The 66276-nt window shown below is 49.1% G+C and overlaps 1 protein-coding gene across 1 annotated transcript; it reads left to right on the top strand.

Annotated features, from left to right (window-relative positions):
* Nucleotides 1-7262: 7262 nt before the first annotated feature.
* LRRC74A (leucine rich repeat containing 74A) lies at nt 7263-37319 on the top strand. The gene is made up of 14 exons (XM_073798968.1): nt 7263-7299; nt 9014-9142; nt 11915-12087; nt 14354-14461; nt 15475-15571; nt 20105-20154; nt 20505-20586; nt 24322-24407; nt 24775-24969; nt 28832-28927; nt 29301-29447; nt 33765-33872; nt 34783-34865; nt 36618-37319. Exons 1-14 carry the CDS (start codon nt 7263-7265, stop codon nt 36640-36642), a joined length of 1416 nt encoding a protein of 471 aa, XP_073655069.1. The 3' UTR covers nt 36643-37319.
* The last annotated feature ends 28957 nt before the right edge of the window (nt 37320-66276 follow it).

The raw sequence follows: 66276 nt of genomic DNA, 5'->3' as shown, positions 1-66276 counted from the left end.
TAGCCTCATATAAAAGGTTGGAAAAAAAGCAGGTGAAATTAATTTTAATAACGTTTTATTTAATCACACTTAAAACATTTAGCATTTTCACGTCATCAATATTTTAAAATGAGATATTTTGTGGGTTTTTTCCTTTTTTTTCTACCAAGTCGTTGAAGTCCAGTGTGTGTTTCATGTGGACAGCCCATCTCAATTCATACTAGACACATTTCAAGGGCTCAGTAGCTATCAGATGGTAGTGGCTACTGTACTGAATCCATGCAGGTGTAAAGGCCTCAAACAGCCTGTCAGATAGGATAGGCTGAAAAGAATTGCCTATGCTCAACTATTATGATAATCTGAGACCCATTCACTCCTAGTAATTGGTTACTAGTAACCATACACTCCTAGTAACATTCTTCTGGGAAGAATGTGACAGATTGGTATGAGTTGATGCATTCATTCTTTCACTCTCTCCGATTCATGCATTCATGTATTCATTAGAGATTTATCAACCACTCATCAGTATTTACCCCAGCTTCACCCTGGTCTTATCTTGACCTCAGGTCCGCTCCTCCCCTTTCACTGAAGACTCTAGCCCTGGACTCCCAGTCTTCCCTACCTCAAGTCCTCGCATCATTATTGCGGATAAGCCATCCCAAATCCTAGAAGCTCATTGTCACCACCTCCTCATAACCTAATTCCCACTGTACTTCAGACACCCTTGATGTGTCATTACAGGGTACTGCTCCACCTCTAGAATCATAAAGTCACACCCCCACTCTAATGGATCCCCTCATGGCTTTCTGCCTCTCTCACTTTCACTCCTGCATCATCTGTTCTTTAACTCCATTGAACCCATGAGCCATTTTTTAAATCACTCTCTTCCTAATATCGACTCTCTTGCCCACTGTTCTTTGACGACACCTGCCTAGGTTAGTAAAAGCCATTCTCCTCCTTGGCTCTTACATCTGGGCTGCTGAGCACCAGTGAAACAATTACTAACCGCACAGATTGGAGCTATTAGTGTGCTGGTCTGCAACCCCACCTTAGCCCTCAACCTTCCCCAGCCATACTGTCTTCTTAGCTCTCTCTCCTATTTCCACAATGGCCATTCTTTTCAAACTTGCTGCTCTGTTGCCTCCCTTCCTGCTCTGAAGATCAACTTTAGAGAAAAAATAGAACCACCCAGTGCAAACTCTCTGCTCCCCGTTGCCACACCAACACGATGGCCAGCATCAGTAACCACCTTTTCCTCTTTTCCTCCCAACACAGTGGCTGACTGCTCCGCCAGGCTTGGGATCTCCCACTCTTTCCTCCTCAGGGACTGTGCCCCTTCTGCTCACCCCTCTCCTTTTCTTCCCTGACTTCTTCCCATCAACATTTAATCATGCTCAAATCACTCCTATACTATGAGAGTCAGGCGACGTCTCCCTCCAGCCATTCCTCCGTCTCCCCACATCTTCAGAACCAAGCTTCTTGAAAGACTTGTCTGCTCCTCTGTCTCCTTCCTCACCCCTCATTCATCTTCATTCCACTGAGGTACAGCTTCCACCCTCATCACTCCACTGACTCCCCACCAAAGTTCCCAATGCCTTCCTTGTGGACAAATTCAATAGACACTCTCCAAGGTTTATTATTTCTTGAATATTCTGTAAATTTGCATAACTCTCCCTTCTTAGAAGATTCTCTTCCCTCAAGTTCTGTGACATTCTCGTTTTCCTTCCAACTCTGTGGACATTTTGTCCTAGTACCTTTTATTTCTGTTCCATCCTTTCAATGATGGTATTTCTAGGATTTCATCCTTGGCCTCTCTCCTCTTCTTTAAAGTGCCTCTTTGTGAAACTTTCACCACTCCAATGGCTTCAAATAGCACCCATATACAGATAACTCACACATCTACATTTTTAACCCTTTTCTTGGGCCATAGACTCATAAATCCTTCTGCCTATAGATTTCTCCAGCAGATGTCTCAGAAGCACATCAAAGACCCAACACACAAAGTTGCACTCATTTCCTTCCCCCACTATCCACTAAAAATCCACTATCCCAGCTTCTCAGTCCTCTTCTTTGTGAGTGGCACAATCATCTATCAAGTTATCCTGGCTTCCTGCTTTTTCCCCATCTTTTACTTTCATATCTGATCTATCCCCAAGCCCAGGTGGTTTGGCCTTCTTTATATTTAGTCAGTCCACTTCCTCCCCGCAGCCACTTCTAACTGGTGTTGATCGTCCTCCTACCGTCCATCCACTTTCCACACCGCGGCCGGAACAATCTTTCTACCATGCAAATCACGTCGGGTCATACTGCTGGTTAAAAACCTCTTTGCAAACCCTCACTATCTTCAAAATTCAGTCAAACTCCATAGCATAGCATTGAAGGCCCTTCATTATTGCCCTCTGCTCACCTCCCATCTCATCTGTTAGCTCTTCCTTCCTATCACAACTCTCCCTGGAGGCGAGAATCACACTGGAGGCGAGAATCACACTGCTAAACTGCCTGAGACTCCAACATGCTGTCGGGACTTTTATATGCTTTCTTCTCAGCCTCAAATACCTCTCCTTCCCCACCAGGTCTACCCCATCCCTCTGCCTTCACCCAATTACTGTCTAACAGGCTTTCAAGTCTCAGCCTAGACATTCCTTCCTCAAGGAAGCTTTCCCAGATCTCCTACACCCACCCACCCACAGACACACCACTGCCCACACCCCCGGTCTGGGCCAGAAGCCTCCTCCTATTTGCTTCTGAAACATCCTCGCTTACTTTGGGCTCAACACTGTCACTGTCTGTTTACTCATCAGTATCTCAGGAAGTTGTATACTTCATGAGGTTCACCACTCTAATGCCGTCACCCAGCCCAGTGCCCGGGCATTCAACACATTCATTCATTCATTAGTAATTAATTAATGAAAAATCCTTCTTTCTGAAGAGCTTTGGTTTCATAAGGAAACCAAGCATAATAACATCCAGACTTGCAAAGGCGGACACACAATGGGAACTTCTCTGTATTTTCCAAAGATTTTTTTGCTTTACAGAATAATTCTGAAAGTGCTTTTCTTTCAAAGTCCCCCGCACATTTGAAATCTGACTTGATTTACAGTTATCATTTAAAGAAAAACAGCCCTTGCATAAAACTGGATATTATTACACCTAATAATGAGGCATCTGTTTCCTTCTGTGGCTGTGCTCCCTCACCCTGCCTCCTCACATGGCTCCTGCCAGCCTTCTTTCTTTGATTCTTTTCTCTCCATTCCTTCCCTTGGAGTACTAGGGCCTTGCGTAATTATCCCATGCTAATGGCCGTCAAATACAACAGCAAATTTTCTCCCAAAGGACCAGATAGAAAATGTTTTTGGCTTTGCAGGCCATGGGTCTCTGGAGCGACTGCTTGACTTTGCCATTGTAGCACGAAAGCAGCCACAGAAATACCTAAATGAGTGATCCTGGCTGTGTTTCAACAAAACTTTATTACAGAAACAAGCAATGGACCCGACTTGGTCCTCAGGCTGTAGTTTGCCAACTGCCGAAATACATAACCTGAGCCCAGACCCTTTTGAACCATGAACAACAGTTGCCCTGAGTGGGGAGCAACCTTGTCATGTTCAAGGAATAGCAAGGGGGTCAATGTAGAAAAGCTGCAGACAGACCGACTTCACTAATATCGCAGATCTACCACTTTCTCACTGTTTGACCTTGGGCCAGTAACTTAACCTCTCTGTGCTCAGTTTTCTCCTCTATAAAATGGGAATAAAAATAGCGTCTCATAATAGTTGTTAGACAATTTAAATGTGTTAATACATGTAATGACCATCGAACAACGCCTGCACTTATAAGCGCTCTATAAAAGGTTATAGGATAGTAAAGGGTCCCTCTGCCATGATCCCCACTAAAAGATAGATTGTAACAAGAATATTGGCAATAAAGAAGAACACGGTCATTCTCTTAGTATTTGGGACACCTTGCTCTGGGTGACATTCTCTTGGACTCATTTCCAGTCAAAATCACAGCTCCCTCCTCCCCTGAGACTGTCTCTTTTGCCCTGCTCTGTGGATAGCCTGTAGTCAGTCCACCTCCCACCTCTAAATGCCTTAGGCCCACCTCCCAGCACCACGGGGGCTTATCTCACAAACTAGTGGTTTAAAGTACGTTTTGATTAGGTGGTCCATCGCATGCTGGTTATGTGGTTTTGGAAATACTAGTCCTGCAAAAAGATGCCTATTTTTGACAGTGGTGAAAAGATAATACATGGAGAAAGGACAGTCTTTTCAACAAATGGTGCTGGGTCGTGTGAACATCCACGTGCATATATAGGTATATTGTATACTTCACACCTTATCCAAAAATTAACTCCAAATGGATCGTAGAAAAAGTTCTGGAAATGGATAGTGGTGATGGTTGTGCAACATTGTGAATATAACTAATGCCATTGGATTGCACACTTAAAAGGGTTAAAATGATAAATTTTATGTTAGCATATTTTATTATGACAAAAAAGATAATGCATCATAGACCTAAATATAAAAGCTAAAATGGTAAAACTTCTAGCATAAAACAGGAGAAAAGCTACATGACCTTGGGTTAGGCAGAGAGTTTAGATATGACACAAAAACATGATCCAGAAAAGAAAAAAATTGATAAAATTTGACTTCATCAAAATTAAAAGTTGTACTCTGTGAAAGACATTGTTAAGAGTAAGAAGCTAAGCCATAGACTGAGAGAACATATTTGCAAATCACATTTCTAACAAAGGACTTATATCCAGAACACGTTAAGAACTCTCAAAACTCAGCAGGAAAATAAACAATCCAATTTTTAAATGGGCAGAAGATCTGAACAAACAACAAAGAAGATATAGGAATGGCCAATAAACATATGAAAGGATGCTCAACATCATTAGTCATTAGGGAAATTCAAATTAAAACCACCACGAAATACCACTACACACTTATTAGACTGGCAAAACCAAAACAAAACTGTCAATATCAAGGATTAGTGAGAATGTGAAGCACTGATGCTCTCATATATTCCTAGTGGGAATTCAGAATGGTACAGCTGCTTTGAATAACAACTTGGCACATTCCCAGAAATGCCTCTTCCCCACACCTTACTTGTCCAGAGCCCACGAATAATAGGGACTCCTAGATGTCTATTTTATTCTTTGGGTTACAGTACGATACCACTGTTTATTTTGCTGTTCAAGTTCCAACCCTGGCTGTGGGAGCTCATTCAGGTTGGCTCCTGGGCCTTTTCAACATGCCCCCTCTTTTTTATTTTTGTTCTTGATCCCTTCCTTCTTTTCTGGCACCACAGGAATTAACCACCTTTCCAAGGAAAATGGAAACCTAGACCTGGGCACTGGCATGCTCATCACCACTGGGTTGTCACTGCTTCTGGTCCCTTTCAGTGGATAAAGCTAGGAAATATATGTATGTATAACAACCCATGCATAGCCCATATATAACCCATAACTCATATATATTTATTTCTATACCCATCTATCTGTGTATATATATTAAGCAAAACCCAAACCCATGCATCTACACGGAAAGCTCTGACTCCAATCCAGCGTCACTCTTTGTGAGCCCATGAATGCTCCCCAGCATGACTCTTATCAATTTCCGGTACTGCCCTTAGACCCAGGCAAGCAGTGTCGCTGCCCAGTGGCTATTTGTGGTGCCTTCCTCCAAATTTTCTAATTTGCCCTTGGTACCTGAGACCACAGAGCACCAGGCAGAGCACCCCAAACTTAGACCAGGATCTACATACTCTCCAGTCACCATTTTTCTCCTTTAAGTACACTTTCTTATCCTCTGCACCAGCATGGGGTTGACCAGATATCCCAAGGGTCTCCAGGACTTGGGCCTACCGAGTCATCCTAGGAGTCGATCACTCTCTCTGGCTTGTTCAGTATTTCTTTCACAGAACCACATGAGATTGGACCACTAGAATGATGCTGTCATGCTGATTTAGGATGCCTCAAATTGTTTATTTGAACAGGAGCTCTGCCAAAAGTATTTATTTGCCCAGGACCCTCACAACCTAGGAGTGGCCCTGTCAATTTCTATCTTGTTTTATACATGTGTTGAAAGGTCCAAGTCTTAACCATATCTGCATTCCCCTCCCCACGATGGTGCCTATCTTAGTGCCTTGAAGGTAATAGATGTTCCATAAATATTTTTCAGAATGAATGCCTGGAGGAATGAGTAATATCTCAGACTTACATATTTCTTTTGATCCAAGGTTCTAACTATGTTTTTCCTACACAAATTCGCAGATCTTCATCATTCTTCTGAGTGGCAAAGAGGGATTTTCATGTCCCCAAGCCCTCCAGTCACTGACCTGCCCGTTGATGTGCTGATAGTTTATCAAGAAGGAACAAACACGCCTCCAGGTTCTCTTGACAGTAAACTGCAAGTGAACTTCAACTCCAAGACACATGAAAACAGCCAAGGGTGGGAATGATGGTTGAGTGGCTTCAAGTTAGGCAGCCTGGTAGTTTGAACAATGCTTTGGCTGTAACAAATTGTAGTGATAGGACATATGTTTGTCGTGCTTTGCTTTTGATCTTCTGCTCCAGGGTTGAGGATACTCTCCCAAGGGGTAAAGAAAAAAGCAAGATGAACTGGGAAGAAGAAAACTGACCTCACCCATCACTGAAATATTTCGTACCTGAAGCACCTTGAGAGAAGAACATGGTGGCAGCTCAAAGCAGTCACCTGATTAAGGGGCTTGGGTTTGGTCCTGACTCAGAGGGAAATACAACTCCACCTAGAGGCCCCCGCACAGCACCTGCACACTCACAGCCAAGCCTGGGCTTGGCCCCAGCAGATATAAGAGAAAAGATGACTACCAGAGCCACCAGGAGGCTGGGAGGCTTGCTGTTGCCAGGTCCACCCACATGGATCACAATGACCGCATGAGGTCATGGAATGTTGAAGATGAAATTAAAGTGGGTCCTAAGTCATAAAGTTGCAGGTGGGTGGGCATCCTTTCAACAGGGCTCCCAGGAATAGAGCTGTACCCCTCTCCTTGATGATCCCGGGAAGTAGCTACCTCTCCCAGACAGAGTTGGGGTCAAATCCAGACATGTCCCACCAAAACCCACTCTCCCCAGGGCTTGCTGGGATGGAAGGTTAACTATAGCCCCCAGCCCCCAGGATCTGTCTAGGTGAGGGCAGGGTACGCAAAGTTTGAGACAGAGGTGAACCGACAGGTAGCTTCTTAGGGAAGCAGCAGAAAGGTGGCAAGAAGCTGGCAGCAGCCCCTGAGAGGGCCCCGGCACCATGGACAATGGCGACCCTCTTGAGCCTGAGACAAAAGGTGACAATGCATCCCATTTCTCACCACTCAGGCCCTTCTGGCTGCCTCAGTGTAATGCCTGGTGACCACATAGACCTGGAAGCGCCCTTCCCTCCTCTCCCGGGACCCTCTAGAATTGGGGTGATGTGTGACATTGACGACTTCGGGGCTTGCCAAACAGGGAGTGAGAGAGTTGGTTGCAACGCTGTGCTGGAACTGGCTCACACCAGCTCTGGCTGACTTTAACTTTCATTCTGTGAGCTGGCCCATGTCATGTTGGTAGTTGGAAATCAGCCATGTTAGGAATATTTACACCACCTGAATTGGCTAACATTACAAAGCAGGATTTTTTTTTTTTTTTTTCTGGAGAGCCAGTTAAACAGTTACCAACATTCCACTGGTTGGATGGAATTCTAAAATTGTTTACCTAATGAGGAAATTAAGAAATCATCCCTTTTTGAGGGCTACGTCTGATGGCTAAGCTGCTGTATGTCTTCTAAATGTCTGACCACTGCTACTTCCACCCCTTGTCACACAGACCTTGTCTTATAGGCTGGGAGATAAATGTTGGCGCTTGGGTCTATGGACAAGGGCTGAGAAGGACACAAACCTGCATGGAATCATTAGGAGCTCCACTATCTTAGAAACTGGGTGGTCAAAACTTGCGACCCATGCCGTGAACGCTCAGCCCACCCGAAGAGAGAAGGTCGGTTGAGTTTTGACAGGCCATCCAGGGGTGCAGCCTGGCTTCCTGAAACCACTGCATCCTGCTGACGTGGGAGGGCTAGCCCTGGACTTTGTGTGGCTTTCAGGAGCCCAGGGCTGTTTCCAGATCAGTGGCCCAATGGCAGAAAAATCACATCTAGCAAGTGCAGGGGACTAGTGTGAGGGAAGCCCAGGACACTTGTATTTAATCATAGCAATTAGTTTCAATCCCAGGGAGATTTGCAAGCCCTTCCTTCTGCGTGGTCATAAATTTGGACTGGAAGGAAGAGAAGCTAGGTCAGGTCCTTAGGAATCAAGTTATCCCTCTCACTCTCTGGAACTGCTTCTGTTCCGCTTTATTTTACACTTGACCCAAGTCACCTGCCCTTCCCCTTGCCCTCCCAGCATCCTCTGTGCCTGCCAATGAGGAATTCTAGGCATTAGCACACGTCCTTCCCCTGAAAGAGTAAAGCAGACCCTGAACACCACCCGAGCTAATAAGAAGGAAAAGAAGGAGCAAGCAGGGCTTCCCTGGTGGCGCAGTGGTTGAGAGTCCGCCTGCCGATGCAGGGGACACGGATTCGTGCCCCGGTCCGGGAAGATCCCACATGCCGCGGAGCGGCTGGGCCCGTGAGCCATGGCCGCCGAGCCTGCGCGTCCGGAGCCTGTGCTCCGCAACGGGAGAGGCTGCAACAGTGAGCGGCCCGCATCCAAGGCTGGCCCAACACAGGGGGTGGGACAGGAGCGAGGCCTCCAGAGAACACGACGGGCGTTTAGCACAGACGATTCAGCCAGGAGGCAGCTCTGTGTCAGGGAAACAGGGCTCATAGAGGGAGACCCCCTGGCAGGGCTGAAGGAAGGCTGTAGCCCCTTGGCACCTTGAGCCACACGAGGCTGAGGGACAAAGGCTGCAGCCAGGACTCGGGTTGCAGATGAGAGAAACAGAGGCCCAGGGCAGCCAGTGGTGGGCTCCACCTGAAAGGCCAGCGGGTTTCGTTTCCAGAATCAAGGAGATGAGTTTTTCTTCCAGATGAGAGTGACACCGTGTTGGCACGGCAGAGCAGTGACGAAACACTCTACTGTGAGGCAGAAGCCCCCATGGCTGTCGAAAAAGAGAAACCAGCCCGGGAGAGCTCAGAAACAGACCTTGAGATCGAAGGTGAGCGAGCGGGGGCCTTTGGCGGGTGAGGGGTGGCTTGCCTCCTTCCTCAGAAGCTGGAGAAATCGGTTTCCCAGTTGGCCAAGGCTCTGCCCGGTGGGATGTGCTGCAGAGGGAACGGGGCAGAAACACCTGTGCTCAGTTTTATGCCACGACCTCCCCGAGGCTGGCCCGGGGGCAGCAGTCTCTGCTGCCCCATGCTCGTGGCTGGACTCATGAGCAGAGGGGTCCCATCAGCTTGCTGAAAGCTGGAGCAATAAGTGAACAGGGGCTTCTGGTTTTCTGAACGTTTCCACATGGCATCTTACGTCACCTTTGCAATAGTCCCGGGAGGTAGGCATTATTACCTGCCCTTTACAGAGGGGGGAAACTGAGGTTTAGAAGGATTGTGTGAGTTGCCCAAGGCCACCGAGAGTTTGCCGATGTCTGCCGACCCCATGTTCCCCCCACCTTGTCGATCTACCTTCCCTATTCCATATTCCAGGGGCCCCTGGAGGATTTACGGCCCATCTTGCATCCTGGCGACGTTCCTCTACTCACATTAGAGCTCTTGTTTCCCCAGCTTGAGAGCCCCGTGTTTTCCTTCCCTGTGTTTGTTCCCTCCAACAAATCCAAGCGTGTCTGGGTATGGGGAGGGGTGCAAGCTGAGTTGGAGCAAAGACTCTGTTATTGCAAACAACACCTCCACCCTCTTCTCCTTTCCAGTTTCCCCAAGGAAGGAAGTGCCAAAAAGGGCACTTGGGAAGCAGGGCCAGAACAGTACTGGCTCCACCGATGGGCCGGCCCCCAACTTCCCGGACTGAGGCCAGCCGGCCCAGTGGCCCTTTCCCTCCTGTGTCCCGGCGCTAGGTGGTAGGCTGTGATCAGTGGCAGCAGAGATGCAGGGCAAGCTGCTCTGCTCGTCTCCATGGTCACCGCCCCCCCCCCCCAGGGTCCACATACAACTTCATCCTCAACACAGACCTCCTTCCTGCCACCGCCCGGGGAGCCTGTTGTTGCCCTCCTAACTTCTTTTCCGCTTCGAGGCTGCTGGTGATATTGCTTGCGACACTGAATTTTACCTGGTTGGCAGGGTGGCAGATGGAAACACTGGATGTTTTGTCCCAGACTCCAGCTTCTAGCTCATTGCCCCTCCCCACCGCCCCTCCCGGCAAGTGATAACATTGTTGCAAGCTGCCTCTAAAACGTAACCTAGGGAATACAGCTAGAAGGCGTCCGCAGAATCAACCGGAGCAGAGTGAGTGCCAAGGACAAAGCTGGGGGTTACCTACTCTGCTTTAGCAAACAGGAGCCTCTAACGACTGAATCTGGCACCAACTATTCTGTGTCGGACGGACACCCAGGGCTCAGCTCCTCCAGCTTCTGGTGCCTCTATAGCTGGTGCTGAGATGCTGGGAATGGGGCAGGAAGGGCTTCCTGGGATGAACTGAGACATGAGCCAGGCAGGAATAGCAAGCTGGTGGTGAGGCTACGGAAGAGGGGAAGTTGCTTGGCCACCACGTGCTGCTCTTCCTATACAACAGGCGATTTTGCACCCCAGGGGACACTTGGCAAACTGGGGGTGGGGTGAGGGGTGGGGGGATGCTACTAGAATCTCATGGGCAGAGGCTAAGAATCCTGCCAAATATCTTACACTGCACGGAACAGCCCCTCACAGCAGAGAATCATCCAACTCAAAATGTCCTTAGTGCCGAGGCTGAAAAATCCTGGTCTGCAACCACCGGGAAAAGAAGCCCAGTTTGTAGCTGCGCCTGCAAAATCAACTTCCTTGCAAAGACCTTGTCCTTTCACCAACAAAGCTTCCATTGTCCGTCTTAGAAATGTCTGGGGTGGGTTGGCCAAAGACTCTGAGATCTGAAGGAAAAAAACAGATGCCGGCTTAGATCCCCGCTGACCATGGAAAGCCCTGTGTCAACAGAGCTTGCTTCATGAGGACAGGGCTGTGGGGCATCCAGAACCCAGGGAGGCCCTCTGCCCACCGACCACGAGTCAGGATGGTCTAAAGCCCAAGGAACAAAAGCCCCCAAGAGGTTAGAATGGAGAAGAGCAGCCCCCATTCTGTTCGCTGGTTCAAGTACTTATCAGCTGTGTGTGATTTGGGGCTAGCTCTGTTCATCGGTAAAGTAGGAATGACAGTCCTTTTTGCGAGGAAAAATGACATGCAAGTCTTTGAAAGAAGCAAACCCACTCAAATGCAAGTTTGTTTCTGACGGATTTGGGGGTCTCTCCATCTTGCACTGCTCTGCCACCTTCAGAAGCCCACTGTGTCCTACTTGGGCTTTTTCTAGTTGGTACTTCTCTTCATCTTTAGTAAAACTGTTTGTGGCTCACATTTTTACAGTGGTAGTGAAACTAAAACTGCAATGGAGACTCCCTCAGCCATCACCAATCACCAGCTTTTTGTCTGGTTGGCCTTTCAAAGCTGTCCTGAGGTGGGCAAGGATGCGCTCACACACCCTTGTGCTCAGTCACTAGATGCAGTCAACCTGGGAAGGTGGGGACGGAGCATATTGTTTCTCCTAGATAGCGTGGAGCCTAAAACCAGGGGCCTTCTCTCTTACCCAAAGGGAGATGTCCACATGGGGCTTTCTGGATTTAGGGTCTCCCACCACTGGCTGACTTTCCAGTTGGAGCTGGAACATACACCCATAGGGACAGAGCCTCAGACAAGAGGGGACACCAGTCAGAATCGAATGTGGTCTGGGTTAACAGGGAGATAAGGCAAAGGTAGAAGAGAAACTCTGCTTCATCCACTTGCATCTTTTTCTGCAGATACGGAGAAATTTTTCACCACCAGACAAAAGGAGCTGTACCTGGAGGCCTGCAGACTTGTGGGCGTAGTGCCCGTCTCCTACTTCATCCGGAACATGGAGGAGTCCTATGTGAACCTCAACCACCGTGGGCTGGGCCCCAGGGGTACCAAGGCTATTGCTATAGCCCTGGTGGTGAGCATACCAGTGCGGGCACGTGAAGGCTGGCAGAAGTGGGGACTTGACAGGGTGGTAGGCCCAGGAGTCAGAGAGCCCCACCTTGGGACCCTGCATTGCAACCTCTATGCCCACCTTGCCCTAGACTCTGCATGACTACCAGTTGCTTTCCCCAACAGGCATGGATGCCCATTAGCTCCTGGGAAGGAGGCTGCTAGAGACCTGGGCCTTGGAAGTCTATGCTGTTTCCTATCCAGAAAGCAAAGGCACCAGCCTGTGGGCCCTGGAGAAGCAACTGGTCCGGGCTTGGGCCCAAACGCTAATGTGAGAACACAATGCAAAATGTCAACCAGATCTCAATTCCAAAGCTCACCTTTGCCATAAATGAGTTCACGACTGAGCCATTCCATTTGATGTCTGCCTTTTGCAGTATGTTAGGTAAATCTTCAAGACCACACTGTAGAGTGGATCATGTTTTCCCACAGGAAGAATGTTCTCTCCGGCTTGGCTTGAATGATAAGACTTGTCCTTGAACTCATCATAGCTTTCTATAATTATAATTGATTATATACAAAACTGACTCCATCCCAGGAAAACAGAAAATGTAACAGGTGTATGTCAGCACAACACTGTTCACTTAGGACAGTAAAGAAAAATTTCGATTTTTAAAAAAAGCACCCATTTTTGGAACCATAACTGCATTTGCACTTAGCGCAGGCCCATTAAGAAGTCACATGACGTGAGATTGTGCTGCTCTCTGGGGAGGGGGAGGGAAGGGAGGGAAGGGCAGAGAAAGAACAAAGCCATCTTGAAATTTATGGAGCGTTGAAAGACTGATTAATGAAGTGTTAGGAATTCACCATTACCTCATGAGCTTCATGGAAATAATAATAAAATCCACTCAGAACTTGGGCCACTTGTCTCTCAGTAACAGCAGTTTCTGTTTAAGGGGAGTTTTTCTTCTCTGATTCTTTATATCATCCATTTGACAATCATTGTGGCATTCCAATGGACTGAACTTTTATTTATCTTTGGTACTGTTTAACTTCTCACATGTTGTGTTTCCCTGGCTTAGAGGAAGAGTATTCCGATAGGAGGGATCATTTTCATACTTCTTTGGGTCTGTCCCTCCTCCACCTATCTCCATGCCGTTGGACTTGGTGGGCTATGAGCCCCTCGAGAGGAGGAATGGTCTCTGTTCATCCCTGTTTCCTCGGCAGTTAGCACAGAGGGTGACAGATACTCACTCGTGTGAAATGAATGTGAATGGATTTGGTGATCAGGCCACCTGCTACACCACATACTGTGCTGGTCCCCGGGATGACTCTGAAAGTGGTCCTTCAGCCCCCATTTCTGCTAAATGACACCTAGACTGGGGGGCCCCCTGAGCCATCTCGCTTGCCTTTGAGCACGACTGAATTTTCCCACCCCTGCAAGAGAGCGGAGGCCCGAAGACACTTCATGAAGGCCCTGGGGGGCCATTCTGCCTTGCAGTAATTCACACTATCACACTTTCCCTTTGCCTGAAACGAGAGCTACTTCTCTCACTGCTTTGTGTGCTCTGAAAACCGCTCAAATTCAAAGACATGTCTGTTCTCTGTGCCTTTCTGCACGGGGAACGGTGGGGAAGGGAAGGACAAAAGTTCTGGTTAGAGCTAACCCCAGTCCCTCATGCTGCAATGCCAGTCATTTCCACCTGTCTTGCTCCCTGTGGGAATGCAGACTAACTTGGATGTAGATATTTATTTAAGATTTAAGTTCCAGCTCCTTCTAAACAGCCTTGAGGCAACATCCTGACTATCAGAGAGTACCAGACAACCCTTAAGCCTGAACTAGAAGAAAGGCCTCTGAAGGAATCAGGCACAGTAAAGGCGTTATGCTTAAATACGCTTCTTAAATAGCACATTCTCCTTAAACCTAGAGTAGGTCACAGGCCTCTCTCCTTAAAGCTAAACAGTTAAAATCTGTTCAGCTCACCCTTGTGCCTCATCTTTTTCAGGACTTTATTTTAATGTCCCTTTTCTAAATCCCCCTTGGTACCCCTTTTGGGGAGGGAGGTGCCCAGAATAAGCATGTCATCCTAGCAAAACTCACTGGGATGGCTTGTCCCCTGCGCTATTCTCCTGTTCCTAGCCACTCCTCCAGAATCGCTAGCCTGCCTCTCTGTACCCTCTGACGTGGCTGGGATATTCGAGAGGGGTGATGGGCTCTGGGCAAGGGCAGGGAACTGACTAGGTCACCAACCACCTCTGTCTCTCTCCCCCTCCCCTTGTGGTGGCTGAAGTCCAACACGTCTGTTCTCACGCTGGAGCTGGCAGACAACAGTATCACGGAGGAGGGCATCTTGAGCCTGGTGGAGATGCTACAGGAGAACTACTACCTGCAGGAGATGGTACTGTGCCCTGTTCTACCAGTTCCTACAACCATGCTTAGAGTCTCAGAACCCAGTTCAGAGAAGCCAGCGTCCCCTGCCCGAGGCCAGGCCAGCCTCCAGGCTTTCTGCAATCAGTCTGGGGCCTCCCCTCCCCTGGAAGCAACTTCTCAGAGGAGGTTCCACACACAAGAGCCTGGCCAGGGGCACTGTGTTCCCTGTGGCCGTAGGAAACCCTGAGAAACCATTTCCATCTGGATCTCATAAGCCCCTAAATGAACAAACTTACTTTAGAGTTGCCTTAATGTAAACTTTCTTAAAGAAAATAAAGCCATGAAATAATTCCATAAAATACAGTGTTGCCTGGAGACAGATGTTGATGATGGCTGCACAGCAATGTGAACGTACTTCAGCCCATTGAATTGTACACTTAAAAATTGTTAGGATGGTAAATGTTGCGTTACGTCTATTTTACCACAATTTTAAAAATTAAAAAAACAAGGGGAAAGACAATTAAGATGCTAATGGCTGGCTTATGTAAAGTCCCTCCCACTCACCTGAAAGGACCATGTCCGTTTATACCCCTACGACTTCTGAGCACAGTGATTCATGCTCGTGAACCAATGAAGGGAATTACAATGATTGCTTACTCTAAATTCATTTTTCAATTGTTTCATGCCAAACCCTCCAAATAAAGTTGTCTTAGGTTTCAAAAATAATAATAATACAATGTGCTTATCTGAAATACCAGGGCTAAATTGGGGAGGTGGGGAGTCACTGAGGTCAACGTCAGAGAACTGAGATCAGCCTGAGAGCTTCACGGTGAAGCATCAGAAAAGCCAGGGGTTCCTCTCCTCCTCCTCTTCCCCTTTGCACCACCCTAACCCTTCCCATCCTTTCACCCCAGCCCTGCTCTCCCCACCCCACCCCTACTCCCTCAGGGTAGGCCTCAAGTAAGCCCCCACCCCCATCATTTGTTAATGAGGGCCCTTTGGTGGGATTGTCACATACTTAAGTGTTCTCTTGCCTTTTAGAATATTTCCGACAATGATCTTGGTTTGGAGGGGGCCAGAATCCTCTGTGAGTTCCTCCAGAATAACACCTCTTCGCTCTTTAGTCTTCAGCTTTCAGGTGAGCCTATGAAGGAGGGTGGGGAGGACACTGGGAATGTAACGGAGAGAAGGGTCAGAGCAGAGAGATCCAGGGTCTAACTGAGCCAGACCAGGTCCTGCTGATGTCAGAGACCAGAACACAGTGTCTACACCCTGCTAGATTCTTCCAACCATTCTCGTCCCCTCTCCACAACCACACTGGCTTCACGGCTGTCCTGGACAAGAGACTTCTGATTCACTTTGCAATATTCCCACCTCTGCTGGAAAGTCTCTACCCCAGATACCTGCACAGCTCCCACTCCCCCTTCATTCCTGCCTCCGCTCACAGGTCATCTCCTTAAGGGGACTTCTCTGACCTATCAAAGCAGCACCTCCCCGTCACCATCACTCTCTAACCTGTTTCTCTTCCTGGTTTTCCTAACAGCACTTATTACTACCTGACCCCCTGTAGTATAACTAATTTTTAATTAGTTTATTATCAATCTCGCTCACAGAAAAAAAAGTCACTTGAGAACTCTATTACCCACAGACCTGCCCTCACTCAGGTTTATGGTTTGCATTTGTACTATCTTCAGGGTGCTGGAATCCCTATGGCAGGAAATGAACATGCAAAGTGGTCCTATGTTGTTAATACCTTGGGGCACCCAACAGAAACAAACATAAACCTCTGACGGGCTCCAGGCTGTTGGGGATTCCCACAGATAAAGCTCCGCTAAAGATGGGCTCACAGTCCAAAACTGCAAAACAAGGAAACACCATGAGAGCTGTCAGACCCACCAAGTAATAGCATGGGACCCTCGAGAACTTCAGGAAATAACATTATCCTATATAGACTGTAAATTGAGTGACCATAAAATTTATCCATCAAACTGCACAAGAGCCCTATCAATTAACTGAAACTTCTAATAAATAGATATCTTGCACCCAACTCTAAATCAAGTTTGATATGATTAAGAACATAAAACATACAAGAACAAATCACTATTTTTTAATAGATCCCCCCAAAATAAAACTTCTACAAATGAAAAATATATAATTATTGAAATTAGAGACTCAATGGATAAATTCAACAGCAAATTAGATACAGTGAATAAAATTAGTGACCTGGAAAATAGATAAAAGGATACTTTATCTATCTTTGCAGTATAGAAAGATAAAGATATAGAGAATATAAAAGATAAAAATATAAAGGAATGAATAGACTCAATATAGCTAATAGGCGGTCCAGAAGAAGCGGACAACAATATATGAGCAAATAATAGCTGACGTGTTTCCTGAACTGATGAATTCTCAGATACAGGAATCCTGGTGAGTCCTAAGTACAGTAAAGGAAAAAGAAATCCACACCTGAGTATATCATAGTAAAAGCACCTAAGATAAAAAGATCTTAAAAGTATCCAGAGAGAAAATACAGAAACAGAGGTTATGTATTTTTTAATATGAATTTTACTACATATTATTCTCCAATTTTCCTTTTTTCCCCTCTAAATATATCTTGGATTTCTTTCTATGGCAGAAATGATAGATTTATCTCATTGTTTTGAACTCCTGGGTAGTTTTTCATGGTATGATTATAGCATAATTTATCTAATATCCCCCTTTTTGAAGGGGAGTGCATTTAGGTCATTTCTAGTTTTTCAATCTTCCAGATAATTTTTAAAGTACTTTCTTATCCATGCATCTTTTGAGCACATGTTCTAGTATTTCTACAGACACCCCAGAGCAGAATTATTCAATATAAGGTACACCCGTTTTAGTGAAGTTAAAAATTAATTTCCAAATTTCCCTTAAGAAGACTATACCAGGTTATAATTCCACCAATGGAATGTCTGTTTCCCCTATATCTCCACCAGAAGGGTTATTACCAAGCTGTTTGTGAACCAGACAGTTAAGTGTGTTGAAGTCACAGTACTTGGGTTCAGATCCCAGCTTTGACACTAGGTAATTTATTTAACCCTTCTGTGACTCACTTTTCTCATTTATAAACTAGGGACAATTATATTACCTATCTCAGGTGGTGATTGTGAGGATGACGTTAATTAAAATCTGAATCACCTAGAACAGTACATAGGATGCAAGTATTCAATAACTGTTCACCACTATTATTATCTTTATTACAGTCCCACATTACTATTGAAATAGAACATCTTTTCAGATGCTTATTTTCATTTTAATTTCTTCTTCTAAGAAATGGCCAATTGTTATATGGGGTTGTTTGTATTCTTAAGTGTTAGGCACTCTTTATATACTACAGATACTCATACTTGAATGTTACATATGGCTTTCTTCATGGTGTTTTCTTACATGAAAGTTTGTATACTTACTGTTGTCAAGTTCATCAGTCTTTTCTTTTATGGATTTAATTTCTGTAGTCTTGCTTAAAAAACGGTTTCCTACTTCAGATTTAAAAATATTTTTCTTTACTTTCTTCAAATATTTTTGTAATTTTGTTTTTTTCCACGTAGACCTTCAATATACCTAGAACTTATTTTTGTTCATGGCATTAGGTAGGAGTCAAACATTCTATTTCCAAAACTCACAGCCAGGTGCCCCAGCATCATTAGTTGAATAATCCACCATTAACTAATTTGAATGTCATCATCTATTAAATTCCCATATAAATATAAGTTCCTTTCTAGAGTCTCTATCCCACCTCATTAATCTATTTCTATGCCAACACTGTACTGTTTTAGTATGCTTAGAATGTTAAAATTATAATATGCTATATAATATAATAATTAGTTGTAATTAAAATGATATATCAAGTATGTAATATTCAATATATTAGTTTTATAATTATATGATACACTATAATATATTTTATGTTTGAGTGGACAAAGTCTGACCTTTTTCAAAGTAATCTTGGCTATTCTTGTGTGGTTTCTCCTCCAGTTGAATTTTAGAATCATTTTGTCAAGTTCCATTAAAAAGAAAACTTACTGGGATTTTGGTTGGGGTTATATTTAATATTCTAGGTAAATTCAGGAAAGAATTGACATATTTAAAGTATTGGATATCTTCATTTAAGAACATGCTTTCTTCAGGTCTTTTTTATGTTCTTCAATAAATTTTATAGTTTTACTTCATTATAAGTCATGCATATTTCATATTAGCTTTATGTTTAGGTCTTTTATCATTTTATTCTTATGAGAATAGAATGTTTTTCTATCACGTTTTCTAATTATCAATACTTATTATTGGTATGTTTGAGAGCTATTAATTTTTGTACACTGAGCCTATTACCAGTCACCTGATTGAATTATCTTACTAGTTCTAACATTTTGTTAATTTTCTTGGATTATTTAGGTAGGTGACCGTGTCTGCAAACGATGGAAGTTTTTGTCTCTTCTTTCCAATATTTATAGCTCCTAGAGAGGTTTCTGATTGTATTGGCTAAGACCTCTAATATAATATTAATACAGAAAGCTCTTTGCAAAACTACAAATTTCCCAGCCCTATCCCAGGCTGCTGAATCAGAACCTTTAGGGAGAGGGATCTAAGAATCTGTGTTTTATCCAGCTTCCCAAATGATTTCTTACAGCCAATGCACTGTTGGTAACCAATGGTATAAACACAACAATGTGAATAATAGATTGCCTAATTTTATACATTGACTAGATTATTATCTCATTTTATTGCACTGGTACCAGAAACAGCCAAAGAAGTACTTGTGTTTCAGTGGGTTCATTCATTTTTTCATTCATTCAGTAAGGATTTACTGAGCACCTGTTATGTGCCAAGCACTTTTTAGGTGCTAGAGGCATAGAGCTTATTAAGGTTTCAAAGGAGAAATTTGGGTGTAAGGGTTTGTGTCATTTATTCTCTGGAAATCACCAATGTTTTAGATCGCTTAGCAATCTAGGGCTGGGGTAAGATAAGGGAGGCACTCACCTCAGCCGCAAAACTTAAGGGGCAACAAAAAAACTCAGTAACCAAGTAAATCATAATGCAACATTTTTGAAAGTGAAGATTAATGCAAAAACAAATCCATAATGAAAAAAAAATCAGCACTTTAAATAAAAAACAGGATCCAACAGGGACAGATCGGGGTGAGGCGAGTGAGGCCTGGCCATGCAAGCACAGGGTCAGATCCTGCTTTTATTTAAAATTTGGTTCATCATAGATGTTTTTGCATTGATTTGGATTTTAAAATATTAAGATATTACCCATCGTGATTACTGAGATTTTCAAGTGCCTCATTCATCCCTCTAGTCCCAACCCTGCTGCTCAGACTTGGATTAGCGTTTTTATAATGTTACACATTTTAGGCGTTAGGCTAGGGGTGGGTGCTGTCAATGCACAGGGTATGGTGAACCAACCCCTGGAACTCCCTGGACAGTCATGGCAGAGAGAGAAGGGGAGGACTGTTAAAGAGATGGTAACTGGTTGCCTTTTTTCCCCTGTGTTCACCTATGCCCAAACATTTGCTTTAAGTACTTGCCACCTTTTCTACGTCTGATTGTTCCAAAGGCAAGAGACTAGCAGGGCTAGGATACGGAGAGTAAGGGAGCCTTAGTCTGGAGAACATTGCTAATGCCCCCCTTCACTACAGGAAATAACTTCAAGGAAGAAGCCGCAGAGCTGTTTTGCCAAGCCCTATCGGTAAGAAGCAAGAGACGGGTGCAGCCAGCCATGTGAGAGATGCCCCGGGAGATGGGTGGCTCTGAGCACAGGGAGGTGAGGCTACTTGCCTGATTTAGGGAGCTGGAGAGTGTTTAGACTCCGTCAATCCTATCAAAAACCTCAGCAAGTGGTAGGACTGTTTGGATGGTGCTAAATTCTCGCAGCAGTCATCAACAGTTCAGCAGGAAATGAACAAGAAATTGTCCTCAGTCTAAGAACACTAGTCTACTTAATTTTTGGCATATGGGGGCCCACACTGTTCTAAGAGAGGTATTTGCAGTCACAAAGAAGACAAAAATTACCTCTCTCTGCACTGTTTCTTTCTCTAGACCAATTACAGAATTAAGTCGCTGGATCTCAGTCACAACCAGTTCTCTGATAAGGCAGGAGAGTACCTGGGGCAGATGCTGGGTGAGTCTTCCGTGGAGGGAGGAACCAGCAAAGGAGAGGGACATGGGGTATGATAGCTTGTCAGAGCTGCAGCTCCGGTTTCTTATTGTTATTGAACGTTCTGATTAGAAAAAGTGATGTAAACCACACCCGAAGTACACTTTGAATGGAGCAGACACCTGAATGTGGGAAGTAAACTTTAAAATGATTAGAAGAACGTAGAGAGAAGTAACTTGCTGACTTCAGGGAGACTACGGATTATTAAACAGAAATGGGCAGAAACTGTAACAGAATAGTGGCAGAAACTGTAACAGAAACGATTCATATATTTGACAACGGTAAGTTTAAAACCTGCTTGTGATAAAAGACATTGTGGGGCAATGATAGAAAACAAGCAATAGTTAAGGAGTAGAAATGTGCAGAATTTGTATCATATAGAAGATTACTCTCCAGAATATTGATAAAAGCTCCTATAGCTCCATTAGGCAGTGATAAAGACTCCCAATGAAACAATGGTCAAAGCATATGGACGGTGACAATAGAAAGCCAAGTGCCCATGTTTAGAAACACGGAAAATAAAACAACAAAAAGATCTCCCTTGTCATCTAGCAGAGCTGTAAAAATTTCCCGTCAGAGAACATCAAGGGCTAATACAAGCAAGAAATAGGAACACTCACAGGTCTGCTAGGTAAAGGCGCTTTGGAGAACAATTTGACAGTGTTTACTAACGTCAAAAATGTGTATATTTTCTATGACACAGTTTCCCCTCTATACGTGTCTCAGAGATGCTCTCACACATACACAGCGAGAGATGTCTGGGGAGGTTTCACTGCAAAAGTGTTATAAAAGAAAGAAACCTAAATGCTCATTCCTGGGGGGAATGAGTAGAAAAGGAAAGGACTCCTAGCAGTAGGGATGGGACGCTAATCTAGATGGAGTGGTGAGGGAAGCCCCACAGGGAGGGTGGCTCTTTGTTGAAACCTGAATATCAAAGAAGAAAGAGCCGTGCTAGGGTCTGGACACACAGGGCTCCAGGCAGAAAGAATGGAGCGCGTCCTATTTGAGGAACTGGGGGGCCAGTGTGGCTGGAGCAGAGGGGACAGGGGAGGAGGATGGAAGGAGAAGAGGTTGTTGCCTGCAGCCCCTGACGTCGGGCCGCGGGAGCCATGGAACACAAGGAGCCTGGGATCCACGCGGCGCACGACGAGGAGTCGTGGAGGATGTGAGCGTGGGGCGAAACGGTACGGCGTGCAGGGGCAGATGTGCTGTGTGAAGCCCGCAGCTGACGAGGACAGGAATGGAAGAGGGAGGCTGGTCAGGAGGCTGGTGTGGGGGTCCAGGCTAAACAGGACAACAGCGTGAGCTCAGGGAGGAGGTAGTGCCTGGGCAGTGGATGGATTCAGAATATACTTTGCAAGTAAAGCCGAAAGGACTTGCTGATGTGAAGAAGGAGGGAAGGGAGAGATAGCCTCACGACTCTTGTTTCAGTCACTGGTTAGAGGCAGGTGTCATTTACTTAGAGGGAAAACTCAGGGAGTAACAGTATGGGGGCGGGGGGCAGGAGTTAGGAGTCGAGTTTTGGCCTTTTTGGCCTTTTTGGCCGTGGAGGGCTTTTTTTTTTTTTTTTTTTTTTTTTTTTTTTTTTGCGGTACGCGGACCTCTCACTGTTGTGGCCTCTCCTGTTGCGGAGCACAGCCTCCGGACACGGAGGCTCAGCGGCCATGGCTCACAGGCCCAGCCGCTCCACGGCATGTGGGATCTTCCCGGACCGGGGCGCGAACCCATGTCCCCTGCATCGGCAGGCGGACTCTCAACCACTGCGCCACCAGGGAAGCCCTATATGCAGTTTTTAAAAGAATCTTTATTATTATTAAAGCTACCAAATATAAGATGATTACCATGTGACAGGCATCATACTAGGCTTTTTACATCAATCCTCACAAAAAAAAACCTTGTACAGGTTAACATCTCTATTTTATAAATAAGAAAACAGAAGTATGGAAGGATAAGTAACCTGTTTAAGGTCACAAAGCTAGTAAGTGTTGAGAACAGAATTAAAATTTTAATTTTGTAGCCATTTAAGAGAGGCAGGCTTGCAAGGTTTAACTTAAGGGACTTCCCTGATGGTCCCGTGGTTAAGACTTTGCCTTCCAATGCAAGGGGGGCAGGTTCGATCCCTGGTCGGGGAGCTAGGATCCCGCATGCCTCGTGGCCAAAAAAGCAAAACACAAAACAGAAGCAATATTGTAACAAATTCAATAAAGACTTTAAAAATGGTCCACATCAAAAAAAAATCTTTAAAAAAAAAGGTTTAACTTCAGTGAGGGACTTGGCACAGAAGAGGAGAGAAAAATAAGAATAGGATGAGGGAGACAGGCAGGGAGAGAGAATGAAGGCAGGACAAAAGTTTGTTCTCAATATAATAGAAGGTATTATGCACTTTCCTGAAAGTCTGTCCTGGTGGTTGACACGAGAAAGACATGATCAGTACAGAGTGTTCTGTCCATAAAAAATAAAACAGGGGCTTCCCTGGTGGTTAAGAATCCGCCTGCCAATGCAGGGGACACAGGTTCGAGCCCTGGTCCAGGAAGATCCCACATGCCGCGGAGTAACTAAGCCCGTGCGCCACAGCTACTGAGCCTGCGCTCTAGAGCCCGCGAGCCACAACTACTGAAGCCCGTGTGCCTAGAGCCCGTGCTCTGCAACAAGAGAAGCCACTGCAATGAGAAGCCCGCACACGGCAACGAAGAGTAGCCCCCGCTCGCTGCAACTAGAGAAAAGCCCGCTTTCAACAACGAAAACCCAATGCAGCCAAAGATTTTTTTAAAAAAATAATAAAATAAATAAATAAAACAGAATAACACATTTTTCCTGGGCCTGAAGGCGATTCCTCCCACTCAGTAATCCTTCAAGAGCACTTTAGTCTCTCCTTCCAATGGTGTCCTCGGCACATCCACCCTCCCCAGATAAAAATAACAATGATGAAGTGTTTAAATAGGATGCTTTCCCAGCCCTATGTAGCACGTGAGCAAAAACATCTTTAAGTTAAAAAAATGTGCAATTTCTGTGCAAACCCAACTTCTAGACAAGCCTGATGCCTCCACACTTCCACCTGGTTGTATCCCTAAAGCCCTCCCGGATGGAAATTCTGAGGCCTCCACTGCTCCCATAGGTCTCCATGAAAAAGACATCGCGCAGTACCACACACCATGCCCACCATAGTGTTCCTATGTAAATACAAGGTTTGCCGTGCTCTCTCCATCTGTTTTAATGGTTGTTTAATCTTCCACCAGATGGATAGTTATGTTATGCTTTACCCTTCCCCTGTGAGTCACAAACCTTACTTTTATAAGTGATGCCAGGGAAAACATCTACAAGCATGTCGCTTTTCTTAAATCCTGTACTGTCTCCTTAGGAAGAGTCTCAGGGGTGACATTGCTGTGAGATAGAGTAAACAGATTTTAACAGGAAAATGTCTGTGACCAGATAGTTTTTGCCAAATAGAGTATGCCATTTGCTTGCCACCTGCAATGTATGAGTATTTTACTACGTTGTTGCCAGCCTTGGGAATCATCTTAGAATTCTGTGTTTAAATGAATAACTGATGAATTATTACCTACGTGTTTTGCTTTGCATGAGGATTGAGCGATCCTTATCCCCAATGTGATGGACCTCTGCCAACCCTGAGAGCCCGCTTGGTAGGGCTGGGTTCTCTGGGGTGTGGTGGACGCTGAGATGACTCCTTCCCTCCCACAGCCCTCAACGTGGGGCTCCAGTCGCTGGACCTGAGCTGGAACCACCTCTACATCCAGGGAGTGGTGGCCTTGTGCAGCGGTCTCCGGGTAAGCCCTCCGGGAGTGGTGTGTTGAGCCCTGGTGAGGACGGCCAAGCCCTTGAGTCAGCCACCTTGAACCCTTCCCCATGGGTAAATTCACCCTGCTGAAACCTAGTTGGCATCTTTGGGGGTACTTCAAGGCGACAGTTTAACTAGGGGGTAGGGAATGACCTCAGCCCAAAGGGAATGAGCCTCAAGAGTACTGGAGACTCTGAGCCCAGCTGGGAGGGATCTGGGAAGATCTGGCTGATCTCCCTCCTGGGGACCACTGAGCACCCTGTCTGGATGAGAGCAGGGGACAAAAATTGGGGCCCGTTGGCTGGACGAGTTGCATGCAGCCTTCATGCCGCTGACGTTCTCCCTTCTCCCTGCAGGCTAACGTGTCCCTGAAGAAACTGGATCTCTCCATGAACAGCTTTGGGAACGAGGGGGCTGCAGCCTTAGGGGAGGTCCTCAGACTCAACAACTCCCTGGCCTACCTAGACCTCAGCAGCAACAACATCAACAATGAAGGGCTGTCCAAAATCAGCAAAGGATTGGAGTTGAATGAAAGCCTCAAAGTTCTGAAGGTAGTCTTCACCCGAGCTGGGAACGGGACATCTTGTGCCTGCATTTGTGTGTGTGTGTGTGTGTGTCCGTGCATTCACGTGTGTCCATGCTTCCATGTGTGTGCATCTGTATGTGTCCGTGTGTCCATGTGTGTGCATGCACGTGTGTGTCTGTGTGTATTGGCGTGGGGGCAGCAGGACGATGGGGCTGGATGTTGCTGGAGAGAAAATCTACCTTGTGCTTCATATATGCGTACGTTCTTGGCTGTCTCTCTGCTGTAAACCCAGTGTCACCCTCTGCTCTCACCTGGCACAGAGTAGGGTCTTCCTTGCTCCCATCTGGGTCTCCTCCAGTTTCTTTGCTTTTCTTTGCTGAGAGGCCTGCGGGATCTTAGTTCCCAGACCAGGGATTGAACCCCGGCCCTGGCAGTGAAAGTGCCGAGTCCTAACCACTGGACCACCAGGGAACTCCCTCCTCCAGGTTTTCTCCACACTGCGGCCAGAGTGCGGATTCTGAGCGTAAATCTGACTCCCATCCCCACCCACACCTACTCTCCTCCCACTTAGGCACCCCTCCACCATGGCCTCTGTTGCTCAAAACCCGTTCTCTCACCCTGTGTGCTTCTCCAGCCTCAGTTTACCCCCACACTCTCCCCCGCACTCCAGCCATGGCCTCAGGGTCTTTTTTCATCTCAGTTCCCGCAGGGCCTGCAGTGCTCCCTCCACTGGCCTCAATTGCTGGTCTGCCTCAGAGCACAGCTGGAGCAGCAATTCCCCAGGGACCCTGCAGGAACACTCACATCCTGTTTGCCCCTTCACACAGAACTCACCGGAGTTTTTCCTTATACTCTCATTTGAGTGACTATTTGACTGTCTGTCACCACTAGTTCGAAAGTTTCCTGAAGACAAAGACGTGTTTGGCTTTGCCCATTACTATATCCCCCGTACCTAGCAGAGTCCTGGGCATAGAGCAGATGCCCATTGAATATTTATTAAGTGAAAGAATGAATACATATTTCATTTTAAATCAATTTGCTCATAGACACTAATTTATAACATAGAAGTTCATGGGAAGTTGGGAACTGATGTAAGATGAGGACTTCTATTAATAGGTCCCCTTTCTGGGACTCCTACCACAAGCCAGGTTCCATATCAAGTGATTTGCCTCCTTCTTCATGGCCCAGCCCTACCAGGAGGGCTCCAGTAGCCCCACTTGTCAGATGAGAAGACTGAGGCTGTGTGACTTGTCAGGCCGTGCAGCTAGCAAGAGGCAGAGGGATGTCAGCTCTACCTGGCTTTCCACTGCAGCTCCAACTCCCGCAAGATGTGGAGATGACTCGGGGGGACCAAGGACATGGGAGTGCTGGTAGAAGAAGAATGGGAGTTAGGAATCAGTGAAGGCGAGCCACCATCCGAGAGGACAGCCACCTTAGAGCTGCTGAGGTGACGACAGGGAGTCAGATTCCAACCTGTGGAGGCAGCGTGCTGACTGCAGACCAGACCAGGTGGCCGTCTAGTGACTGGGGGAGCTCAGAGGCCGGCCTGGCTGGAGGGGCACCAAGTGTGACTCAGAGAAGAGAGACTGACCCAGCCTGCAAAGGACTGAGCCTCAGTCGGTGGCCAATGAAGCCAAGGAAAGTTCAGAGAATCTGAATTTTAAGACTAAAATGCTGCCTCAGCAAAATGGCAAAGGATTTTCTCTGGTTAGTGGGATATAAGCAATGCTAACATTTTTTTCTACTGCTTTTTAAATTTTTTCTACGAAGACCAAATATTTTATTTTAATTTTTTAAATTGTTTTATAAGTGAAAGAAAAAAAATCTTAAAATATACCTTTTAGTTTGGTCGTATGTGGAGGCCACATCAGTTTTGCCACAGGAATTACCTGTTGCTCTCCACAGCCAGCCCCAGCCCTCCTTTTCTTAATCTTGGAAAAATAAGGAATTCCCCCCGCACGTGAGTCAAACCAAAGATTCTAGATGCTAAGCCCTATGAGGGCAGGGCTCCAGGCTGTCTTTTCTCACTGGAGTACTGAAAGAGCCTGGGAACCCCCTGACATAGAGTTTTGGTCAGCCTCATCAGGAAACCATCAGCTGAAAGCCTTCAATAATAATAAGTGACATTCATTGGCTGCTTACTATGTACCGTGCACTCTTTTGAATGCTTTACCTGAAGTTATGTATTGACCCCTCTGTGCAGCCCTAGGCGATAGGTACACAGTAGTCAGGGAACTGACACAAGACCAGAAAACTAGTAAGCAGAGCCAATGGGCTCCGTGCTCCCTGCTGTTAACCTCCATACCACGCTGCAGTGGCTCACAGTACCATTGAGATAAAGCCCTGAGTACTTAGCTAAGCCCCCAAGTCCTGTGCAATCTGACCCATCACAGCTCTGTAGCCTCACGCTCTCTGCTCCTGCTCATGAAACGTTTACTTTTCCCCACACACCTCTGCACCTTTGCACTTGCCTTCCCTTGTCTTCTTTTTTTTTTTCTTCTGCGGTACGCAGACCTCTCACTGTTGTGGCTTCTCCTGTTCTGGAGCACAGGCTCCAGATGCGCGGGCTCAGCAGCCATGGCTCATGGGCCCAGCCGCTCCGCGGCATGTGGGATCTTCCAGGACCAGGGCACGAACCCACGTCCCCTGCATCGGCAGGCGGACTCTCAACCACTGCGCCACCAGGGAAGCCCCCCTTGTCTTCTTTGTTGCACCTTATTCCCTCCTCTGGGACTGTCTGCCTTCTTCATCCCTAGCTAATCCCCATTAGTCCTGCAAGGCTTAGCTCAAATGTCCCCTCCACCATACTGGATGTCCCTTCCCTCGTTTTCTACGGTACCAGTGGGTACCTCTGTCATTGCCATCATCGCACTTCAGATGTCATTTGCTTGTTTGCCTGTGTAAGCTACCTGAGGGCAGAGATCTTGTCATGTTTGCCTGTGCATCCCTCGGTGCTCAACCCAGTGACTGGCACGTGGATGATTGTTGGATGGATATTTGGATGGATGGATGGATGGATGGATGGATGGATGGATGGATGGATGGATGATGGATGGATGATGGATGGATGGATGGATGGATGGATGATGGATGGATGATGGATGGATGGATGGACGGATGGATGATGGATGGATGGATGGATGATGGATGGATGGATGGATGATGGATGGATGGATGATGGATGGATGGATGGATGGATGATGGATGGATGGATGGATGGATGATGGATGGATGGATGGATGGATGGATGATGGATGGATGATGGATGGATGGATGGATGAATGGATGATGGATGGATGGATGGATGGATGGGTGATGGATGGATGATGGATGGATGGATGGATGGATGGATGATGGATGGATGGATGGATGATGGATGGATGGATGGATGATGGATGGATGGATGGATGGATGGATGGGTGATGGATGGATGGACGGATGGATGATGGATGGATGTATGGATGGGTGATGGATGGATGGATGGATGGATGGATGATGGATGGATGGATGGATGGGTGATGGATGGATGGATGGACGGATGGATGGATGGATGGGTGATGGATGGATGGATGGACGGATGGATGATGGATGGATGGATGGATGATGGATGGATGGATGGATGGATGGGTGATGGATGGATGGATGGATGCATGGGTGATGGATGGATGGATGGACGGATGGATGATGGATGGATGGATGGATGGATGGGTGAGCAGTGAGATGGACAAGTGAATGGATGACAAATAGACAGGGAGATGCGTGCTTACAGAGAAGTCTGGGAGGAAGACAGAGATTGAGATTTGATGGGAGGAAATGGAAACCATGCTCTGAGCCAGGCTCTCCTGTCCTCATCTCTGCCTCCTTCTGCCTCGCCCTTCCTCCCACAGCTTTACCTGAACCCTCTAAGTATGGATGGGGCTGTGTTACTTATCCTGTCCATCAAGAGGAACCCCAAATCCAAGATGGAGGACATTGACATTTCCGTAAGTGATCAAATTGTTTGCTTGTACTTGGGAGCAAGCCAGTTACCATGGCCACTGTGCCAGCTCTAGTCCTCAGGGCCCTCACAGAACTGCTCCATGAAAAGGCTACTCCTTTTAGAGTACGACTCTGCCCCTTCCAGAGGTCCTTTCCGTAGGAGTAGCCATTCGGTCAAAAACATCATGGTGTGAAATTATTTACCAGATCCTGGGAACCCAGGACCTGCACCCCCAGTGGGCCTGAGGGCAGAGAGGAGGAACACCAGAAGCAAAGACAGGGGGACCCCCAGACTTTGCTTGGGAGAGTCCGCTGGTCTGGGAGATGGCACGATGGCAGTACCCTCCCCTGGATGGGTCCCCTGTCTCCCTGCTTCAGAATGTGCTGGTGTCAGAGCAGTTTGTGAAAATATTGGATGGGGTGTGTGCCATCCACCCCCAGCTGGACGTGATGTACAAAGCAGTGCAAGGCCTCTCTAACAAGAAAAACCTCTTCATGTGGACGAACCCTGTGAAACTGATCCAGGTGAGCCCTGCTTTCCTCCAAGAGCCCCCAGGGACCCCTGGAAAGCGCTGACCTTTGGCTCAGCTTCCTAGAGTTTCTCCTCCCCCAGAGAGTCTGCACAGTCCTCGCTGACAAGGAACATCTCGGCTGTGGAATATTCCTTTTGGCTCCCAGAGGAAGGACTGAGAACTGGCTGAAGTGGGAGGGCCTTGGAATAGGATGGTTTCTACCAGCCAGGCTCCTCCATTGCAACGAAAGACAAGTGACTGAAGTGCTCTGTACTTCAGTCTCGTCACCTGTAAAATGGGCATGATAATAGCACCCACCCCACAGGGTGCTGTGAAGATTAAATTCTATACTACACACGACTTAGAGCAATGCTTGGCAGGCAAGAAGCACACAGTTCATGCAGGCTCTTTCCAATAGCTGGTAAGGATGCCACGACGTCCTGACCCTGTGGTCGGGATGGCTATCTGGTGGCTTCAGCTAACAAGGAGCCCTCAAGTGTTTTATACCTCATAGTCACCTTGCCCCTGGCTCAAGTCTTAGATTGTGTCTGGCAGTCACAGGAGGCAGATGAAACAGTGGAAATAAAAACTCAGAGAATGTTAGAGCTGGAAGGGATGTTATAGTTCCTCTGGTTGGACAGCCTCACAGAGCAGCAACTGCCCAGGCCTGGTGTTTCTACCACCAGCTCTCACCTACTGCTGGGTGCAGGACCATTACCACCTGAGGCAGCAGGAGCTGGGAAGGTGTCCTGTAAACACGGTTCTTCATGGTGTTTTCCACTGGGGCTGCTTCCTGCCCCTGGTTGGTCTGCTCTATGCCTTAGTTTCCAGAACCAAAGAGGAGAGCTCTGGCATGAAAATTATCATTGTATGAAAAGTTCTAGAAGGCAAAGCGGTATCAAGTATCTTTATATCTTTTCAAGTAAGATGATGTCAGGTGGAACTGAGGGGAAACCTGTTTTGCAAGAAGAGTGGGAATGGGGTTATCCGATGCAAAGTGGGAACTTGCTCCTTGTTTTAAAACAGTGTAGAAAAGGGATCCCAGAGGAGAGCCTCAACGATACATACAGTGTAAACCACAGTCCTTCCCCTCGGGGGCCCGACAATCGGGTTGGGAAGATGGGACAGACACAGTCATTTCTAATAGAAAGTGTCATATGATAAATAATAAACAAGTGACAAAGGCAGCAAATACAATCCAAACTAGAGGTCACTGCAGGCAACCAGAGAAGGATGCTTCCTGGCAGAGGTGGGGCTGGGCAAGGGCCTTGACAAGCGGAAAAGATGCAGGTGAGCAACAGAGAGAGGGAGGGAAGAGAATGCCAACCAGCGAAGGAGCAGAGCGGGAGTGGCTCGCAGTGTGTCTGGGGCGTGGGAACCGGACCGTGTGGCGCTGGTCTCAAGGGAAGCCTGGGAGTCAAGGCTGCAAAGAGAGGCTGGAGCTGGATGCAGCAGTCCTCAGATTTTAGGCTCAGAGTGAGGTTTGAGTCCACAGGGAGCAGGGAGCCAGTGCGAGTTGTTGAGCAGAGGCTGTGATGTAAATCCAGCAGGACTGAGGGGTAATTTTTCTGGCAACTGGGAGGGAAATGAACTGAGGGGGTAGATATGAGACTGGGAACACCAATGAGGACACTATTGTAGTATTCCAGACCTAGAACGGTAACTTGGCTGAAAAGGACAGTGAGAGTGGAGGTACAGATGTAGGAGATATCTTTATGGAGCATCTCCAGGACTTGGTGAGTGGCTGTGTGTGTGTGTGTGTGTGTGTGTGTGTGTGTGTGTGTGTGTGTTGGGAGAAGGGAGGTGTGTGGGGAGAGGAGAGAGCCAAAGATAACCCCCAATTTTTAAGCCCAGTGGACCAAAAGAACGATGGAAACATTGCCAGCAGTAGGGAAGTCCTGTGGGGAAAAGGGACCGCCCCCTGGCCCCGCCTCCCGCTCTGGCCTCATCCCTCCCATCCTCCCCCCCTCCTCTACATTTCAGCCCCACTGGATTTCTCCCCATTCCTTTTTTTTTTTTTAATTTATTTATTTGTTTATTTATTTTTGGCTGTGTTGGGTCTTCGTTGCTGCGCACGGGCTTTCTCTAGTTGCGGCGAGCAGGGGCTAGTCTCCCTTGCGGTGCGCGGGCTTCTCATTGTGGTAGCTTCTCTTGTTGTGGAGCGCTGGCTCTAGGCGCGCGGGCTTCAGTAGTTGCGGCTCGTGGATTCCAGAGTGCAGGCTCAGTAGTTGTGGCTCACGGGCTCTAGAGCGCAGGCTCAGTAGTTGTGGCGCACCAGCTTAGTTGCTCCGCGGCATGTGGGATCTTCCCGGACCAGGGCTCAAACCCGTGTCTTCTGCATCGGCAGGCGGATTCTTAACCACTGCGCCACCAGGGAAGTCCCTCCCCATTCCTTTTTGCATCAGTTCTCTCTTAACATTAACTCTGAGTCCCTCTGCCTAAATACCTTTCCTCTGTGTCTCACTCACTCCTCCTCGCTCTCTAGGTCTGCACCCAGAGTGTCACGTCCTCGGGCAACCCTTCTCAGGTTTCCTGGTCAAGGGTATATGCCCTTGCCACACGCTCCTGCAGCCCTCTCCTTCACCCTTTCACCGCAAGACTCTGAACTCCTCCGGGGCAGGAGCTACGTTGGGTCTTATCAAAAGCACCTACCAAAGTAACAGGCCCTTATGCCCATCAAGGCTCTCAGTTGCTGACCACAGAACCCACTCCGCTAGGTTAAGCAAAGAGGGATCTATTACGAGCGATAGACCCCAGAGACATTAGGAGGGCTGAAGAAAGACTCTATGTTTAGATTCCAGAAATGGCTCCCCAGACACCCCAACTGGCTAGCCAGGACGACTGCTGCTTCTGCCTAGGTCAGGAAGCCGCCCAATCAGGAATCGCCCGCTGAATTGGGAAGCCACCCCCATGGCTGCCAGCAGCCTGCTCTCTCCAGATCACACGGGTCACACATATGCGTCACCCAAGGGCTTGGCGAAACCCATCCCATTCTGACCCGTAGCTTCAAGGGGGCTTGGGGAATTCTGGTTTTTAGTTTTCCAGCCTCTGTTATAGAGAGGCGGGCTGTGAAGGAAGCGGAGGGGGTGTTGAGAGCCCGCCCATGGTATCTGCCGCAGCACGCAGTAACAGATTGCAGAATTCAGCTGACGGAGGTTTGCTTTAGACGTGTAGGATTGAGGTGTCGGTGGGGTTCAGCATGGACATGCGAGCAGCTGCTGGGGATGCAGAACTGGACGTGTAGGTGGGATTCACCCCGGGGTGGGCTGGTGTAGGCAACGCACACCAGAGAGGGAAGTGTGGGGAGAGGAGAGCAGGGACCAGGGACTGATCCCCAAGGAATTCCTCTGTGAGCAGGGTGTCTGCAGAAATATCTATCGAGAAAGCTGGGCCTTGCCTATGGCCTTTCGAGAGTCAGAAGGGAAAAGAAACAAAAAGATACTAAAAAAGGACCCAAAAGAATATTTTAATAGTATTGGAAAATTCACAATATATTAATACAGTGCACTTTATAAAACAGTATGTTTAATAGATAGATAGGTAGGTAGATAGATAGACACGTAGATAGATAGATAGACAGGTAGATAGATAGAGAGATAGATAGACAGACAGGTAGATAGATAGATAGACAGGTAGATAGATAGATAGACAGGTAGATAGATAGATAGATAGATAGATAGATAGACAGACAGGTAGATAGATAGACAGGTAGATGAAAAAATATACATCAAGGTGCTACCTCTGGATGGTGGGACTGGATTTATGGGTTATTTTTAATTTTCTTCTTTCTATTAATCTATACGTTCCTTAAAATGTGAGTAGGGAATATCTTTGAATTGAAAACAGTGAAATATTATTTTTAAATACTCTAACACAGTATGTCTCCATATAAGTATTTGTATAAAACGATGAGAATTCTGTGAACACCGGGAGCCTGTCCTGCCTGTCCCACTACCTGGCTGCGGTTCGGTCTTTTGGTTTCTGAGTTAACAACAGCCCACCCACGTACATAGAGCACCATCTTTGCTAGTCTTAGCAGGACAACTTCAAAACTAAATAATACATGTAAACATGATCACCGCCCTATTCCCTCCGAACTGTTCCCACAGTTCGCTCAGCAGGGTCGACTCCAGTCCTTCCACCTGTGGAACGTGGAATGGCAGGAGAGCTCAGCGTAGGTGGGGCAGACACAGAAGCATCGTGGCGTGTGGCTGTGCCTGAGCTCAGACCTCGGTCTGGGTGGGCAGGGGTGGGAAGCTGGGGTTGGGGGGGTGTTGGGGGGAGTTGGTATAGATATTACAAGGCTCCTGGTGTCTCCTGCTTCTCTCAGAGCTATGCAGACCAGCACAAAATCTCAGTCCTGGACTTCTTCAGGAGCTTGAACCCTCGTGGAGGGACGACAATGCCTGTGGGCGAGTTCCGGAAAGCTATGATACAGGTGTGTGGATTCCTGTGGACACAGGTACTATGTGTGCACGCGCAGGGGTGTGTGTGAGAGAGAGAGACAGACGGGCCACAGCGTGAGCACCTCAAAGAGCTCCTTGGGATTGGCTGTGAGAAGCCAACTTATCCACTGCTTTATCTAGACCCAGAGGGACACCTAAGGCCTCCTTCCACTGCCTGCTGAAGTCATTCTCTGTACTGCACGTCTGGGTGCCGCTGGTGACCCAAGATGCTGCCTGAAGACACACATTCTTCATCTCCTAGGTCTTTCTCCCATTGCATGTGGCCACTGGGCAGATTTTAAAAGGGAGTGGGAGAAGAGACCACATCCCAAAACCCCAGTATTTCGCCTTTGGCCCTATCATCTTGCCTGAAATCCCACACCTTCACACGTGGGGTATGATGGAGGTGCTGAGGGCCCCCTGAAATGCAAGCATGAAGAGGTCTGTCACCAGGGCAGCCCTAGGAAGGACAGGCCCTGCAAGAATAGGACTTCATGGGAGGCCAGGTGGGGGGATAAGACCCTCGGTGCCAGGCCCGTGGTAAAGAGGGCCGGCCAGACTCGGTAGCAGGGAGGTAAGGATGAACTTCCCATGCTGCAAAGTTGCCGCCTACTCCAGCTGGGTCCCCATCTCCTTCACCCCTATTGCTCCCCAGAGAAAAGAGGGGCTCTGGAGTCTGGGCAGTGGCCCACAGACATGGGCGGGGACGCTTATTCCTGCCCTGCATGGTGTGGGTTCAGTTTCTTCTGAACTGAGGAAACTGTTGCCAGCCATGGTCCCAAGGGCAGTGAGGCATTGTGGAGTGTGTGTGTGTGTGTGTGTGTGTGTGTGTGTGGGAGACGGGAGAGGTCTGGGGGGAGCAGAGAGCTCCATTGACCTTGCATGTTCTATCTGCTTCCTCAGCAGAACAAGGTCCCCATAAACCGGTACCAAGTCAGGGAGCTGATAAAGAAGCTGGGTGAGAAGACAGATATGGTGGACTTCAGGTCAGCCCAGCCCCGCCGTCCGGCCCTGTCTGGGCTACCCTTCTGCCCTGGGCAGGCCCCCGGTTCCCTCTAGGGCACCCTGGCTCCTGGGGCCGCCCTGTAGCAGATAGGAGGTGACACAAACAGCAAATGGTTAGGCCCTGGTGTGGCGAGAGGGGCAGTTGGGGGCGTGTACAGGTATCACAGTGGCCCAAAGAAGAGGTATCACCGGGGGGAAGGGGGTGTCACACAGACAGACAGGAGGACAGAGGACGGGAAGTACCAAGCCCAAACTGTGGGCCAGCACGGTGCACTGAGGAACTGCAGGTCTTTCAACACTGCTGGAGTTTAGGCAACCAGGCAGGTTATGACTTAGGCTGAACTCCTTGAAGAGCTCGGAAAGGACCATGATAACGGTCATAACAGCAACCAACATCCATGAGCCCTTACCACGTGCCAGGTGCTCTGCCAGTCACCAGACGGGTGCCTGGATTCTCACAGCGCCCAACGGGCACTAGTACACGCCCATGCTGTGAATAATGATCGGAGCTTTAGAGAAGGAAAGCACAGAGCCAAGTGCTTGTGGCCAGAGAGGGGCAGCTGTGGCCTCAGCACCCCGGTCTGCATGGTGCCAGGACCCACTCCTCCTCGCCGAGGCTGCAGAACGCTGCTGGTCTGCAGGCTGGTCCATAAGGCCCTGCGGCTTGTTGTCTCATGGAATCCCTAAGGAGTCTGTCAGAGGAGGCCCCCATCTGGTCCTGCCCCACAGCCTTCTCCCAACACCTCCGTCCTTGCCCCCATCAGCATCTCTCATGCGTGGAGAAGCCACCGCACAGACTGACCCAGCTGCAACCCTGCTCTAGCTAGTAAGGGTGCGGCCGTGCGCAGAGCTCTCAGTCTCCAAGTCTTTAGAATGGGGTGATAACCACAGCACCTGAGAGACTCTCATAAGAATCAAGTGGAGACAATGCACAGAAGGGGCTGGCACGTGATGCTGTCATTCAGGAGTGACACCATCATCCGGCAAGCACCCCGACACCCGCAGGGTGGCTCAGGCTTGCACACCGCCCCAGGCCCCCCTACTCTGTGCCTGTGTCCTGGACCTCCCCGCCTGCCCTCCCTGAAGTACGGCCTCCTGTTCCTTGGGATGCTGGTGGGAAAGAGCACAGGGCAGAGGTCAGGAGACCGGGTCCAGGTCCAGCAACCCTCCAGCTTTGCAGATGAGGTCACGTGGCCATGGAGAGGCAGAACTGAGGTCTCAGGACCCAAGTGGCGAGCTCTTGTGGGCACCTCAAGTTCCCCTCAGGTCACACACTGCAGCTCTGTTGGTTCCCATTGAAGAGCAGGGGCGTCATTTTTACTGTTGCATGATTTTTTCATTGTCATTTTTTGATACAAATAATATCTGCTTGTAAAAATTCGAAATCCACAGAAATCTACTAGGGAGAAAGTGAAGGGCCTCTTTTACCTGCCCCCACAGCCCCTGCTGCCTCCAGAGGGCGCTAGTGAACAATCCCAGGTGCACGTTGCCATAGCTTTTCCCACGTGCTTGCGATCAGGTGCGTCTGCTACCAAAGCCCTACCGACAGCGGCAGCGTAAACCCATGCCCATCCCTGTGCTGACGCCGAACCTCACCACGTTCAGCACTCTGCCGAGATGACAGATGGGTTTACAAGTGGTCTCGCTTGGACTCGAGCCTGTCCCAACACTCTTGTCCATCAGCCACGGGGCTACGTTGGTGGTCAGCCTTATCTCCTTACCTTTCAACCCAGTTCCTTGAAAATGACGAAGCCATAGCAACACGTCTGGTCTGGAAAGAAGCCTCAGTGACAGAGAACTCCTGGCACGTTGGCTCGTGACTGGAACGAGGTGGAGAGCTGGCTGAAACCTCGGCGGAAAGACACCAAGGCTGTGAGCGAGGCAATAAAGTCTAGCTTGGGTCTCCGGGCTGCTGGTGGCATGCCCTTCCCCCAGGGAGCACCCTCCTGTTTTAGGGGGCACGTCCTTGGTGGCCTCGTTAAGAGCCAAAAGAACAAATTGGGAGAGCGTGGGGTTGCTAGGTGGTGGAAGAGAGCGGTGGGGAGAAGGTCAGTGCACAAAAGCATTCATCACAGTGCTTGTAAACTGTGTCAAGGGGAGATTGCTGAGATTCAGGAGGCAGTGGCAGAGGGAACAGATGCTCAGGAAATGAGGACAGGGGCCTTTAGAAGCAAATGCCAGGGGGTCACGTGGAGAGAGCTCAGGGAACTGGCATCTAGCCGTGGCCCAGCAGGAGCTGGCCACCTGAACTTGGAGGCTCATGGTTCCACCTGAAAAGTGGGACAGCTGAAAAAAGGTATCCCCATCTGTTCTAGGGATCTGCCATTCTGCATTTCTTTGTAAAATTCCTTGGAAAACTGGGGAGGCATGAGGAGCTTAGCAAAAGATGGGAAGGTTTAACCAAGAACAGCATATACTGAGCAGGTGGGGGAAATGGGTACCTTCAAGGATTTTGATTAACCTCGCCAGTCACCCTTGGGATGGACAAGGGCAGGAAGTGTCTTGTGCGCCTCCTTTGCACCTGCACAGTGCCTGCTCATAGTAAGTGCTCAATAAAAAATACCTGTGAAATGAAAAACCTCATTCACTTGGCAATTGTTTTGGGCAAGTGGTGGAAAGTTTGGGGGGTGCCCAGGAACCCACACTTTGGAACACCAGTGAAGTGCTGAAATGGCATCTGGGAATCAAGGCACCAGCCCTCAGATTTCACTTTGTTTCTTCATCGAGGATGGAGGTGATGCAAAAACTTCTCACTCCTGGCAGAATCATTATTTGAAATAATCTGTGTCCCCTCCCCACAGCATATTTCCCCTCCCTTCCCTTATTCAAAGTCTTAACTTGAAGTTGAATTTTCATTGGACGGTTGTATGGACTCAGTCAAAATTAGGATGATGAAAAGAAAATAAAGAAACGCAATAAAGAGTTTGTGAGCTGAAACTCACGTCCACCCTACTCATCAGGGTATGTAGATGTCTTTGCTCTGACTCCCGAAATAAATCAAATCCCCTTGAAGTCAGGGAGCCTGTCTTTTAAGTTTATTATAATCTATAAAATTCTCCATCAAGTCCATGCCCGTAACTGAGCATTCATTAATTACTGGTGTCTGGGTGGAACCCTGAAGATTATTAGGCTGTGAAGTATCAAAATTTGTTATGGACTATAGATTAGGGATCAATAAAAACAGCAAGTTTTCTCAAGATGCTTTTCTTCATCTTTACTAGAAAAAGCAGCACATTTTCTCATCAAATGTTATTTTTTGTTTGGGTAGCTTTGGGGGAATGATGGAGATATGGGGAAGCCAACATCCCCGACCCTCCAGGCCACCCCTCGACACTTGCCACCCCCCATCACGTAAGCCCAGCCAGAACCCTGCCTGTCTGCGGGTTGCCCTGGAACCTGCCCTACTGTGGAGTAGTTTCTACTTGTGGCCACTAGGTGTCACGTCAGCTCCAAAATCCACCTGAAGGTTATGCTCCCATCAGACTGCTTTGCAGTCCTTCCTATGCCCTTTCCCTGATCTCCTAAACTTCTGCCCCCACGGAGCCTGACATGAAATCAGAGCCCCAAAGGGTCTAGCAGCCTGACACCTGGGCAGACCTGTCCAAGGCTTGGTGTCCTCATTATGAATCAAAGTTACTCACAGCTACCTCGCACTCTTGTTGTGAGGAAGACAGTCCGGTGCTTAGCACGAGCTCCATAAACATTCAGTCCCCTCCCTCAGCCAGCCCACCCTGGGGCTGGGCAAGACTACAGAGGAGGCCTGCTCCATCGGGTGAGGGTACGGCACAAGGAGCACGCCCACTGACAATGGGCTGAGTCGTACTTTATCAGCTTGCCATGTCAGGAGGCTGCAGGCAGGACCCCAGCAGGAGCTGAAGACCAAAGCGGAGGGAGAGAGGCCTTGCAGGAGTAGGAGAGGCTGTCAGGTCAAAGACGGCCCAGAGGTGCTGGCCCGTGAGCCCAGCACCAAAGGCGGTCAGCTGCAGTGCAGGGGAATGGTACCCTGGCCATGCCCTCCTTCCATGCCCAGCTCAGTTTGGCTTTGTGCACTAACTCTGTTTTGTTTTAATTTTTACTGGAGTTTAGTTGATTTACAGTGTTGTGTTAGTTTCAGGTGTACAGCAAAGTGACTCTGTTACATATATACGTATACATATTCACATATACATATATCCACTCTTTTTTAGATTCTTTTCCCATACAGGTCATTACAGAGTACTGAGTAGAGTTCCCTGTGCTATACAGTAGGTCCTTATGAGTTACCTATTTTATATATAGTAGTGTGTGTATGTCAATCCCAATCTCCCGATTTATCCCTCTCCCCTCCCTTTCTCCCCTGGTTTTCTACATCTGTGAGTCTATTTCTGTTTTGTAAATAAGTTCATTTGTACCATTTTTTTAAGATTCCACACACAGGTGATATCATATGTTATTTGTTTTTCTTTGTCTGACTTACTTCACTTAGTATGACAATCTCTAGATCCATCCAAGTTGCTGCAAATGGCAATATTTTATTCTTTTTTATGGCTGAGTAATATTCCATTGTGTATATATACCACATCTTCTTTATCCACTCCTCTGTCAATGGACATTTAGGTTGCTTCCATGTCTTGGCTATTGTAAATAGTGCTGCAATGAACACTGGGGTGCATGTATCTTTTCGAATCATGGTTTTCTTCTGATATATGTGCACTAACTCTATGCATCCTCACAGGGACCCTATGCAGTGAGGTCTGTAATCATCCCCATTTTACAGCTGGGGAAATGCAGGCATGGAGAAGTTAAGCATCTCGCCCAAAGTCCTCTGCTAGTAAGCAGCAAGGCTGAGATGCAGACCCAGGCAATATGACCCTGGCTCCCTGAGGTCTTAACCACTGTGCTCCCCTGCCCCTCTGTGGCTTCTGCGCAGCTTTGTATCTACAGGGAGAAGTTTAAATGTACTTTCTCTGTTTACATCGTTTCTGTAAGAAACAGAAAAATAACTCAATTGATCAGCAAGCATGAGCTCCAGGCCAGGCTGGACGGGCCAGTGGAGGGGGAAGCAAAGGCAGAGTTGATGATGCTCTATGTGACTGAATTCTCAAGGTCAGGTTGGTGTGCCCTCCCTGCCCACTATGTTGCTCAGAAATTGAGCCAGGGGAGGTGAGATGGGAGATGAGAAGGAAGAGTGTGGAATATCTCTGTGTGCCAGAACCGTAAAGTGGTTAAGCATGCAAATTCTGTCATTCGACAGTTCTCGGTTTGAATTCTGTGTGGCTTCACCAATGATCAGCTCTGTGACCTTGAGCTAGTCACTCAACCTTCCTGAATCTCAATTTCCTTATCTGTATATATTGATGATAATGGTACCCCTGCCCCCGCAGAGTTGCATGTGAAACACTGAGCCCCAGGCCTGGCACACAGTAAGTGCTTAATGTAAGCATGACCTCATGACAGCGGAGTTCCTCTCCTATGAGGGAGAAGTGCGGGGAGATTGAGGTCCAGGAGGGCGTTAGGGGCCAAACTGAGCAGCCATCTTTGAAACACCCAACTACTGGGTCTTTGAAACACCGTGGGAGGCATTCCAACCTTGGGCTTTGGCTTAAAACTTGCATGAAATCGAAAGAATTTGCCCAGAATCTTAAAAGTCGGAGGGAGGTGGGAGGGCCAGGGGCCAGCAGCACTGTGTGGGCAATGCCGGGGTGCAGTGGACATCTGGCCTTTTGCTTGGCTGCTGAGGTCTGAATCCCCTTCCTGGGCTGGGAGTGCGCCAGTTTACAGGTCCTGAGAGGGGCAGCTGGGACTCGCAGCTGGGACGTAGGCTCATGCCTACACCAGACACGCAGTCTCCGGGCTCGGTTCAGGAGCCAGCCTCCGAAGAAGCAAGGACCACGGAGAACTTCCTCCAGCAGCTGTGGCTTTGCAGCTGGATGGAGTCCCTGAGCAGTGGCAGCAGTGGCAGCAGTGACGCTGGTGGGCGTGGTTCTGGGTGCCAGGCCTGCTGGTCAGCAGTGCGCGCTGCAGCCTCTGTGGTATGTGGCTGCAGTGGCAGCTGCAGTGTCTGTCCTCGGGGGACCAGGCTGCCTTGCCAAGCATGGGCTTGGGATTGGTTTCGCTTGGTTTGGTTCTAAACAAAAGAAAACAATGATTGGCAAGGCAAGCCTGTGTCCTAAACACTGGCTGCAACCAGTGGCCTTGAACTAGAGGAAAGGAACGGCTCTCCTCCAGGAAGCAGACATCCTGGAGGGGAAGGGAAACCGAGGGTGGTGTGGGGTGGAGGGGGCTTCTCTGGGGCTCAGCGGGTCCTTTTAAGAAGGGACAGTGGTGTGACCCCTGGGGCGGGGGGCTGCTGTGTTGTTCTGCCACCTCTTAGTGGGTCTGTGGATGAGCTGGGGTGGGGCTGACTTGTTTCTGTGTGCCCAGGCTGAATGAGACTAGCCCTTGTGCATGTGTCCACATGCTACCGTATAATCAAGAGCATAACAGGTCTTTTTCCCAGTTCCTGGCATATGCCTCAAAACTCTCGGGATTTCCTGAGTGACAGGAGTGTCTTCGTGATGCTAACGAGGTGACCCAGGGTGGGCCCCTACCTAGACAGCTTCCTGGAAACACCAACCGTGTAAGCAGTTGTTGGGACTTTCAGCCAATAGAAGGACAGGGAGCTGGAGACTGAGCTCACTCACTAGCCAGCGTTCAATCAGTCATGCCTGCGTAATGAAAAGTAACGAAACCCCGGTGAAAACGCTGGACGCCAGGGTCCAGGGGAGCTTCCTGGGAGGTGACTTGCCTCGACTCCACAGGGAGAGGGCACAGAAGCTCTGCCTCCCTCCCAGATCTTGCCCTGCACGTCTCTTCATGCAGCTGCTCCTGAGTCATAACCTTTATAATAAAGCTGCCAGCATCGGTATAGCACGTTCAGTGAGTTCTGTGAGTCACTGCAGTGAATTACCAAACCTGAGGAGTTTGATGGGAACCCCCTACTGTGTAGCTGGCTAGTCAGAAGTGCAGGTGTCCTGGGGGAACCCCACTTGTAGCTGGCAGCAAAGTGGGAGCAGTCTGTGGGGGACCAAGCCCTTAACCTGTGGAGTCTGATGCTGCCTCCGGGAGGTTAGGGTCAGAATAGCACTGCAGCCGATCCCAGGCGGTGTTACCCCAGGTGCAGTGGGAATGGAACACGTGTACACAAAAGCATGCTCACATTTGAATCACAGGACACGGTGTGTGTACTTGAATGTGCCCATGCCCGACAGGAGGGGCTTGCCTGCGTACTAACCCCCAGACCCGCCTGCTTTCTTGCCAGAATCCTAACAGTGGGGTTTCAGTGCAGCCACTCCTGGCGTGTACCGCTCTCCCGGCTGTACCTCAATTTTTCCAGTAGAGGGCGCTCCAATCCCACGAGTCCTCTGACTCCGCACAGCGGCTTCAGCTCTAAGAAAACAGGACTCCAAACTGGCTCAGGGAAATCGAATTCTTTTTAGGTACCTGAAAAAGGCAGCAATGCAGCTGGCTTCAGCGACACCAGCGGAGCCCGGGCCAGAACCCTCAATCTGCCCCCTCAGGGGAAGATGCAGGTTCTTGGAGCCTGAGATTATACAATCTGGGGACCTTCTTTAAATATATATATATATATATACAAATTTACAAATATAATGTTAGGTATAGAAAGTAGATGTATATTTAGAATGACGAAAAAAATCACAATAAATGACACATTTTAAAAAGCTGACAATGGCATAAACGTCAAATCCACCCCGTGGCCTTGCAAGGGGGCCCCGCTGAGTAGCTTCTGCAGGTCGTCCCGCAGAGAACAGACACCTTGCTGACGCAGAGTCCAGTTTGCTTCCTGAGCCCATCTTGCCATGAAAACGGGCTGGAGGACTCAACCCCGAGGATTTGCCCTTGTCGGTCCTCTGCACCTCCCTCCTCACCGCTGTCCTTGGAGCAATCACTTGTAGTCACACCATGAACATGCGTGAGGCGCTGTCGCTTTTCTCTCTGTCACACCCAAGAGGCTGCCACCTCCACACCCTGCCTTTTGGGAGGCAGCAGGCAGCTCTCCCGGCTTCTCCTTCATGAGTCCTGGTTGCACCGTGGGTCCTCCATCCACTCAGTGTTATTTCAAGACTATAAAACTCACAGCCCCCCCACCCCTGACAAATACTTTTCCCAAGAGCACTGTGATGCAGGGGAAAAACCCTTCTTGAATTAGTGGGGAAAAACTTGCAATGTAAGGGGGAGGGAAAACATGTACCTTTATTTACATTAAAGTGTAAGTGACTTCAATTAAATTCAATAAACATTTATTAAGGGCTTACTAGGTGTCTGGTGCTGTTGTGGGTATGTTTGGGATACATCTATGAATAAAAATGATAAAACCCATCTTTTACACAGCGTTTCCATTCTAGCAGGAAGAGACTGACCACAAGTAATAAACATAATAACTAAGTGAATCACATACAGTGTTAGAAGATAATAAGTTCTATGGGTGAAAAACTAGAGCGGCGTATGGTGGCTCAGGAAGGTCATTGCTAGGGGTGGGGAAGTTATGATTTTAAACGGGTGAGGGGCGGTATCTGAGCAACCGCTTGAAGGCAGTGAGGGAGAGCCATGTGGATCTGGGGGAAGAGCTCTTCAGGCTGAGCACGGGCCCCAGGACAGGAGCCAGCCTGGGGCCTCTAAGGGTCAGTAAGGCAGCCCAAGGCTGGAGCAGACAGGGAAGGAGAGCATGGCGGGAGGTGAGGTTGGAGCAGGGCCCGATCAAGTGGGGCCTTGAGGCCTGTGGGCAACGTGGGTGTGAGTGAGATGGGCCCTTGCAGGGTTTGGGGCGGAGGAGGGCCAGACTCCGACGTCTTTGAAAAGGGTGTTCTGGCTGCTGTGTTAAGAATAGGCTTTAGGGATTTAAAGGCGGGACCAGGAAAATCCACGGAGAGACTATTGCAATGATGGAGGCAAGAGCTGAAGGAGGAAGCGCTGGGGTGATGGGTGTGGGTGGACCCTGGATGTGTCTAAAGGCGGCACCAACCTTGCTCCCCATCAGGGGGGGCACTGGCTGTGCGAGAAAGAGAGGCATCACGTGGCCCCCAGGCTCAGGCCCCCCGCATCTGGAGGAATGAAGTCTCATCACTGAGCTGGCTGAGGGGAACTCTGCTGAGTAGATTTGGGTGTTGGGGGTGGAGAGAGAGAAAACTGGGAATTGGTTTAGGGATGTCTATTAGACATTGCAGAGGGGAGTGGAGCAGGTGTTGGAGTCCAAGCCTGGGCTTGGACGAGGGGCCTGGACGGGGGTGTGTTTGCAAGTCCTGGACGTTATATAGATAATATTGAACGTCACAAGACCAGATGAGGTCCCTGAGGGTCTGAGTGCAGAGGGAAGTGAAGGGACAAAGGCCTGAGTCCTGGGGGGCTCCAGAATCCTTAGCAAGGTCTGTGAGAAGAAGAACCAGCAGAGGAGACCAAGGGGGAGAGACCGGGGAGGAAGAGGGGGCCCCAGAATGGGGGTTTCTGGAAGGCAGTTGAGGAAAGTGGCCAAGCCAAAAAGACTCACCCCCAAGCCTTTCCCAAGAACAGTGTGTGGAGGTGGGTGGGACGAGGGGAGCACAGGTGGGCTGAGGGCAAAGGTGACAGAAGAAAGGGATGGGGGCGTGGCCACTAAATATCCAACCTCTCAGCAGGGCTCCACCCTCTGAGGTACGAGCAGCCCAAAGCCTCCTGGGAGGTACCGGCCACCCTCCCAGGGTTCCCTGCGCTCACCATCACTCTGCACGTCCACTGGTAACACATGGCCCTCCCCAGCTGGACTGTCAGCCCCTGGAGTCTGGGCTGAGCTGTCCATGCGTGGCTCTCATGCTTAGCACCGTGACTGGGGCAGAGTTGGGGGGGACCTCAGAGATATTGAGTGGATCCAGTCAAAGGATGGGAGAAGAGTGAACAGATCCTTGCTCTCAGCGGCCCAGCCACGGGGTTTCCAGAGAACGGTTCCAGCAGACACACCGCCCAGCAGCCTGGCGGCACCCGCTGCAAACACGTCTAGGGTGAACACCCACAGATGCTCCAGACGGCGGGAGTACTGGCCCCGAGGCTGCAGCTCCAGCCAAACTCTGGAATCAGAATGAACCCTATGGTGTTCCAAGGTCACTGGGAAAGCTGAGGACTGGATTGCTCACTGGGAGATCATCACAGGTGTTTCTTCCAGAAGAGGCCTCCCTGGTGACACACTCCCTGCCACCCAGCCTCACAGGGCTGGGGAGGCAATAAATACGTCAGGAACCAGCTGGCCCAGTGGGGTGTCCCATGAAGGAGAGCCTCCCCAGAGCCTCAGTAGTAAGGACCCCTGATGGGGCGTGGACAGGGTGACTCCTACTTCCCAGCCTGGGTGGATGCAGGGCCCCATCCGGCCCTACTCTGGCCCAGCAGAAGTATGTCAAGGGAGAGCGGGCTAGATGGAGGCAGTGCAGCCAGGTGGTAGGGGTGTGGGCGGGACGTCAGGCCAACCTGTGTTGCAATCCTGACTCAACCCCCTCCTTCCCTCCTTCCCCTGTTCTTTATGGGGGTCTTACTATGTGCCAGGCCCTGTGTGTGTCATGGGCCACGTGTGAATTCAAAGGGCAGCGCTACTCAGTGATGTGGAGCTTAAGCCCGATCAGGGAGGCGCACGTTGAACAGACAGCCACACAAACATTGCCACCACGATGACTTCCGCAAAGGAAGGGCAGCGCGGGGGAAAACGTGGCAGCCCTGTGGCCTGGAACCCGCTTCTCAGCTAATCTGACTCTCACTTACAATAATAGGACCTACCTCCTATGGCTTTTGTGAGAATGCATGGGACCCTGCACACCGACGGCTTGGGCCCTTCGCCAAGCCCTAAGTGCACCCTAACTGGAGGGTGGTGGGCTTTCTCATCCCTGAGACTGGTGGGAGCCTGGGGACGAAGCTGCAGGCAGGAGTGTCTCGCCCAGGCTGTGGGCTGAGGGGCTGCCAGGACAGAGCCGTGGTCCCTCTGGACCTGGCCTTTCCCCGCCACTGGAGGTGAGGTTTCCTGCCTCTTCTCCCTGACCTCCGCCTACCTGCTGCTAGCAGAGCCCGGCGCAGTTCCCAAGCAGGACACTCCTGGACCCAGGCCCCACTGTCCCCCAAGGCAGTCACCCTGCCAGGTAATGGCTGAGCCAGCCGCTGTGCGGTGGAGACAAAGGACAAGCAACGGGGCTTGGCTGTGCGGATGCCTGGTCTGGAGCCGGCAAAGCAGCCCTGAACGTCCCTGCTCCCGCCCGCCCCTCGGGGGGGATGGCACTGCTGGGAACAGAAGGCCAGGGGGGGATCTTCTCGAGCCCCACCCAGGGCCCTGGGGTTGGCACACCATGGGGGGCTGAGGGGAGCCCCGGACTCAGCCGCCACCACCGTCCCTCCCCAGTCGTCTGGGTTGGGTGGTAGGACACAGGATGGTGAGTCCCCAGGCCTTCCTGCTGTCTCAGTTTCCCTGGGAGGAAGGTCAGGGTGGGGCATCAGACAGTGCCCCTGAGGACAGTGTCAGACGTGAAGAAGCAGAACTGGGGGATGTCTGCTCAGACCTGCCTCCCGGCCAAGTTCTCAAAGACGTGGTCCAGGAGAGAGATGGGGTGGGGCTGAGGAGGGCCAAGGATTTTCTGGGAGCAGGGCTGGTGTTATGGGTGCAGCCTGTGCCGTCACACAGGGCCGGACTTAGAAGGGCCTGGGGCTTGGTTTCATGCTCTGCTGTCACTCTCTTAAAATTCTTAACAAAAACCCCACAGACTATGTGGCCTGTCCTGTCTGAGGGAGAGGACATTGACACACAAAGGGCCTTCCTGTCTGGGGGGCAGAACTGGGGAGAGCTGTAGCAGCCAACCCATCACCTCCCCGCAACAGCTCCAGTGGAGATGAGACTAGAGGCCTCCTCTTGACTTTGGCCAGATGGAAGCTGTGATTCTGGAAGAAAGGAGAGATGAAGAACAGCCCTGACCTCAAAAGCTTGCAGGTGAGGGCAGGGGTCAGGGAAGGACACGTCCCTCCCCCTTAGGCCCTGGTTGTCTCCCCAGGAGAGGGGAGGGGGGAGCACTGACCACCCCCTTCGGGTTGGAGTTCTCACACCGCGGTTCAGAGGCAGGCGGGCAGAGACTCCGGCGGTAGGCGGTGAGGCCTCAGAGCCAGGAAGAAGGCTCTTCAGGGGCCTCGGCCAGCTGGGCCGGCCCAGGCCCGCTCTGGCCTCTGGGCTCCAGCCAGTAGGTAATTCAGAAATTCCTCCAGAATGCTGCCCCGCCTGCCTGCCTCGCTGTCCCAGCCTGAGCCAGCCTGTGGGGGCCGCCGACGCCTGGTTTCCACATCCTAGAGGCTGGCCAGCCGCTCCTGCGCGCGCGCCTCGCTCCCAGCTGGTCCAGGGGCAGATGGTGCCGGGAAATGAACTAGCAGAAGAGGAGCTGGTCGTGGGTCCCCAGCCAGGGCCAGGCTCCACGGAAGAGGGTGGAGAGGAGGCCCAGCCCTGTGTGTGTCATGGGGGAAGCGGCGAGGCTTGAGCCTTGGGGATCTGCTGAGGCCCAGCCTGGAGCCTGGCCCAGTTCTCAGAAGCCAGCCCAGCAGAGTCTGCCCTTCCTGGCAGAGTTGGCCAGGCGTGAGCCAGGAGCCCCGGGCAGGGCCTGCCCCAGCACCCCCATCTTCTGTCCCCGAGGCTGAGAACTGGGCCACCAGAGACTCCTTCCCCGGCATCTCCCAGGATCCCAGGCCGCTAATCCCCTCTCCATTAAGATGCAAATTTTCTCAGAGGCCGGGAGAGGCTGGGACTCATGGCAGCCTTTCATTTTCACATCTGTGGGAAGCTGTGGCCAGCTGACCTCAAGTAAAACCCAGAGAAAAGGGCGAGGGAGGGAATTCGGTCAAACTGCTGGCAGCAAGACTTGCTTCTGCAGGGGAGGAAGGAAGGGGGCAAAAAGGGTAGATGAACTCTGCTCACAGGACAGTTTCAAAACCGTGTCCCGGGCGGGCTTTGCTACCGGGGCCTCCAGCTTTGCGAGGCCCATCCCGGACAGGGCGCCAACGGCACGAAGCGGGTCAGGAGTCAGAGCCCAGCTTTGCCACTGACTGGCCGCAGGACCCTGGTCAGAGCGTGACACGTAAACGGGGAGCTGGTCGCCCCCTCCCAGGGTTGCTGCGAACGCGGTCGTCACCAGGGACTCGGAGGGGCTCAGCGCCATGCCCGGCTGCGAGGATGCGCTCCCGACGCCAACCCTGCCCTTTTCCACGGCGGTAACTGCCCACCCCTGGCCCAAGCTGCATTCCCCCACGTTCCCACGGCCCAGCAGCAGTCCCAGGCCTGGTTCTCAGACTCGGGGTGTTAGCAAGCTGGATGTGGACGTGTCCTGGGAAGAGCTCCCCGGGCCCCCAGCACGGTGGAGGCAGCCTTCTTCCCTCGCCTTTCTCGGTACCACGTCTTCACCACATTCCCAGAGGCCAGGTGAACCTTCGCTGAAGGACCCTGATTCCAGGTGCCTAACGTTGTCAAAAGAATCCAGGAATACCCTGACTCACCTCCAGGTTTACCAAGTCTACAAACCTGCGGAACACCAATCTTCAGTCCTCATCTCCTTGAAGAATAAGAGGGTCCCCCAGAAGGGCCTCTACATCCACAGGGCCTTTAAAGTCGGAAAGCCAAGCACAGTCCTCTCTGCCTTCCCTGGAGGGCGACTCTGCCAGCCACTCCTACCTGACCAGACGACACTTTGCCCTCCACTGCCCCCCCCATTGCCTGCTTCTCAGAAACCCCTGACTCAGTTTTTCCTGAGCACAGCTTCCCCGCAACTGTACTCCCCTCCCATCTTGACCTCTGTTCCTGCCTGAGGCCTGACTCTTGGCCCCAGACCTTCAGCCATGAGCTCTGCACCTTTCACCGCTGATCACTCCCACCTGTCACCTGGTCTCCCTGACACCAGCCAGTGCTAGTCTCCTTGTGTGTTAAGCTTAGAAACAGCTGATAAAAATGGGTGTTGCCGAGACTGCCCTAGTGGTCCGGTGGTAAAGAATCCACCTCCCAATGCAGGGGACCCGGGTTCGATCCCTGGTTGGGGAACTAAGATCCCATATGCCGCAGGGCAACTAAGCCTGTGCGTCACAACTACTGAGTTCGCACCTCAACTAGAGAGCCCGCGTGCCGTAACTACAGAGCCCACGTGCTCTGGAACCCACGTACCGCAACTAGAGAGAAGCCCACACGCTTCAACGAAGACCCCGCATACCGCAACTAAGACCCGATGCAGACGAAAAAATAAAGAAAATAAATAAAGAATATTTAAGATTTAATTTAATATTTAAGCTAAATTCACATTTGGCTGCTGGAGGGTACAGAGTGACCCTGTGCTGGTTCCTCGCTTCCCTGGCTCTGCAGGGTCTCCCGGAGGCTGGGGGGAGGGGGAACCAGCTCTGCCTCCGAGCTCCGGGGTCCCTCCTGGCTCTGTGATTAGCTGAGTGCAGGCACCTCGGAGTGGGGTGATTCTATGGCCCTAAGGATGAGAGCACAGGGGGACTGACTGGGTGGGGAACTCTGACCCTGAATGAGAGCTGAGGAAAGAGAGGGCAGGGTGTTTGGTGTCAGACCAACACGGGTAAATCTTAACTCAGCTGGTCCGTGACATTGACCTCACTGGCATTCGTTTCTTCCTCTGTAAACTGGGAACAATCACACCTCACAGGCTGTGGTAAGGAGTGCCGTGGGTAGTCCTTGAGCGACAGTGGGTTCGAGCATGGTCAGCTGTCAATTACGCTTCATCACTTTTATGTGCACGTGCTCTCTATTCTTCATGCGGAATTGAGCTGACGTGTGCGTGTCTAACAAGGCTCGGAAACATAGCAGATGTTCAATGTGTGTTAGGTTTCCCTGCACTGGGTACCATGAGGACATACATCCCCCATGGGCTTGTCTCTCTCTCCATCCCCCGGAAGGAGCCAGAAAGAACACCCTGCACTTGGCAGGGAAGAACCATGAAGGTGAATCTTAGGTTGTCACCCCGTAAGGTCCCTTTGCTTCAGGAGATCCGTGAAGATCCCAGGGTGGTCATCCCGGGATGGGCAGGAAGGCTGAGCCTCCCGGGATCCTTAGTGCAGAAATTCCAGGGGAAGGCTAGACTCAGTTTTCCAGGAACATAATTCCACATTCCTTATACTCTTACACACAAACATGTAAGTTTTCTTTTTCCTATTACTAAGCTTAATTTTTATCATGTCACATTCACCCCTCTATCATCTCAGATAACATAGAATTTAATTCAATAACTTCCAGATAAACTTCCAGTCACTGCAGTGATTTCTAAATTGTTTCATGCTTAAACTCCATTAAATCAGGAAATCCCTCTGCATCCTCATCCCCTCCAGGGCTGGTTCTAACGCTGGGGGTCCAGGCAGTTTCCCAGGATGGGTGTGTTGGGGTCCATGGCTCAATTTTGATCTACCCCGTGCGGTCCACACTCTGTCCTTTGGCCTGCCTCCCATGTCAGGCCCCGCCAGCCCTTAGCCTCACCTCTGCATCATCCTTGCTCCTGCAGAAAGACCTAGGGGTGCATCCCATGGAGGGGTCTGGGGACTCCCAGTGGGGCTACACAGGACCCCATGGAACCATCACTAGATTTCTGGCACTGTCTGCCTTCCCAGAGCTACAGCCAGAAAGCAGGGTGCTGGTCCCTCCACTCTTAGTTGTTCAAACATAACTGGGGCTCCTAGTGTCTGGCCCCCCATGATTCAGCCCAGCCAATGGGGAGGTGAGAAGATCGACACCAAGTTCCCCACCTCGTGCCCCACCTTCTTCCTCCCTGACCCAGTGACCTCCTGGGGGTGATGGGAAAAGGGGGCACAGGAAGGCGGTCATTAGTCTCGCCTGATCGTATGTCCCATCTTTAACCTTTAAAACAACGTAAAAGCTTCAAGCCTGTGTCGATGTTCATCATCTTGCAGCTCGAATGCTGAGGAGCGTCCTAGGGCTCATTGGTCAGCTAGTGCTTGACTGTATCTCACGGCCCCAGGGAGAGAGTGGAGTGTAAATCCCTCCCCCAGGAGCCAGTGCTGAGGTCAGAACCTTCAGTGTCCTCTGCTGAGAGCTGGGGCCAGAGCTGAGGATGGGAGAGCCTGAGAGACGCCTCCTTCCTCTTCCAAGGAAACAGAGCAGATGGTGGTTGCTCTCAGCCCCAGCTTCTCCCCATAGACCAGAAAGAGCTGCCCAGCTGCGCAGCAGCCTGGCTTTCTTCACTGTCCCTGGCCCAGCCCCTTTCAGAGAAGCTCACCTGCAGCCTGTGCACTGGCTCTTCCTCATCCCTGCTCACTCCAGGCCTCCACGCCCTGGTCCAGAGGGGAGCTTAGAGTCGGGTAGAACTGGCTTTACCTGCCTCTACCGCGGACCACCTGTGTGACTTCAGCAGGCCACGTAAAACTTTGGGCCTCAGCTTGCTTGTCTGTACAATGGGAATAAGACACTTCCTTCCAAGGGTTATGAGAATTAGATAAGAGGATGGGTGTCGAGTGCTGAGCTCAGTGCCTGGTTCAGAGTCAAGAGCGGGTAGTTGTTTTTATTCTTACTGTCATTGTCCCCATCCATAGCAGGGAAACAAGTTAATAAATTGTTCCCTAACAGAGCCAGTTAAGGGAGGCCTGCTGGGCAGCTGTCCAGGTACTAACCCAGGAGGAGGCTCAAATGCTGGGTGTTATAACATCACTGGTCCTATAACTGGACTGGATAGCTGTGCTCTCCAGCACTTCCCAGTAAGAGGACCCACTTTGACAAGCTGCTTGGGGGCTGGAGAGAGACCCTCGCCAAGGAATATGCTCAATACAAGAGCTGTTTACTAAAGCACCTTCCAAAGAGGACGGGCTGGTGACTGGCAGCATGTTTGTTGGTGGAGAGGGGTCAGCAACTCGGGGCAGGGCTAAGTTTCCCCGGAGAGTAAAGGAGAAACAGGCTGCCGCCAGCTTCCCCTCCTCTACCCTGCACCCACCACGCAGGGCTCTGCCTCTCCTTCAGACTAATGTCAAAAAATATTTAAATAACACAGTGTGAAGGCACTCTGAATTATTAACAGGCCGGGATGCCACACAGCCCTGCCTGGGCCTCCTGTCTCCCCAGGGGCTGCTCTGAGCAGAAGTGTAGTCAGATAAAATGTTGGAGGAGAAGCCCGGAAGTGGGAGGGGCAGGATGGGGGCTGGGAAGCCACGTCTACAAGGTCCCACGCTGGCCATCTTCTCTGAAGGTTTCCCCCTCTTGCCCTGTGAGACCCTCTCTGGAGCAGGGCTGCTCAAAGTGCCATTGGGGGCCTTTCTGCAAACCGCTTGCTCAGATCCAGGCACAAGTACAGAAAGTGTCTGCAAGCATTTAGATGCTTACCTAGGAATTAGACTGTCAATTTATGTCAGTTGAATCCAATAAAAAAAAATTGTATTTCTTGTTCATTTCATTTTTTTCCAGCAATTCTTTCGTGTTATATTTTACAAAAGAAGACAGCCGTCATTTTTTAAAAATTTTATTGAAGTATAGTTGATTTACAATGTTGTGTTAATTTCTGCTGTTATGACACAGTTATACACGTATATATTCTTTTTCATATTTTTTCCATTATGGTTTATCACAGGATACTGAACATAATTCTCTGAGCTATACAGTAGGACCTTGTTGTTTATCCATCCTATATATACTAGTTTGCGTCTGCTAATCCCACACTCCCAGTCCTTCCCTCCCCCACCCCCTCCCCCTTGGCAACCACTAGTCTGTTCTCTATATCGGTAAGTCTGTTTTTGTTTCGTAGATATGTTCATTTGTGTCATATTTTAGATTCCACATATAAGTGATATCACATGATATTTGTCCTTCTCTTTCTTACTTCACTTAGCATGATAATCTCCAGGTCCATCCAGGTTTCTGCAAATGGCGTAATTTCATTCTTTTATGGCTAAGTAGTATTCCATTGTGTATATATACCACATCTTTATGCATTCATCTGTCGATGAACATTTAGGTTGTTTCCATGTCTTGGCTATTATAAATAGTGCTGCTATGGACATAGGGGTGCCTGTATCTTTTTGAATTATAGTTTTGTCTGGGTATATGCACAGGAGTACAATTGCTGGATCATATGGGAACTCTAGTTTTTTGAGGAACCTCCATACAGTTTTCCACAGTGGCTGCACCAATTTACATTCCCACCAGCAGTGTAGGAGGGTTCCCTTTTCTCCACACCTTCTCCAGCATTTATTATATGTAGACTTTTAAATGATGGCCATTCTGATAGGGGCCCGTTGTTGATTAGAAATTACAAAGAAAACAATTTGCTCTTGACCACAAAAAGCTGGAGAAGCTCTGCTCCAGATGTCTCTTCATCTTGGTCTTAGCAACCATCACATCAACATATCACATTAAAATGTGCCGCTTAGAAAGACCGTGCACAGGAGGCGCCAAACGCCCCCTTCCCTGGTCGGCTCCCCGACCTTAGCTGTCCAGCTTGGAACCTCCCTCCTCCATCAAGCCCTCCCTGCCATCCAGTTCACAGCTCTCTCTCCTCTCCTGGAATCCATAGGACTTTCTGTCTCCACCACTCATTTGGCACTTTAGCTAATAAAAATAATAATAATTGAGTGCAAGGCTTTGTGCTGTCACATTAAACGTGCACCTCCATTGTGTTGTCTCTTGGGGCTACTTTTCAGCCTCTGCTGCAGACACTTGACCGCTGTGTGTGGAATCCTCCACTCCTAGCTTTGAGGATCCCGGGCAGCAAGCCCACCCTCCTGGGACCCCACCCCCCACCCCCGCTGGGCACAGGGCACCGAAGGCAGCAGACAAATAGACAAATACACAAATAGACCCAGTGGCAGAACTGCTGCCGGGGGGCTGGCAGTGAGTGGGGGAAGGGAGGAGCAAAGGAACGCCTTTCTCTTTCGTCAACATTTATTTCCAAGCACCAGGGTTTTTTTCCTTTTGTTTTAAAACATACTGATTCTTTTTTTTTTTTTTTTTTTTGCGGTACACGGGCCTCTCACTGTTGTGGCCTCTCCCGTTGCGGAGCACAGGCTCCGGACGCGCAGTCTCAGCGGCCATGGCTCACGGGCCCAGCCGCTCTGCGGCATGTGGGATCTTCCCGGACCGGGGCACGAACCCGTGTCCCCTCCATCGGCAGGCAGACTCTCAACCACTGCGCCACCAGGGAAGCCCTGATTCTTTTTTAAGTCATACGTTCACAAGGTTAAACAAATGTGAAACCTACAGACAATAGACATCAGATAGGGTGTGTGCCGCCCACCAGACCCCTAGGACCCCCCCGCCCCCGCCCCCCCGCTTTGGAGACAACCACTCCTCCCCTCCCTTCGAAGATGTCTGTGCATCTGCGGGTATTTTGTGTCCGTCTCTGCCATCGTTTTCACGTCTGTGAGAACACACCACAAACCCCTTTGGCACTTAGCCTCTTCTGTTTCAACAGCAGATCTGCAGGCAGCTACCCACCCTCGTGGACTTCTCTCAGAATCTTCTTTCGCATAGATCCAGAGCTGGAAGGTTCCGCAGAAACCTGCTCTTCCAGGGATGCCCAAATGGGGACGCAGGTGCGGGCACCTGCCTGCTGGGTCAGAGTTACCTGACACGTGATCACACCTTGGCAGGGGTCAGTGGGAGGGCACCTGGGAATCCGTATTTCTTTAAATAAATTGAATAAATTCAGCTTGGTAATCTCAGGTGAGCCTTGTGCAGGTTGTTGACTCCTCTCTAGTTACAAGTGAGGAAACTGAGGCTCAGGGAGGGAAAACAATTGCCAAGGTCACACAAGAAGTGAGTGTCAGGGAAACTCCTAGCCTGGGGTTGGCAGGGTGGTGCATTCCCCGCTGCACCAGACTTTAGTTAGTTTCCAAGGACTACCCTAACTAATTACCACAAACTGGGTGGCTTCGGACAACAGAAATTTATTCTCCCCAGGTGCAGGAAGCCAGAAGTCTGTAATCAAGGTGCCCACAGGGCCCCACTCCTTCCGAAGCCTCCAGGGGAGAATCTTCCCTCGCCTCTTCCAGCTGCTGCAGGTTCCTGGTGTTCCTTGCCTTGTAGACACATCCCTCCTATCTCTGCCTCTGTCAACACGTGGCCTTCTGCCCTGTGTGTCTCTGTGTCCTCTCCTCTTCTTATAAGGACACTAGTCATTGGATTTAGGGCCCACCCTAAATCTAGGATAATTATACCTTGAGATCCTCAACTTACTGCATCTGCAAAGACCTTATTTCCAAATAAGGTCACATTCTCAGGTTCCAGATGGACATGAGTGGGGCAGGTGGTTACTCAACCCACTACAAACCTTCCCTAATAAACAGCTCCGTAGGCAGACTGGAGGCCTGCTTTGGCCTCCCAAGCCCCAGCCTCAGAGGTTTCAGGCAGCCTTAAACCTTGGGGCCAGTGGACCCAGAGGGGCAGCTTCAGGCCAGGAGCTGCACATCCAAGTTGCTGGGCACAGTGCCCCGGCTTCCCTGTGCCAGGTACCCACCCCCAGCTGCTGTTAGTGTGAGTTGCTCTCAGCTGACTCCTTCTTCTGAGAATTGCCCCAGCCTACTGGAGATGCCTGGCTGGAAATGCTGGTTGTTTCCAGACAGAAGCAACAATCAAATGATACTGGGGTACAATAAGCCAATCTCCATGTTTCAGGAAGGGGCAAACTTTGCAGTACCATTCATATTCCAGAGCTCCTCATGGGACCAGCTGAAGCGAGACCTCTGCTGAACCCACCTGTTTGCCAAGCATCCTCCCTGCCCCCTCCTGCTTCTCTCATTCCCTTACAATTTCACCTGACAGCCCTCCTTCGAAACCTCACTTGCACCGGAATCCCTGCCTCAGGCTCTGCTTCTAGGCAATCTGACCTAAAACAGTGAGGGAGCAAGGCCGTGTGTAACAGGTGGGGGAATAGACACAAGGGCTCTCCTGCCTGAGCCAGCAAACCACCCAGCCCTCCCGCTCACTCAGCCCTCCCTGGCATTCATTGGGTGAGCATACCATGGGCACCAGGCACCCTCAGGGAGGAGGGGGTGGAGTGGGCATGCGGAGGAGGAAGAGATAAAATAAATAGGTATCTCCATGGAGCTTGTATTATGGAAATAAGATGCACAGTCATGAGCTGACTTGAGAGCAACTGCAGAGGGATGTGTCAGCATGCCAAAACCAGCCAGCAGCTCTTGGTTATCTGGGGAACAAGTCATAAACGGTTTCTGAGCAGGAATTCATTTCTAGGTACCCTCCACCCCCGGCTTGGCCATATTCTCTTGGCTAAAATACCGGGAGGTGAAGGTCAACAGGGTCAACTAGAGTCCACCTGCCATAGGCCCCAAGGGCAGGCAGGACTCAGGATCCACAAGTACCTAAGCCATTCTTGCTAGTTAATTGGTTGGTTGGTTAGTTAGTTAGCTAGATAAAGAAAGAGAAAAATTGGGGGCAACCCAGGCAGAGAGAACAGCATGGACTAGGGCTAAAGAGAGCGTGGCCTGGTTAAGTACTATATGAGGAGGAGTGCTATATGTAGGAGGGTGAGGAAGATTGTTGGCAATGAAGCCCGGGAGCTGGGCAGGGAGACCACAGTGATGTGGAGGGCCTTGAGCGCTAAGCACAGGGGTTAGGGCTTCACCTTGAAAGTTGTGGGTAGCCACAGAAGGATTTCAAAAGGAAAATTATTTGATCAGATTTTCATTTTTGAAAGATTACTTTGACAGTGGTTTAGAGGGTAATTTGGGAAGTGGTGTATTAGTTATTTACTGCCACATAATATGTTACTGTAAAACTTAGCAGCTTAAAACAAAGAACATTTATTATCTGACATGGTTTCTGAGGGTCAGGAATCTGGGAGCAGGCTAAGTGGTGGTTCTTGGATCAGGGTCTCTCCTGAGGTTATAGTCAAGCTGTCTGAAGGCTTGACTGGGGCTGGAAGATTTGCTTCAAGATGGCTCACTCACATGCTTTTGGCGGAAGGCCTCAGTTCCTCCCCACGTGGGCCTCTCCTTGGGGCTACTCACAACGTGGCAGCCAACATCAGAGCCAGACACCCAAGAGAGGATGAAAAGGAAGCCACAGGGACTTAATCACATGAGTCACTTCCGCCATATTCTATTTGTTGGAAGTGAGTCAGTAGGGCCAGCCTACACTCAAGGGGTGGGGTTGGGGGTGGGGCAATTAGCCTCCACCTTTTGGAAGGAGGAATGTCAAAGATGGGTGGACATGTTTTAAAACTGCCATGCGTGGTTGGTTAGCCTGTAGGGAGAGAGACACGTTAGAAGACTACAGGAGTATTCCAGGAGAGACGCCAAGGTCTGAACCGAGGCAGGAGCAGCGGGCATGGAGAGGAGGGGGCAACTTACAGGGGTAGCCTGTGTAGTGCGGGGAACCGTGATGGGTCAGGAGCCAGCCTGTGGAGCACACCCCCTTGAACACCAGAGCCCTGGCACACAGGGACAGCTTAAATAGCCTCCACCTGCAAATAGGAAGAGTGGTGGGAACTAACAACCTCCAAGGGTGTTTGGATGGTAGTAGTTTTCTGTAGCAGCTTGAGGGACGGAACCAGCACTAACCAGGCTGATAGCTTCCTGGAGCCCAGTGGTGAGAGTCTTTTGAATCTATCCCTCCAGAATAAGATTAGGACGAGAGCACCCTCACCCCTTATAGAAGATAGAAACCATAGGTGGACAATGATAATGGCAGAGCAACATGCTCTGAGTCAGTATGTCAAGTACTACAACTTTACCAACCATCCTGGATGTGACAAGCATGTGTTCATTCAACAAAGTTTGCTGAATGTCACCATGTCCCAGGCATTCTGCTAGGCCCTGCAGAGAAAAAGGAGGAACTTAAATGGCATCAGACTTCTCAACAGTGACACAGTGTCTTCTGGAAGCTAGAAGACAAAGAAGCAATGCTTTCAAAGTTCTGAAAGAAAATTATGTCCAACTGAATTCTCTATCCAGCCAAACTATCAATCAGTATGCAGAGAGAATGCATATGTTTCAGACAAGCAAGCCCTCAAAAATCTTTATTTCTAATGCACACTTTCTCAGGAAATTTGGAAGGTTTGTGCCACCAAAAAGAGAGAGAGAAAGAAAGAAAGAATTCCCAGGATAGTGGAGGGAAGGAAGACTCCAACATGACACTGGAGACACAAATTCAGTTTGAAGCAGAAGCAGGACAGGGCTCCAGGAGAGAGGCAAGAAAGGAAAGGAAAGAAGAAAGAGAGAAAGAGGGAAAGAGAGAAAGAGGGAAAGAGGGAAAGAGAGAAAGAGAGAGAGAGAGAAAGAAAGAAAGAAAGAAAGAAAGAAAGAAAGAAAAAGAAAGAAAGAAAGACTACCACTGGCATTTTTCACAGAACTAGAACAAAAAATTTCACTATTTGTATGGAAACACAAAAGACCCCAAATAGCCAAAGCAATCTTGAGAAAGAAAAACGGAGCTGGAGGAATCAGGCTCCCTGACTTCAGACTATACTACAAAGCTACAGTAATCAAGACAGTATGGTACTGGCACAAAAACAGAAATATAGATCAATGGAACAGGATAGAAAGCCCAGAGATAAACCCACACACATATGGTCACCTTATCTTTGATAAAGGAGGCAAGAATATACAGTGGAGAAAAGACAGCCTCTTCAATATGTGGTGCTGGGAAAACTGGACAGCTCCATGTAAAAGAATGAAATTAGAACACTCCCTAACACCATATACAAAAATAAACTCAAAATGGATTAAAGAACTGAATGTAAGGCCAGACACCATCAAACTCTTAGAGGAAAACATAGGCAGAACACTCTATGACATAAATCACAGCAAGATCCTTTTTGACCCACCTCCTAGAGAAAATGGAAATAAAAACAAAAATAAACAAACGGGACCTAATGAAAGTTAAAAGCTTTTGCACAGCAAAGGAAGCCATAAACAAGACCAAAAGACAGCCTTCAGAATGGGAGAAAATATTTGCAAATGAAACAACTGACAAAGGATTAATCTCTAAAACATACAAGCAACTCATGCAGCTCAATATCAAAAAAAACAAACAACCCAATCCAAAAATGGGCAGAAGACCTAAATAGACATTTCTCCAAAGAAGATATACAGACTGCCAACAAACACATGAAAGAATGCTCAACATCATTAATCATTAGAGAAATGCAAATCAAAACCACAAAGAGGTATCACCTCACACTGGTCAGAATGGCCAACATCAAAAAATCTACAAACAATAAATGCTGGAGAGGGTGTGGAGAAAAGGGAACCCTCTTGCACTGTTGGTGGGAATGTGGATTGATACAGCCACTATGGCGAACAGTATGGAGGTTCCTTAGAAAATTAAAAATAGAACTACCATATGACCCAGCAATACCACTACTGGGCATATACCCTGAGAAAACCATAATTCAAAAAGAGACATGTACCAAAATGTTCATTGCAGCTCTATTTACAATAGCCAGGACATGGAAGCGACCGAAGTGTCCATCAACAAATGAGTGGATAAAGAAGATGTGGCACATATATACAATGGAACATTACTCAGCCACAAAAAGGAATGAAACTGAATTATTTGTAGTGAGGTGGATGGACCTAGAGACTGTCATACAGACTGAAGTAAGTCAGAAAGAGAAAAACAAATACCGTGTGCTAACAAATATATATGGAATCTAAAAAAAAAAAAAAAAAAGAAAGAAAAAGAAAATGGTCAGAAGAACCTAGGGGCAAGACAGGAATAAAGATGCAGACCTACTAGAGAATGGACTTGAGGATATGGGGAGGGGGAAGGGTAAGTTGGGACAAAGTGAGAGAGTGGCATGGACATATATACACTACCAAACGTAAAATAGATAGCTAGTGGGAAGCAGCCACATAGCACAGGGAGATCAGCTCGGTGCTTTGTGACCACCTAGAGGGGTGGGATAGGGAGGGTGGGAGGGAGGGAGATGCAAGAGGGAAGAGATATGGGAACATATGTATATGTATAGCTGATTCACTTTGTTATAAAGCAGAAACTGATGCACCATTGTAAAGCAATTATACTCTAATAAAGATGTTAAAAAAAAAAGAAAGAGAGAAAGAAACAAAGAAAGAAAGAAAGGAAGGAAGGAAGGAAAGAAAGAGAGAGAGGGAGAAAGAAGAAGGGAGGGAGGAAAGGAAGAGGGAGGGAGAGAGGGAAAATTAGTAACTCCAAGTAGTATAAGAGAGGAAATGTAACCATAGTACACTATAGGGCTCATCTATGAACAAGTTTTACATACACATAATAATCTAAACACTAAATAATGGTTTAACCAAAAATGGACAGGTGTATAGGAAATGTGTTTGGATGAGGAATAGGGGATATGGTTAGAGAGCTAAATCCTAAGATTCCACTAATAGGAAACCACTTGATAATATCTAAAATTATATACATATGATAAAATTTCTAATACTTAGAAATCTGGAGGTAATTAGCTTAAAAAGTTAAATGCAGTTGCCTCTGGGGAGAAGAAATTGGGGTAGGGAAGTTACATTATAAGGCTTCTAGTACATTTGATTTTTTAAAACACATACACTGGGCTTCCCTGGTGGCACAGTGGTTGAGAGTCCACCTGCCGATGCAGGGGACACAGGTTCGTGCCCTGGTCCAGGAGGATCCCACATGCCGCGGAGCGGCTGGGCCCGTGAGCCATGGCCACTGAGCCTGCGTGTCCGGAGCCTGTGCTCCGCAACGGGAGAGGCCACAACAGTGAGAGGCCCGCGTACCGCAAAAAAAAAAAAAAACAACACATACACCTATTACTTTGATTAAAACAATAAAAGTAAGTAAATAAAAACAGAATGGCTAGTTGGTGAGGGAAGTCGAGCTAGCATATATAGACAACTCTGTCCTTCTCCATGAAGGGAATAGAGAGGTAGTGGTCTCGAGAACCTGGTGAGTGGGCTTGAAGTGGATGGCAGTGTCAGAAGCCTTCTTGGCTGGGTCACAACAAATCCAGATGGCAGAAGTTGTAGCCCCTTTATTTTGGATCAGTGCCCTCTAGGTAGCAGCAGGTGAAGAATAAGAGCAAAGGAAGCCGGGTAAGGATCTTGCAAAGCAGTAGCCAATCCCAGTTGAATTGAATACTGAAGTCAGAAGCTTTTAGTCGGTAAGCCAAACTGAGTTTATGCTTCCTAAAGAGTCCTAAAAAGGTCCCCCTTTTCTCCCTTAGACATAGAACAGTCTTGGAAAGACTTAGATGGTTTTGACCACTGTAAATGGGCACTCTCTTCAGCCAGAGAGTGAAACGGGGAGCAGCACCCCTAAAGCAGAGAGTGTCTGTTGTTTTAGCCAGTCCAGCATCTAATTCTTCTTCCTGGTGGAGCTGCACCCCCTCTCTCAGTTCACGAAAGACTGAGTGGTCAGCCAGGCTCCATAGGGGAGCACATGACTCAGGGCTAACCAATGAGGGCACTGAGTGTCCTTGACCACCATGATTGGTCAGAAGTGGGCATGTGACCTAAGCTGGGCCAATGACAGGCCTCCTCAGCATTTTTGCTGACTGGGGAAATAGTACGATCTCACTGCATGGGTTGCTATGATATGTCTGATGTTGCTGATAACTGTCTGGCCACCACCAGGCAGAAACTGCTTGAGAATGAAGCCTGCTCAGGGATAAGCAGCAGGGAGAGAAGGAAGGAACAGGCTCCTGATATCATCATCTGTGCACCTGATCCAGTCACACCTGAAAACAGCAACCCCGAAGACTTTTAGTTAATTGAGTCAAGAAATTCCCTTTTGGGGACTTTATGCCACTTACAGCTGAGAAACTTTTGAGTGATACACCTCTCCGGAGACAACATGGTATGAAGTGGGAGACCTGGAGGGAAAGGTGAAACACAACGTCAGCATAACCAGATTATCTAATCCAGCCATCTAATCACAGCCAACCTCTGTAATTCTCCTTCCAAGGTTAACCCAGTGCTGGGAGTTGTTCTATCAAGGGAGGCTTATTCCCTTACCTGTGCATGTGCAAAGACTCATAATTAGGAGGGCCATGTGATGGTACAGCTGAGCCCCTCACATGCTCAGATATGGAGACCTCGTCTAGTTCAGCCCTTATCTGATCCAAACATTGTTCCTTCAGTCGGCCCAGCTTAGGGCCATCCAGTTTCTTTGGAAACTCCCAAGGGTGAGGACTGCCCCGACTCCCTGCCGACTTTTCCACTGAGGCCAAGAACAAACAGCATAGCTCGAAGATTCTTTCTCCATCTTACTGAGCCAGTTTCTGTTTCTCTGAACCTTCCACAGTCCCTAGCAACACAGGAAAAGTCCAAACCCACTTCCAAAGACAGTCCTTCAGGCATGTAAGGAGAGCTGCAGTGTCCGTTTTACAGGGATTGAGTTCAACTGCATGAAACAGAAACCAGACTACAGCGGCTTAACTGAATGCAGAGATAGATATTTCTTCACATTACAATAGGGCTGGGCAGCCCAGAGCTGGTGTAACAACTCTGTGAGGTTCCCAGTGTCTCCATTCTATCCCTCTACTCCACCACCCTTAATAAGTAGCTTTCATCCTCGCGGCTGCCTCAGAGTTGCAGGATGCCTGCTCTATCTCCAGACCCCAATCCACATTCCAAGCAGGAAGGAAGAAAAAGGAAAGCAACAGGAAAACAAAACTTTCCCAGAAATACCCAGCAGACTGCTGCTTTCGTCACATCGGCCAAAATTGTGTTGCATGGACTACACTATGTTGTGAAGAAGTATAGGATATCTTTTGTTTATCTGTTGAAATCTGCTGCTGCCTCCGGTAAAATGATGGTGCTATTGGTAAAAAAAAGAAAAAGAAAAAAAAGTGAGAATGGGCATTGGGTAGGCAACTAGCTGTTGTTTCAAAAGCTTTCTCCAGACAAAATTCTTCTATAGAGAAGCAACATTGGAGCAAGGCTGACCCCTTGACTTGAGGGAGGGGGAGTCAGATAGACCCCCAGCTCCAAGTCCAACCCCACCCCTTCCTTTCCTGTGTGACTCTGGGGATATTCTTAAGTAATCTAAGTTCCTGTTTGCTTGTTTCTTAAAGAGGATAAATGTGTTTTCTCAAGGGTTTCTGGAGTGATTAGAGCATCTCCATGCAAAATATCTTAACAATGAGACACTCAACAAATGGTAATTCTCCTACTTCCTATAATTGCTCATCACGTGACATGTTTCTAATCCTTTCCTTCTGGACATGCTCCCAGGATCTGCTCTAATGTCTTTTTCGAAATGCAGCCCCAATATGGAACGCAAAACCCCACTGTGTCTCCACATTGTGGAGGACGATGGGGACGTTTACCCTCCTTGCTCTGGGCATCGTACTTCTTTCTCACACCACCCAGCGTCTTTGGGGTTCTCATGAGCACATGATAACAGCAGTCCTGGGGAGCTCTACATTCACTTCTCCTCCCCTTGGGCTCTTGGCCCATCAAGAACAGACTGGAAGGAGCTAAGCAGGGACCTGCACTCAGCATTTTTAAAGCACAGCTGGATGCAGAATCGGCAGGACCTCCAACTCCCCTCCTCAAATCTAGACCCTACACAACCCTGATGAAACCTCCAGTCACAACCAGAGAAACTGGAACCCAGGGAGCAAGGGCCTGGCTGGGCCCGGCCACGGAAGAAGGCCTGCTCAGTCTGCTTAATCCAGCGCAGCCCAGACTGGAGCTGCTCCCGCACCGCAGCTGACCTCTGCCCATCCCAGCAGTGTCATGCCCTCCCCAGACCACCCAATCACATTGGAGGAGAGTGAGAAGGGTGGGGAAGGAAGCTGTGGTAGGCCAAATAATGGCCTCCCCAAAGGTGTCCACATCCTAACCCTTGGAACCTGTGAATAGGTTACCTTATGTAGCACAAGGGATTCTGCTGGTGTGATTAAGGATCTTGAGATGAGAAGATTATCCTGGATGATTTAGGCGGGCCCTATGTAATCACAAGGGTCCTTCTAAGAGGAAGTCAAGAAGGTCAAAGGCTGAAGACAGAGATGGGATGATGGAAGCAGAGGTTGTAGGGATGGGTGAGAACGGGACCCTTTGCTGCAGTGCTGGCACCTGGTCATACCTCTCCTCTCCTCGAGCTACAAAATACAAAGAAAATGTATGGGACTAAAAATAACCGTGTGCCTGCACACAGTTGGGGCAAATTCTGGACCCAAAAGATACAAAGAGACCAAAAAAGCCAACTGCCACTTTTGAAGAGCCTGGAGCAAAAACTGGGTGTCAGGAGCAAAAGCAGGGTACTGGGTATGCCCCCTGCACTCAACACCAACAGAGGGGTGGGCAAAACCCCTAAGCCACCCCTCCGGCCTGACCCCTAGACGCACCCCTACCCCCACCCCATATAAGGAACAAGCTTGCCCCCCTCAGCGAGCGAGCAAGGGAAACTGTTGTTTGTTCTCGTTCCCCCCTGCTTCAGGAGGGGCCCCAATAAAGCCTTGCCTGAATTTCTTGTCTGGCCTCTGATCAATTTCTATTGATTGGGGAAGGCCAAGACCCCTGGTCGGTAACACGGGGACTGAAAGAGAGAGGACTGTACGAAAAGGAGCATTTGGAATCACCCAGGACTCCAAGGCTTTCCACAAGCTCAGTCGTGGGTTTCTTCACTGTGTCTGCCAACCAGATGCTTCCTTTATCCTTCAAGGCTCGGTTCAAAGGTCGTTCCCTTGTCGAGCTTTTCCTGGCTAACCTGACCTGGAGGGGTTGGAGTGATGTGATCTGAAGATGGAGGAAGGGGCCACAGCCAAGGAATGCAGGTGGTCTCTAGCACGCACAGGGCACTCTGTCTACACCGCTGCTCTGGACATCGCAACTCGGTATGTAGTTTTCTGTCTGTGTGTCTGTCTGACTTTCTCATCAGAGGGGGAGCTTCTTGGGGACTGAAGCTATAGTAATTTCTCCTAAAAGCATATTGGATTGAGTAGAATTAAGCCAGGCCCTCCCCAACCCAGACTTGCGGTACTGAGTGTCTCTGCTTTCATTTCAACCCAACTCAGCCATTCACAGCTCATCACCGCAAACGGGAGCACTCCCTCTGCATCTTTGACAAGCTCTCTCTCAGTGTCCTGTCTTGGCATCAATATAAACGTTACCATGGATACCTAGTGTTTTATTTGCATACCTCCAATCCAAGTCCTTCCCCAGGAGTTTTGAATCAGAACCAAGAGGTTCCAGCCCAGACCGGTTGCTCCTTTGAATAGAGGACTTGTTAACCCAGCTGCCATTGTTTTCATTGGAAATTTTCTCCTCCCAAGTTCTGTACAGATGGGGAGGGAGAAGCAGGAAGCAGCGGGCAGAGAGGGGAGGAAAGACTTTCTGTGCTTCCACACTGCCCCGTCCCTGGTTTCAGCGCATCCCTGAGGCCTAACAGCAGGCCTACCCTGGAATTCTTGAGATACTTTGGGGTCTTTCCAATAGATTTCCTGTTTTGCTTAGCTCAGCTAGAGTTCATTTCCATCCCTCACGACAAAAGCAGTCCTAAAAAATTTGGAATGGAGTGAACAGAGTGTTGGCGCATTATATATAGGGTACATTCCCAAACCAAATATGGTAAAGCCTCACTTACCCAGAGGTCATGAGTGTGTCCCCTTGCCCACACAGAATGCTATGGAAAACCCAGAAGGAAGAAAGAGTGCCTCTTGTTCTATCTGCCTGACTGCAGGGCGAGGCCAGGAGGGGACAAATCATAGAGCAGAGTGAAGATTAGGAGATGAACATGGATTGGAACTTTGGGAGCAGAAGCCAAAGATGCCAGGATCTACTGGTCAAACAGAGTAGGCAGAAACCAAAGAGGAGCGGGCCAGGGTCCAAGCAGGTGGGAGGAAGCCACCCTTTGTGCACCAGAGAGCCCTGATGAATGTTGTCTGTGAATGGACACCCCTCTTGAAGGCCAGGACCATTGTCACTGGCACCTTCCATCTTTGCTAGAGCCACTGAGTCCTGAGGCCAGTTCCTGAGGCCCGGTCAGGCTTAAGGGAGGCTCACAGAGCTATGCACTGGTTCCATGAGTAGTCCACGGGGCTGGACTCCACACTTCTTCACTCTTCTTTGGGAAGCAGTCTTAGCAAGCTTGATTAACCAACTACCCAGCCCACGATGGATGGGAAATCCCACATTAGAATCGGGGAGAGATGCTATTAGAGGAATCCCAGTGACAGTGGCGGGAACTGATAGGCCACCACAGGGCTTCTCCACCTCAGCACAAACGACATCTGGGCTCAGTTGATTCTTTGTTGCAGGGAGCTGTCCTGTGCACTGCACAATGTTTACCAACGTCCTTCTGCCCACTAGATGCCAGTAGCACTCCCTCTATTCGTTGTCAAACAAAAATGTCCGCAACATTGCCACAAGTCCCTGGAGGACAAAACCATGCCAGGTAGAGAAGGACTGTGCTATAAGAAGAGAGTGACAAACAGTTTTAAAATATTCACAAGAACA

This window comes from Tursiops truncatus, chromosome 2 (assembly GCF_011762595.2).
Source record: "Tursiops truncatus isolate mTurTru1 chromosome 2, mTurTru1.mat.Y, whole genome shotgun sequence".
In the NCBI taxonomy this organism is placed as follows: domain Eukaryota; kingdom Metazoa; phylum Chordata; class Mammalia; order Artiodactyla; family Delphinidae; genus Tursiops; species Tursiops truncatus.
The sequence above is the reverse complement of the archived record's forward strand: the minus strand, read 5'-3'. Positions and strand labels throughout refer to the sequence as shown.

Excerpts from the sequence above, each read along its gene's own strand:
- LRRC74A (XM_073798968.1), top strand. The coding sequence starts at position 7,263 with ATGGACAATGGCGACCCTCTTGAGCCTGAGACAAAAG. Across the intron at positions 14,462-15,474 it reads ACTACTACCTGCAGGAGATG|AATATTTCCGACAATGATCT; the intron begins GTACTGTGCCCT and ends CTTGCCTTTTAG. Across the intron at positions 20,587-24,321 it reads GTACCTGGGGCAGATGCTGG|CCCTCAACGTGGGGCTCCAG; the intron begins GTGAGTCTTCCG and ends TCCCTCCCACAG.